Source organism: Thunnus maccoyii, chromosome 2, assembly GCF_910596095.1.
Source record: "Thunnus maccoyii chromosome 2, fThuMac1.1, whole genome shotgun sequence".
NCBI classification, from domain to species: domain Eukaryota; kingdom Metazoa; phylum Chordata; class Actinopteri; order Scombriformes; family Scombridae; genus Thunnus; species Thunnus maccoyii.
In genome coordinates, this window is record NC_056534.1 from 2970262 (window position 1) to 3024489 (window position 54228).

At 38.3% G+C, this 54228-nt stretch overlaps 4 protein-coding genes across 4 annotated transcripts in view; 2 read left to right on the forward strand and 2 right to left on the reverse strand.

Moving 5' to 3' along the window:
* Positions 1–387: 387 nt before the first annotated feature.
* ppp3r1b (protein phosphatase 3 (formerly 2B), regulatory s1ubunit B, alpha isoform, b) lies at positions 388–29029 on the forward strand. The gene is made up of 6 exons (XM_042424619.1): positions 388–590; positions 5843–5882; positions 22994–23170; positions 24884–24943; positions 26336–26520; positions 28936–29029. The coding sequence occupies exons 1-6, from the start codon at positions 588–590 to the stop codon at positions 28981–28983; spliced, it is 513 nt and encodes a 170-aa protein (XP_042280553.1). The 5' UTR covers positions 388–587; the 3' UTR covers positions 28984–29029.
* On the reverse strand, positions 9032–12177 carry LOC121905980 (nuclear factor 7, brain-like). The gene has a single exon (XM_042424605.1). It carries the CDS (start codon positions 12175–12177, stop codon positions 10801–10803), a length of 1377 nt encoding a protein of 458 aa, XP_042280539.1. The 3' UTR covers positions 9032–10800.
* LOC121905973 (E3 ubiquitin-protein ligase TRIM39-like) lies at positions 15735–18309 on the reverse strand. Its single transcript, XM_042424592.1, has one exon. The coding sequence runs from the start codon at positions 17912–17914 to the stop codon at positions 16271–16273; it is 1644 nt and encodes a 547-aa protein (XP_042280526.1). The 5' UTR covers positions 17915–18309; the 3' UTR covers positions 15735–16270.
* Positions 29030–50414: 21385 nt separating the features above from the next.
* The window catches only part of LOC121905964 (E3 ubiquitin-protein ligase TRIM21-like), a 14485-nt gene continuing 10671 nt past the window's right edge, over positions 50415–54228 (forward strand). Inside the window, exon 1 of the mRNA XM_042424579.1 lies at positions 50415–50630. Coding sequence (XP_042280513.1) covers positions 50415–50630 — 216 coding nt within the window. The remainder of the gene's footprint in view (positions 50631–54228) is intronic.

Below are 54228 nucleotides of genomic sequence, written 5' to 3' on the forward strand. Positions count from 1 at the left end.
ATTGATGAGCTGAGCCAAATGATCTGCCATCACTAACTAGCAGCTCTGTAGTTTACTGGGCAGCGAGTGGGACCATCTCCTCTGTACTGGGTGTCCTGGGTCTCTTGCAGGACAGTGATGTCTGTGTTTGTAATTTATTTGGTGAAGTCTGAGTTTCTGCTCTCAATGCCAAAGGCAGTCGACCTCAGACCTTGTATAGTCCAGGATGAAATAATGAAAGATCTGTATTCTGTGGTTTATGGTATTATTATTCCAGTGGTTATTCCAGTGCCTCCCACCCCCTCAGTACACCGCCTCTCTCTCCACCCCCCACCCCCACCCTCCTCTCCACCAGCTCTCTCTCTCTCTACCGCATCTCTCTCTCTCTCTCTCTCTCTCCACCGCCTCCCCCCCTCCCCTCTCGCTCCCTCTCTCTCTCCCTCTCTGCGGGTCTCTCTGCTGCCGCTGCGGTGAATCTCTCCTCCGCTGTCAGAAACACGCAGCTCGGCTCTGTGTCCGTCCAACCGTTGAAAAGTGTAACATCGTCTCAGCGGACCGCAGCTTTTTTAAATCTCTCCCGCAGCAGCTGAAGATCCTCTGGCGGCAACATGGTAAGACACACCTAAGTGTTTAATTTTAAACTAAAAATCTAATTCTGTCAACACAGCTTCTTCTCCCGCGGCTACCCTGTTAGCTTCTTAACTAGCTTAGCGCTCGGCTATCCTGCTAGCTTAGCTACCGTTAGCACGGTGCTAAAATCAAAACATTTGTGTCCGTGATTTTATGACAGTACTGGTTTATCATTGTGTCTTTAATGTGTTTTCCACCCCACGCGTTATCAAACGTCCATGTATAGATTAACTTCGATATATCGCTTCGTAGACGTTAAGCCTCTAAGCTAGCGAATAGCCAAATACTGGTTAGCTGCTTAGCTAGCTGGAGGTGCGTCAAGTTAGCGGCTAAGTAACAGCGGAAGTGTAGTAACGTTGCCGTCGAAATTAGCTTCACATTTCCGTATCATAATATACCAAAATCCAAATTAAGATCTAAAAAAGTGTTGTTCTATTCGACCAAAAGTCCAAAAATATTCAGTTTATTTTCATACATGACAAATAAAAGCCTCACATAGTCATATTTAACAGTGAAATTTTGGCATTTTTGCTGGAAAATTGACTAAAACGAACATTCGAATTTTCCGTTATCAAAATTGTTGTAGTTTATGTTAATTTTCCGACTAGTGATTAATGGATTAATTGTTTTCTCGGCTATCCTGGTAGTTTATCTATCCGGTTATTTATATATGACCTGCAGTCAAATCATTATTGTCTGCTCGTTTAGTTATCTGTCAACACAATCAGTGTCAACCAATGTGAAAGGCAACAGCTAAGTGGTGAATGTGACTGTATTAAAACACTGTGGTGATCAGAGAAGAGATGTTTAACCAGCTGAAACCCAGGAGAGGAAACAGACCGTCAGTCCAACAGTTATATTGATTGTAGAGCTGCAACGATCAGTCGACGGCAGACAATTAATAGGCAGCTACTTAATAGAATAATTGTTGTGAGTCACTTTTTAGACAAAAAAAGCTAAAAATTCTTAAATTCCAGCTTCTTAAATGTGAATATTTTCTGATTTCTTTAGTCCTCTATGATAATAAACTGAATATTTGGCTTTTGGACTGTTGGTCGGGGCCAAACAAGGCATTTTAGGTTGCGTTTTGGGCTTTGGGAAACAGTGACGGATATTTTCACTAATCGATTGATTAGTTGCAGCCCTAAATGATTGCTGATGGAGATCTTAAAATATCCTAAACAGCAGACTGGTCCCACATGTGTTTCCATGTGTTTTTGCGGCTTACTTCATATATATTGTAAAATACATAACATGTGATCACAATGTCCCCTGTTTCATATTTAGCCTCCTGTTTCCTTTTGACTATAAAATGATTACCACAAAATATAATATTAAAAACCTACACGACAGTTGATGCATCTGCAGGTTCAGTTTTACAGACAGTAAGTCAGCGAGGCTGCTTTACTGACGTGTCCACTGTGAATACACTGTGTGATAATGTCACTCAGATTGATGTCAGAGATTCAAATAAAGTGGCAAGTAAACCGAGCTGATGAGGGCTTCCCCTCCACCGCCCTAAATATACAGGCACACATTTAATTGTAGATCAGATTCATAAATTATTTCTTCATGTTCGGCGTGTAAATGAAGCCGCAGCTGAGTGATCGGCCTGCTGGCTCGCCGGCTGATAGTTATATTTTAAATTCAGTGTATTTAATTGCAGTATATGTGAACAGGTTTCTTTCAACAGCAGCACAGTTTCACTGCCGTTACGCTCGCCGCATGATTGACAGGAGCAACTTTATCACAGAATAGAAAACCCCCAATATGTTTCTAACACTGATGAACATTAAAGGCCTTTTGGCGGCACCCTGCACCGTCGCCTGGTTCATATGATTGAGTGAGTGAGATTCTAACTTGTCATTAGAAACAGAGGAAATAGCGACAAATAACAGCTGTTAATACAGATGTGTAATTCAGGGGTTTTTTGTTGTTATTCAAACATGAATTAAACACTGGCTGGTTTGTGATGAACGTTCAGACGGAGATGTGTTCACTGAGCGGGGAGGAGGAGTGTTTGAGTGGTTGGCACAACAATCAATCAGCTTCAATTAAACTCACAAACACAATAATTAAATCTGGAGTGAAACTGATTGGGGGAAACAAACCGCCTTCTTAGTGACTACAGTATGTTGTAGTTCACTGTAATTTTCAGAAAAAAACGCACATGTTTAATATCCAAAACCACCTGTTGCCTTTTGTAATTGAACCACTCCTCTGCATCCTGATGTTGCTCAGCTTTGTTGTATTCACCTGCTGATTTAGAGCTGCTTGATCAATTATTTAAGTCTATAAAAAAATAATAATTGTGAAAAATGTCCACTGTAAATTTCCACAGCCCAATGTGACGTCTTCAAATGTCTTGTTTTGTCCGACCGACAGTCCAGAACCTTAAAATATTTGATTTACAGTTACATAAAAACACAGAAAAGCAGCAAATCTTTGCATTGGAACCAGCTCATGTTTGGCATTTTTGCTTAAAAAATGGCAAATGTGTATTAAATGATGATAGGGCTGCAACTAATGATTATTTTTACTAACAATTAATCTGTTTTTCCGATTAGATGTTTGGTCCATAAAATATCAGAAAATGGTGAAAAATGTCAATCAGTGGTTCCCAAAGCTCGAGATTTCGTCCTCAAATATCTTATTTTGTTCAGTTTACTGTCGTAGAGACTAAAGACACCAGAAAATATTCACATTTTAGAAGCTGGAACCAGAGAAGTTTTGTCCTTTTTCTTTAAAAATAAATCAATCAATCTATTATTAAAATAGTTGTCAGTTGACTACTCGTTGCAGCTCTACAATCAATACAAGTGTCTGACTGACGGTCTGTTTCTCTGATACAGTCACATTCACCACTCAGCTGTTGTCTTTCACATTGGTTGACACTGATTATGTTGGCAGATAACTGAACAAGCAGACAATAATGTTATGACTGCAGGTCATCAATAAATAACTGAGCAAACATCATCTCCTGCACTTTTTATGAACATGAATACAAGTTAATGACAACAGCTGTGCCGTGCGTAGAGCTAATCAATAGTCGGGAAAATTGATCAGCAACAATTTTGATGATTGAATGACAATATTTCACTGTCAAATGTGACTTTTTGATGCTTTTGTTTGTAATATATGAAAATAAACAGATTGTTTTGTGTAGGTTCTGGGATGTTATGATGACATTTTATAGACTTATTTATCCTCAGATGAATTAATAATGAAAATAATCCTTAATTGCAGCCCTTGCTGTGTGATCAGCTATATTTTATATGTATATGAATAAACTAACTATTACATTTCTAAATGGCGATACAGTTGAAATTCATTAATCGTAAAAAGACTATCCAATAAATAAATTGTGAGTATTTGCTGCTTTTTAAAAAAATAGTATGTGTTGGTAAACTTTGGGTTTTAAACTGTTGGTTGGATGATTGTTGTAGAGCAAATGATTGATTGATTACAAGAGAAAACATTTGGATCTATGAATTATGAATAAGAGATAATAAATTGCAGCTCTTATTGATGACTTAGTTTGTTGTTACTCTTGTTGAACGTCTTTACATCAGAGAAGAAAGCGAGCCAACGAGAGCAGAGATCCAACAGAAACATCTGATGAAGACAGAATATATCTACGTTAAATAATCTAATAACATTTTCAACAATAGATATTTTTTTTTGTAAGTGGCTTGCGTGGTAGGAGTCAGAAAGTGAGCTTTATTACAGGCCAGAAACGTGTGACTTTGAGAGTCAGTGGTGATGGAACAGCAACCTTCAGATTATATCACGGTTGTTATGTGTTGGAGGGCAGGAATAAAAAAAAAAAAAAAACCTCCTTGTCTCCAGTGGAGGAGAAGAGCTGCAGCCTGTTTCAGTTTCTGTAAATCCCAGAGAGATGAGACGAGGCAAATCAAGGAGGCACGTTGGCCTCATTTCCAGCTCTGGCACAGTCCAGATCATTCTGTCGCTCTCATGCATAATGAAGAACACCAACAATCAGCCAAGAACACAAAACACAAAGAGTTCAATTCATTTTTGTTTACATCTGAGTTGATTATACAGATTTTTTCATAAACATAAAGAGGCACAAGATTTCTACCAGTCAGAGATGTTTTATTTTGAAATATTTTACCGGCCATGAAGCTGCATCATGTAGCCTATTATTTGATTAAAATTAATTACCTCAAGTTTTAAGTATGAAAACTTAACTTAAGCATCACTTTAAAGAGACATTTATGAACAGATAACATTGGATTTACAGTTTTTATTCTGAGCTTTTTCAAGATTTCTGCTTTCCTCGATGTTTTCAAGTTTCATTATTATTTTGCCTTCGACAAATGAATCGTTTCTTTGTTTGTCTCTTGCTTGTTTTGGCAGCAAACTGCTCTAAGACAGTGATTCTCAACCGGTGGGTCGCGGACAGCTGGTTAAAAATAAATAAATAATATTTAATGCGCATCTGATGTTGGACTTGTCTTTTATTTTGAAAAACAAAAAAATTTTGACAGGCATGCAGTCAGAGAGGTGTAGCAGTCTTGCACCGTAGCCATGGTAACCATCATTTTGATTGACGTTCACTTTAAGTTTGTGTCGATGTTCGAAAGCAAGATGGCGAAGCGCAAATACGACCCGAATGATATGACATACATAAATAAAAAAGATGACATACGTGTGTTTTAGGATATTTTTGAAAAAATAAATTTGCTCGGTTTGAATGCTATAAAAATGGGTCGTGACTTAACGACGACGGGAGAATGTTTTCTTTCTGGTGGTTTAACACCGATAACGTGTCGCCACACAACGTGTAACGCAGATGTTTGTTACGGCAAACGCACAGACATCGTGTAGAAAACGCCAATTAAATAGTAAGCTGCTCTGATTGGGCTCGCTTACATTATGTTAGGTACAGCGGACAGTGAGGGTCAGATTAGTCTCAGCCGGTCTAAACAGAGCGACGTGACCCTACGCTGAGATTATTTGTTGGCCGCTGACTTCAATTGATTTTTCCGCCAAACTGAAACTTGGCGCTTGGTGGGCGTTAATTTAAGACCCTGCTTCAGTGTCATGTACCGATGGGCTACTGGCCAAAAACCCAGTTACTTGATTCAAACACATATATAATAATATGTATAAAGTATTTTGCCCCTTTTGGTATAAATGACAAAAATTTTTGTTTTTAATCAGATGTCTAAATGTTGAACGTTGGTCTTGATCTTCTCTCTTGTTTCAGGGAAATGAAGCCAGTTATGCCCTGGACATGTGCTCACACTGTAAGTATCAGTAAATATCATTTCACCATCACATGGAACACACACAACATTTGTGTCACTATTTTACATCCTTGTATATTATTACTTTCAGTTTTTATTAAATGAAATGAAGGGGCCCCTCAATGTTTGTTCTGAGTATTAAAAAACTGGTGAAAATCAGAAGATTAGATTTCAGATGTTTACAATTTGGAGCCTTTTCTGAGCTGAGCTGCTCCTTTAGTTTGTAACTTTTGGATTCATGGGAGGGTACAATCAGTTTAATGTGGTCTGTGTTTTGGACATTTTTTTCAGAAAAAAGAAACAATGAGTTGACTTTTTTTTTTTTTTTGGCTTAAGCATTAGTAGAGCTGGTTGTCGGTTTTTTAAACAGTACCTCAGTTTTGCTACTGATACAGTACCAGAAATATACACATATTCTGCACATTTCCAGCTCTATATTTATATTCTGGTGCTCTACTGGAATATCTTTACATGATTTCCAGTTAAAAACTCCTTATTTATCTTCTACTGGTCCTTTATGCAGCCCCTCAGTTCAGCCTCTGTCTGAAACAGGCCGTTTTAGCTCCTGTCTCTTTAAGGCCCCGCCCTCCCGATGAGCCCACTCTGTTCTGATTGGTCAGTTTCAGGAAGCTATGTAAACAAACTATAGTAGCAGGATTTCACTTCTTTTTCTCCTTCTTTACTCCAAATGTCTGAAGCTGAATCAGATCTGAAATATGAGAGTGAACAACGAGAACAAAGAACAAACGACTGGTTATGGATGAAGGATGAACTGAAGTTATCTCATTTGGAAAGTAAAAAAAAAAAACATTGCAAACAAAGCGTTCAGAGGCTTGTCTTACAGGGAGCACATGCATTCACCACAAGTTTTGGAACTTTGTCCATGTTTAACATCCGACATTATAACAGAATATGAAGCAGAATATGTCAACTTTAAGTCTTTGCACACTTTCATTTCATACATTGTTTTGATATAAATTATAGCTGCTTTAAGTATAAACACATTTTTCCATTTAACAGAATAGGCTTGTCAAGCATCAAATGCACCAGTGTGTAATATTATTACAGCTGTACAAACACTTTGTCAAAAGATTATGAATCTAATGAAGCATTTACTGCAAATGTACAGCACTGGATAGTTTTGGATACTTGTTGCGACACACAAAATACAACCAGAACTCAGAGAGTATTCAGGTTTGATTATGGTATAGTGATCCATCGGGTGAAAAGTCAGACATGTTCACACCGTCTGGGACGCCTAACAGAAGTGAACTGATATGATGGCGGCTGGTGATGAATGCGAACATCACCACATGTTGCGCCACCTCCTGCAGTCTGACCCAGACTCTCGACACTCGGAGGCTAAAAATGCCTCCTCGCTCTGTAAAGGTCAGTTTCAGGGCTGCTGGGAGAGCCTCGTTTATTTTTAGTCACAGCAATATCCCAGTTTTAATTAGTTTGTCGCCTTGCCGTGACCTCAGCTCCAGAGAGGAAAGCTGCCCGCTTAATTAGAAAATAATGACTGTAACGTCCGGACCTACTTTTTGAGTCATTTTTGTCTCAAAATTGCTTCAACCGATGCTGGTGTTGGATAAGTTTGCTGAGTGTGTGTGTGTGTGTGTGTGGGAGGTTTTTGGGTGTTTCTGCGTCCTAACGAGCTGTTAATAAAGGTGTCAAAGACCTGGGAAAGCTTTAGGTTTAGATTTACAAGCTCTGCTCTGCTTTCACACCGACTGTTTTGATTTCCAGAAAACCAGCTCAGCATTTTCATGAACTTTGCAGGTCTTGAAAGCTGACACCAAATCTTTTTGGTTTTCTAATCCCGACCCTGTCGCGTGAACTTGGCAGAGGTTCCAACAGATGTCTCAGCTTACCGCAGTTGGCTTTGGGGTCTTAACTCGTTCAAGAAAGTCGCCACCGAACGTCCGCCTCTCATACCGTCGGCTCTCAGGTGTCTCAGCCCTCACCTGCACGGGTCAGTTGGCTGTAGTATGTTTCCCCACTGAACTAATGAACTTCCCCTGCGCAGGGATATTTATGGGAGTTAAAGCCGCTTCAGTCGGATGATGAGCAAAGCAGGACGCTGAGAGTGTTGCTGGTTGTTCAGCAGCTAAAAAGACATTAGATTACACATCACAACATTACAGTAAATGATAGTTTATATCATCAATATTTTAGGGTTTTAGACTGTTGTTTAGATGTTGTTTCCTGATGTTTTATAGACCAAATGATTCATGGTTAAAATAATCTGTAGATTAATTGATTATAAAGATGTTTGTTAGTTGCAGCTCTAGTCTCAATAATGATGAGTAACTTGATCTCTGAAGCATGAAAGTGAAAGTACATAAATACCTAAATTTATGGATAATTTTGATTTCAAACTAGTATTTACAGTCAAAAAAATGAAGATACTTCATTTAAACACAGCTGTTCAGTCCCTCCAGAGTCACAAACACATCAACGGTGTATATAATCTGTCAGACATGAACCAGTCAGGTTTATTGTAGATTGTAGACCGGGTTGTTCCTCAGCGGGGGCTGCCTGCTCAGAGGGATCAGCACCGTGACTGAGCACCATGTCGTGGAGGTGTTGTGTTTCCCAGGCAGTAAATTAAAGGGAGAAGACACTCCTGTCGAGAGGGCCCTCACTGGATACTTTCACAAAAATGGCAGTGTAATGGACCGGCGTACTCGTAGGCTTGTCTTGATAATTTTGGCTAAAGCTCTGCTGCTTTCCACAGAAGCTTCACATGTTTTTCGAACTATCTGTGTGATGGATGCGCAATGAAAAGAAATGAAAGATTGTATTGAGCTTGTCGGACTGGAGTTAAAATGGCAAACCAGAGGAAATATTACCTGAAATATTTTTGAACTTTAGGTTGCCAGCAAAGTTGTGACTCACTATTGAGGCGATTCAAGGTCAAACAGCATGTGGAGTGACTGACTAGCTTGTTTTGTGATGAACTATATTAGAGCTGCTTATTAGAACTTAGTAAATTAATGATTAGTTGCCAACTATTTCATTTGGAGTCCTTTTCTAAGAAGAAAATGTCATTATTCTCTGATTCCAGCTTCTGAAATGTGAATATTTTCAGGTTTCTTTAGTATTTGATGACAATAAACTGAATATCTTTGAGGTGTGGACTGTTAGTTGGGACAAAACAAGACATTTGACGTTGTATTTTGGGCTCGATCGCCAATTTTCTGGCATTTTATAGTCCAAACAAGTAATTGATTCATTGAGTAAATAATCAACAGAATAGCTGATAATCGACCTAAATATAAGACAATGATCTATTGTGGATGTGTTATGTTTGAAAAGTGGGGGTTGTCGATATTATGTGTTTACAACATTAGATTCTTTTTGAATGCAGAGTATCAGTGCAACACCAGGTCCTACACAGGGTGTTGCATCACAGGTCCATTTATAGCGTGTTTTTAGTCAGTCGGTGCTAAAAGTGTTTGTGTCTCAGCTCAGTTTAACCTGCTGGAGTTTCTCAAGGCTCATGTAACTGTTTTTCCGCCGTGGGAGGGGAAATAAATTAGCAAGGAGTGAAAATATGACTTTTTTTTTTACTGCGAAAACGATGAGGCCTAAATCATCAGTGAAGTTGTCCACTGATAGTTGTTTGTACATCCATGAGTATATTGCAAACAGGAACTGATAATGGCTAATTCAACATATGTTCAGTGGTACCAATTTGCCAAAATGTGAACAAATATAAGTTTGAAAAGCCCTGTGTTAAGGGCTGAGGCTGCTCTTGTCTGTCATGTGACCCTCATCGTATTTGTTTCAGTTGTCTCTCACTGTAATGGCAATTTTCATTTTTCAATGTCCTTTCTTTCCCTGTTTTTCCAGTTTGCCATTAATACACAGGTAGGTTAGGTTAGGAGTGATCTTATGCAGATTCAAAAACAGTTGGCTGCCGTTTAGTTTGTTGTTTTATTGAAGTCTTTGTACATGTCGTGAACATACCGGGTTTCTGTCCTACCAGCTGTAGTGTGCATCTGTTCCCGATCTGGTAAGAACTGTATGTGCTCCACCTGCCTGTGCCTCCCGTTTCCTGTCACCTATGCCCCTACATATACAACCCTGTGCATCTAATGACCGCCACCCAGTGTCCAAAATAATACTGCAAGTTATAACTAAACAAATGACATGCCAACAATCAACATAAATGGCTCCTACACTCACAAACACAGTATCTGACCCATGTTGGGCTGCCCAAGTGCATTATGGGAATGATTTAGACCTTGTGTTCATGTAGTGGAGAGCTTAAGAAGTGTAGGGTGACCAAATCAATTCATATCATGTTTTTAGGTGATACAGAACACAGTTGTATTTCATTTTAAATAGTCTACTGCTCTTTAGGTGTAAAGTTTATCAACCTTACTGAACATGTTGCAACAATAAGTAGTGCTATACAGTATAACAGTTGGATATCCTTCAGTGCAAACGAGTAAGAAAGACTTGGACAGCACACCTAGTTTACTTTTTTTAATTGTCACTGCCATTGCAATTTGGCAATTAAAGCCTTTCTTATTCATTTTCACTACTTACAGGATTCAGCACACTGCTTTATTATTGTGAGTCGAGCACGTTGTATCACATTCCTTCAGTGCAAAACAAAAGATCAATTATCAGTAAAAACAGTAATCAGTACAGAGAGGAGACAATGAAATATGATGATACGAAGCTGCATATGTAGACTAATGAGTGTTTGTTAAATAAATGCAGCAAAAACATTTGTGATTGTAAATGAACTGTAACACATTTATTACATAAATTTCATACATACAATTGAGTACATACTCTCAGAAAAGATGAAATTGTACAGTGCATAGTGTACAACACTGAATATGTATATTTGCTCTCTTCAAAGACAGTGAATAAATATGACATAAATCATGTGATTACTCTACTCAGTTTGATTGACAGGACAGATGATCAGAGGGGCGGAGTTTTTACCACCATAATTAATACAGGGACAGAAGTATGGGTAGAGTTTGTCAGTGAAGGAGCAGCCAGTAAAGGAGTAGATAAGAGCTGCAGCATCTACGTCATAAAAGGAGACCAGACCCTCCTCATAATCCACAAACACCCCCACCTTCTGAAGCTGAGACTTCAGAGAGAGAATGACTGGAGGACCAGCAAGAGCTTTGTACTCATTTCCATTTCTCAAACATATAGTCCAGTAACCATCCTGAGGTGTCAGTGTGATTTGTCCCTTCCTGTTGATCGACTCTCTGGCCACTCCTAAATCCCATTTAGTCTTCTCTTTAACCTGAACCTCAAAGTAAAATCTGCCTGAAGAGAAACTCTGATTCCCTAAAACATTAACACAATCAGAAAATCTCTTTGGGTTGTCTGGGAGATTCTTCCACACGTCACCATGATTTACTTGTTTCCCATCATCAGACAGGATGAGTTCAGGATGTGCTGTATCAGGATCAAGAGTCACATCCACTGCATACTGCTGGACCCTCTTCAGCTCGACCTCAAACAGCTTCTTCATCTCTTTACTGAGCGTCTTCTCCAGCTGAGTCACAGCTCTCACCACAGTCCCCTCATATGATGGCGGACGGACACTGACCTCTGTCCAGTCTTTGGTGGGTGGAGCAGCTTTCAGGGACGGGAAGTTTTGGAGGAGGTGGAGGTGGTCTTCAGAGCGTGAGAGCTTTTCCACCTCAGACCTTCTCTTTATCAGCTCAGAGATTTCCTGTTCCAGCTCTTTGATGAAGTCTTCAGCCTGTTTCTCTGTCGTTCTTTGCTTCTCTTCAATCATCTCAATGAGCTCATTCAGGCTTCTCTCAACAGACTCCTTCAGAGCGGTGAAGACCTGAACACCTTCTGCTTTCTCTCTGTCTGCATCTTCCTTACTGAGGTCAACAGAGTGTTTGATCTCTTGAATCTTCAGTCGTCTCTTCTGGATCATCTGCTGAATTTCAGCCTCTGTCTTCCCCAGCTCTGCCTTCTTTCCTCCATATCCTTCTTTCAGAGGAACAAACTCATGTGTCTTGTGGTCAGAATAGGTGCTGCTGGCTTTCTGTTGAGCTTCCTGTCTGAACTGAGAAACCATCTCTGAGATGAAAGTGTTGACGTGAAGCTCAGGTCTTGTGTAGAAAACCTTTTTACACATGGGACACTTGCAAGGGACATTAATATTCCAGTATTTATTGATGCAGTTTTTGCAGAAGTTGTGTCCACATGGTGTGCTGACTGGATCAGTGAACACATCCAGACAGATGGAGCACAGAAACTGATCTTCAGATAGCAGACAGCTGGCAGCAGACATATCTACATATGTAGTGTGAAAGAAAAAAAAAACACATTCTTTATTTTGTTTCAAAAGAAAGATGTATGTTTACTGCTCCATCAAGTATCCCATGTGATATTTCGTAGTTATTTTTGAATTAAATATGCAGTGAGCAACCTTAAGCATTTAAGACGAGCTGGCAAGCCCAAATAATTTTCTCCAGTGTTGCACAGCCAGGTTAAAGGTCTTGTTCACCTTTAATGTTGTATGTGTGCTGGTTTACACAAACACAGTAAGCGACTGTCATCTGCAGCTCTTTATCTAACAGCTCATTGTGGCTGTTTCTGCTTGTACTATTCTTCCATACAATCTTTAAAATGAACCACTGACAACATAACACAGAATATGTCCATATCTTGTTGTGTAGACCAACTGTTATTGAAGAATAGCACTGCTAACAAAGCTCTGCTAACTTGGTGACAAACACCTTTTATTACCTGCAGCTGCTTCACAATAAAATCTGCTGCTTGTTGGTAGAAAGCTTTTAATGTGAAACAGCTACAGGAAATAGAATGCAGTGTGTCTGTAGGAAGTGATCAGTAAATAGTAATAAGACCAGGAAGGTTGGAGTGAAGCTGAACTCCAAACCACAGAGATTCAGTTACAAGTTACAAAAGTCCTGAGAACTGACACAGAGAGACTGTTTAAAAAACAATTAAAGTTGTTTCACTGAATCTGTGTAAAAACATCTTTAGTTATATCGTCACTAATTTCACAAGTGTCAGTATGAAATGAAAAGAGTGGAACTTCCTGTCTGCTGTGTTAAAGCTGGTTGTTGAAACATTAAATATGATCAGTTGTACTCACCAGTGTTTGGCAGAGACTCTGCTGTGTTGTTGAGAAAGACTTGATGAACTCAGTTTAATATTTATTTGGACAGAAGTGGAGAGACTCGACTGCAGCTCTGCTGTCACTGACAAACCTAGTTTCATTTCCTGAGGGTGACGTTGGAGCTCTCTTTTCTTTCCACTGTTGCCCCTCCTCTCACCACAGCTCTGAGAGATTTTTTCCTCCCTTTGATTTACACGGTTATCGTGAAATACCATGGAACAGAGATGGTAGTGTATGTAACAGGTGGGAGGAGTAAGACATGTGAAATGATGTTGCTCAGCTTAATTATGTGCACTGAAAAATTGAGGTTTTTCTGCAAATCACAGCCACAGTTAGTTATTTCCAAACACACTTTTCACTTATATTTCTACAAACTTTTTCCAATTTCAAGAAGATGAAAAATGGTTGACGACAACTGAAAGATTATTTAATTTAACCTCATGCAGATAGAATTTTTATATTTTGCTTTATGTGCAACCTTATTTGTATCTTTGCTATAATCTACAAACTGTGTCTATAAGTTTGTGCCGTCTTTGTTCAGACTGTTTTGTGGTGAACCACCACAGTCCTGACAGGGATAAATGTAGAATCTATCATCTCTGTACTGAGTGATGCTTCACACTGCCAGCACTGTCCTTTGAGAGTTTGGGAGTTGTAGTGTGAACCCTGTTAGCCACAGAGCTAACGTCATGTCAGCAGCTCTGCTGTCAATCTGAGGTTTGGAACATTTAAAGAATTAAAAAGTGTTTGTTAGCAGGAGTTGGATGGTTTGAATCCTCAACCTGTTTTAGTAAATCTTGATGACTGTAATGATCTTTGACTTTATTGTCAATTAAAGTTACAGCAAGAAAATAGATGAAGTAAGAATAAGAAATTAAAGAGATTACCTTAAAATGATCTACATATATCAATATACACAATACATATATATTATAATATAGACTGCATAAGTGAAATTTGCAAACGTTTAAATGAAAAGATACTGTAGTATGTAGGTTTATAGGTATGAAAATGGATACAATATACATAATGATTTAAAGTATATGATGTTAAGTATATGTGCAGCACATGTTATATCCACTACAGTAATGCTAATGCTAAATATATAGTGAAATGGAAGAAAATACCATGATATAGCATATTATATAAGACTATAATAACAATATAGTATTAATATACAATTATTATTAGAGCTGCAACGATGTATCATACTATTTGTACTGTTTAAGCAAAAACAGAAAATGTTGGCTGGTTCCAGGTTTTCAAATGTGAGAATTTGCTGCTTTTTTTGGTCTCATATTATAGTAAATTGAATATTTTGGGGGTTTTGAACTGTTGGTCGGACAAAACAAGCAGTTTGTGCTCTAGAATATTGTTATCAGCCTTTTTCATTGTTTTTTGATGTTTAATAGACCAAACAACTACTCAAGAAAATAATAAACAGATTAATTGGTAATGAAAGTAATCATTAGTTGCAGCCCTAATTTTTTTATAGTGATAAAGGTATTATAATGCAATGTGAAATAAAATACTTATATATATGTTGCTACCTCTTATACTACTGTCTCCACAATAATAATAATTCTATATCTAATTAAAGAGAAGTTGCAGGTGTGTTGCAGTGTTTTCACACTCAGGCTGTAATGATCATCAACAAAATCCAGACGTGGTACAAATATACATGTTAACATCAGTTAATTTGGTCTAATATTTTACTCTCAACACTTATATTTCTCAAAAGAGGACCAAAAAATATGAGTTAATTCTACTTTTCACCAGAGAAGGCTATTTATTTCAGGGATTTTTAAGGAATCAGGTTCTGTCTAGAAACAAGTTTGCTGCTTGGCAACAGTACAGTAACTTTGGGCTCATTGTTCCTTTGTGTTGTGCTCCATCTAGTGGTCGTTCTGTGTCATAAACAGTCAGTGGCCCACAGAGAAGCTTCTTGTTGTTACTGCAGTGCAACAGGAAGTGATGTAAAGGTGGTCAGACATGCAGAAGGCTGTTAGGTCTCTATGACAGACAGCTTTTCACTCCATTGTACCCCAACTGAACATATAGTTTTCTGTTTTAAATAAGGAGATTGTTATGTTAAGGTATTAGAGATGTGACATGAAGACCTGGAGGGAGGAGCAGCCTGGCGTTTTAGATACTCTTGTCTGTCATGTGACCTTCATCATATTTATCTCAGTTGTTTCTCCCAAACACAGTGCCTGACCCATGTTGGGCTGCCCAAGTGCATTATGGGAATGATTTAATCTTTGTGTTTATGGAGAAACATTTTCTGCAGAAGAGCTGAAGAAGTGTAGAGTGACCAAATCAAAATGATGCAAATTAACGATATAGTTTATTTTAACTGTAATTAAACAGGATAAAAATGCAGGAATCATGTTTTTAGTTGATTTAAAGCACTGATGCATGTTTTTAATTGAAATATTGACAACTGCACTGAAGGTGTAATGTTAAGTAACCTTATTGAACATGTAAGTAATGCAAAACCTGTTGAACATTGTAATTCAAAGCAAAACAAACCCTTATAGATTGTATGTCCATTAAGTAAAAACAGTAATCAATGCAGACAGGAATTGTTAAAATATGATGATACAAAGATGCATATGTAGACTAATAAGTGTTTGTTAAATAAAAGCAACAAAAAAATTTGTGATTGTTAATGAACTGTAACAGAAACACAAACACAGCTTCTCTGTAAACCAGGTTTTATTTTTTGTGTTTGGTGTTCAACAAGTCACTGCTTACTCAGGCCATGTATTTAAAGCTTTACATTAAAACTACAGACATAGTTTAGTTTACAGGTTTTACAATCACATATTTACAGATTTCTTGAAATGATAATCAATCTAATCAATATTCAAACAAACAGTCCAACACCCAAAAATATTCAGTTTACTATTATATAGAGCAGAGAGTAGCAACAAAACCTCACATTGACAAAGATGGAGCCTGAGACTGTTTATTACACTTGAAACTGAAAATTTAGGGGTTTTTGTAAACTTTTATTTTAACTACAATTGAGAATAAAGTTGTTTGGATTTGATCAGAAGTTTTAATAGTTTTAATTTTGAATAGAGATCCCACCTTTCATGTGATACACAAAATACTCTTGTAATAAAGTTCTTGTTTATTCTTAATAAAGAAAGTGTACAGTTTATGATACTGAATGTGTATATTTGCTCCTGTAAAAGACAATGAATCCTCTCATAAAATAAAACAGGTGATTACTCTACTCAGTTTGATTGACAGGACAGATGATCAGAGGGGCGGAGTTTTTACCACCATCATTATTACAGGGACTGAAGAATGTGTAGAGTTTCTTAGTGAAGGAGCAGCCAATAAAGGAGTAGATAAGAGCTGCAGCATCTACGTCATAAAAGGAGACCAGACCCTCCTCATAATCCACAAACACCCCCACCTTCTGAGGCTGAGACTTCAGAGAGAGACGGACTGGAGAGTCATTACGAGCATTGTACTCATTTCCATTTCTCAACCGTATAGTCCAGTAACCATCCTGAGGTCTCAGAGTGATTTGTCCTTTCCTGTTGATGGACTCTCTGGCCACTCCTAAATCCCAGTCAGTCTTCCCTTTGACCTGAACCTCAAAGTAAAATCTACCTGAAGAGAAACTCTGCTTTCCTAAAACACAACTACAATGAGAAAATCTCTTTGGGTTGTCTGGGAGATTCTTCTTCACATCACCATGATTTACCTGTTTCCCATCATCAGACAGGATGAGTTTAGGATGTGCTGTATGAGGATCAAGTGTCACATCCACTGCATACTGCTGGACCCTCTTCAGCTCAACCTCAAACAGCTTCTTCATCTCTTTACTGAGCGTCTCCTCCAGCTGAGTCACAGCTCTCACCACAGTCCCCTCATATGATGGTGGATAGACGCTGACCTCTGTCCAGTCTTTGGTGGCTGGAGCAGCTTTCAGGGACAGGAAGTTTTGGAGGAGGTGGAGGTGGTCTTCAGAGCGTGAGAGCTGCTTCACCTCAGACCTTCTCTTCATCAGCTCAGAGATTTCCTGTTCCAGCTCTTTGATGAGGTCTTCAGATTGTTTCTCTGTCATTCTTTGCTTCTCTTCAATTGTCTCAATGAGCTCATTCAGGCTTCTCTCAAGAGACTCATTCAGAGTGGTGAAGACCTGAACACCTTCTGCTTTCTCTCTGTCTGCATCTTTCTTACTGAAGTCAATGGAGTGTTTGATCTCTTGAATCTTCAGTCGTCTCTTCTGGATCATCTGCTGAATTTCAGCCTCTGTCTTCCCCAGCTCTGCCTTCTTTCCTTCATATTCTTCTTTCAGAGGAACAACATCATGTGTCTTGTGGTCCAAAACAGAGCAGAGCATGCAGACACATGTCTGGTCGGTCTTACAGAACAGCTCCAGAGGTTTATCGTGCTTCATACACATCCTGTCTTCCAGGTTTGCCACAGGGTCCATCAGCTGATGTCTTTTCAGACCAGACACTGTCAGATGAGGCTCCAGGTGAGTCTCACAGTAGGAGGTCAGACACACCAGACAGGACTTCAGGGCCTTCAGTTTGGTACCAGTACAGACGTCACAGGGAACTTCTCCTGGTTTGGCAGCTTGTTGCTTTGAGCTGCTGCTGCTGGCTTTCTGTTGAGCTTCCTGTCTGAACCGAGAAACCATCTCAGAGATGAAAGTGTTGATGTGCAGCTCAGGTCTTGTGTAGAAAACCTTTTTACACATCGGACACTTGCAAGGGATATTAACATTCCAGTGTTCAGTGATGCAGTTTTTGCAGAAATTGTGTCCACATGGTGTGGTGACTGGATCAGTGAACACATCCAGACAGATGGAGCACAGAAACTGATCTTCAGATCGCAGACAGCTGCCAGCAGACATATCTACATGTGTAGTGTGAAAGAAAAGAAAAACATTTCTTATTTGATTTGTTTAAAAGAAACATGTATGTTTACTGTTCCATTAAGTACAGCATGTGTTGGCATGGGAGGATGAATGGGATTTTGTTGTCATGAGTATAACTGCATGGAAAATCATCAGAGATACCTAGAGATGTGTTGTACAAGAATATGCTGGGGTTTGCTGATAATGGTTTTGGATAATGGAATATGGTTTTGCTTTGCTATGTGAATATTATTGTCCAAATCTTGTGTGATTGCTTTCAGCAATCACACTTTGTTCTTCTCACTCTTTATTCTTATTCCGTCTTCCGTACGTTTTTTGATGCGTTTCAACTGTTGCATACTTTGTGCTATAAAAACCATTCAATTGTCAATCTGTGCAGCTCATTCAGCAGATGTGTGCTAGTATTTTTCTGAAATGTAACATGTTTCAGCGATTATATGTAATTTTTTAAAACATTAAAATTTATAATGGCAGTCTATGGGACGAACCGTCCAACTGAGTTGGAACCTTGGTCACTTTGACACTCAACTGCTCGGAAGTCCCTTATCGCACAGACACCATTCAAACTGTAAAATGTTCACAAAACTTTGAACTTTCAAAGTTATCAGATTGTTTAGTGATATCTTTTATACTTTTTCAGCAATTTAAGCCCAAAGTCAGGGGTTTTGCAGACTTTTTCATGTCTTGCCAGTGTGTCATGTGATAAGGCACAGTGGAGAGCACAGATATTTTTAGACCAGAAATATTTTTCTAAACTGCTATCACTCCCATATTTTAATCTCAAGCATATGTCTTGCCTCAGTATGTTGCCACAAGCCTCCTCTCTCTCAAAATGTAAATACATTTCACATAGGACTTATATTTTTGAGATTTGAACCTTAATTGATAGAGAGTCCCTGTCATGTTCTCATTGACTGCAATACAATCTGCAGGATGTGTGTCTCCTCTCACTGCAGTTTCTTAAACCTACAGGTTCTCTCTTCCTACAAACACTTTTTGCACATATCATACATTCTCATGTTAAACTAGTCTTGCTTTCACCAATGATGTACAAATCTCTGGGCCTCAAGCTCTAGTTTGAGACAAATACATTTTCATCATCAAAATGGAGATTTTTTCCTCCCATTTTTGTGAATGTCTGTTGGCTCAGTGGTTTAGAACACTGTTCTCTGATCAGCTTCACCTTAGATGACAAGGTTGTGTGTTCAATACCTGCTCACTGCAGTGCTCCTCATAATATTTCTGTAATGTACAAAGTTGCTTCCCATCTCTATCATGTACCATAAGTCAATTCCTCTCTAGATCCAAAGGTTGTGAGTTCGAGTCCCGCTTAGGGCAGAACTGCTTTTTTGTCAATTTCATGCAATTGACAGACTAAACACCAAAATCTGGCCTTGCATTGCTGTGAGACATGTTAGCTCAATGCATAGCATGTCTGTCTTATAAACATGAGGGTGTAGGTTCAATTCCACCCATTGCTAATTTTAATCTAGATTTTTCAATAGTGTTCAGCTTCCAGTTATGCAATCTGAATCCGCTTTCAGCAATCACACGCAATTTCTAGAGAAATTGCATTTTCTAGTCTAGTTTATTATTATTCTTCCGTACGTTTTTTGCAAGCTTTCAACTTATGCTATTACTTTTTATTTTTCTAACATATTCCAGTGATTTTATATAATTTTTTTAATATTAAAATTTATAATGGAAAGTCTATGGGAGGAATGTTTGAAAGCTAATATCTCAAAAACTAAAAGTGGTATAATGTAGATTTTCAATGTACAGGTGTCCCATCTGTAAATGTTTAACATATTAAAACATGGTATCAATAGCGCCACCATGTGGTCATTTATTAAATGTTTTGCGTTTTGGCTAATAAGTCATGAATGATGAGACCCATCAAAAAAATATTTGGTCAGGATGTTCCTTGGATGATGCTGATTAGATTGATATAGGCCACGCCCGTTTTGCTTCTGTTGGCACATATTTCATCCAATCTTCACCAAACTTGGTACATACCATGTTTAGAGGACCCCGAATACAATTTATTCATTTGTTTTCAGATACTACTTACGGTCTGTCTGTTATTGGTTAGCAAACTTTTGAAGGCATGGCCTAATGCACTTAATGGTCGGTAACTCCTCAATAATGAATCGGATTGCGACCAAATTTAGGGATGTTGTACACAAGGTGACCTTACAGAAGTGTGTAAAATTTCATAAAGTTCTGCCTAGAGGTGGCGCTAAAGTAACCTTATAACATGATATTTCAGCAATTCTGTTGTCTTTAATGAAATGAAACTTGGTACACAGGTTTTCCATGAGAATCTGCACGACATACTGAATTATTTTGTGGTCATAAATAAAGCACCACCATACTACTTATTAACTACCAAATCTCTTAAATGTAACATGCCATGGTAATCAAATTGTATTTGTACAGATGGGGATCCTGAACAAGTATTTGGTATTTTCAGCAATGCTTTGTGATTCCTTTCAGTTTCAGCATTCACATGCATTTTCCGCAGGAAATGCATTTCTAGTTATTAAATGCTGTAGTGAAAGAACAAGAAAGTAATGATAGATGCACTGTATGTATTTCAACAAAGAAAAAAGAAACTTTCCCATTTTAAACAACAATTTAAGTAGTGATTTCTGAGTTTTCGAGTTGCACTTGAATGCACCATGAAGTCTCATATGCTTTGTGGTACAAAGCGTTGGAGATTTCAGAGTTTACAAGGTGCACCTGAATGCACCATGAAGTCCCTTGTTTTTAAAGTATACAGTCGGCTCTTTACAAAGCGATGTAGACGCACAATTGATCTTTAAGCGTTCATGTTTTTAAGTGGAGATGGCATAATGTGACTGCAGGGTAAAAGCTCAAGAGGGTGTTAGTGTGCAGCGGGGGGAGAACGAGTCACGTCTGTCAGTCAGTCAGTCTGTGTCTGTTGTGGAGTGTATGAGAGACGGCGAGAGCGGGGTGCGCAGTTTCAACAGAAAATCAATTTGGGGCGGGCAAAGTTTTACTGTGAATAAATAAATAAATGAATGAATGGGAAACACTGAAGGAAGTCAATGTGAAACTGAACTCCAAACCACAGAGATTCAGTTAAAAGTTAGAAAAGTGAGCAAAAGCAGCCGTAGTTCTGTTGTAACCAATTTCACAAGCAGCTGCATGAAATGAAAAGAGTTGAACCACCTGTCTGAGTAGAGCTAAAGTGTCATATTAAAGCTGGTTGTTGAAACATTAAATATGATCAGTTGTACTCACCAGTGTTTGGCAGAGACTCTGCTGTGTTGTTGAGAAAGACTTGATGAACTCGGTTTAATTTTTATTTGGACAGAAGTGGAGAGACTCGACTGAAGCTCTGCTGTTGCTCTGACAAACCTTTAGTATAATATCTGTAGTATGTCACTGAACCTGTTGGTTATGTCTTTCCAGCGTTCCTCCTCCTCTTACTGTATGTTATTGAGTTTAGTTCCTCCTCCTGATTTACGGGAATTTTGTGAAATACTATGGAGTAAAGGTGGTACTGTACTAACAGGTAAGAGGAGTAAGATATGTGAAAAGATGTTCCTTAGCTTGTCCTAAAGCGTTGAATCAACAGCAACTGGGCTTTGAGATATTTGAAGATATTTCGCTTCTCATCCAAAAGACTTTTTAACTTGAGTTCTTAACTGAACAGAACACAACAACAAGTCTAGTTGCTCAGATACACCATGACCTGGACGACTGAGAATCTGCACGAACACGTTTCTTACCTTAAAAGTTTAAGCAGCAGCAGGTTATTACCAAACACATTTTAAACTTCTACAAACCTTTTTCCGCTTACTTTAACCAAACACAAAACAAAGTGAAGAACCCAAAGATCATTTCATTCAACCTCTGTGAGTCTGAGGTAAACATCATCAAGCAACTCTGCTGCAAATTCAGACAGTTGGAAAAAGCTTTAAATATAGTGAATATACTAAAATAAGAGGTTAAAGAAATTGGACAGATTACCTTAAAATAAATACAAGCTATACATTATAATCCCTTAGATTTAATAAGTGAATTGTGAAAATATTTGAGCCAAAAATCCTGTAGTGCAACTCCAGCAGCCATGATGCTTGAACTATATACTGTATATATACAGTATAATGCAAGTATAGGTGTGAATAATGAATACAATACGCATAATAATGTAAAATATATGTGCAGCATATATAATATACACTACAGTAGTAATACAATACTAAATATATATATATAATTGAGATGGAGGAATATTCCATGATATAGAATATAGAATATGCTAATTATTTTTTAGTAGAGCTGCAACGAATAATTGATCAGTTAATTGAAAGTAAATCACTTGTCAGAGATGTTAAAAGTGATTTAAAGTTATTGTTGAAGTAAAAATGTTTTTTTCTTTTCTTTGTCTTTCATTGATATAATTTTGGGTTTTGGACTGTTGGTCGGACAAAACAAGACATAGTGATAAAACTATAATACAATCTAAAGTAAAAAAAGTCTTATATGTTGCTACCTCTTATTCTACGACTCCCACAGTAATAATAATAATACTGGAAACATAATATGGCCCCCCGCCTCCTCTCTGCAGTCGATTCATGGTTATCAGCAGAGTGATTAGTGTTGAAAGAGGTGTCACATGACCCGGTGTTAGGGCTTAGAGGCGAGGCACCGGGGGAGGTCCGGCACCACAAGATTCAGCCTAACTGGTGCAGCGAAGGACCAGCAGCTCTGAGCAGACATGGCCAGTACCAAGAAGAAACCAGGTACGTTTGGTCGAGCTGTAGCCGGAGATCAGGTACAGAGGCAGGAAGGTAGAATAAAGCTGGACAGCAGGTTGTTTTTTAACTACTGTGCAGCCTGAACTTCACAGGAACAAGCGTGGCTCAACGTCAGTGGTGGGCCAGCATTTGTCCAGAGTAAACAGCTCTTCGTGCTTCGCTGAAACTTGTTTGTTTATCTCTCTCTGACTGTAAATAACGCTCTGTCTCTCTCTCTCTCTCTCTCTGTCTCTCTCTCTCTCTCTCTCTCTGTGTTTCATTCCAGTTGATGCTGATGAGATTAAGAGGCTAGGAAAGAGATTTAAGAAACTCGACCTAGATAACTCCGGGTCTCTGAGCGTGGAGGAGTTCATGTCCTTACCAGAGCTCCAGCAGAATCCCCTCGTGCAGCGAGTTATCGATATATTTGACACCGACGGGAACGGGGAAGTCGACTTTAAAGGTAAATACATCATTAAAAAAGCAAGTTTTCCCTCCTTAATCGATTTTTACTGGGATTGTTTTAACCACCCAAAGGTTTTTACTGTTGACATCAGTCTTTAAAAATGACCTGTTAGTGTTACAAATACTGTATGAAAACATGCTTCTGTCCCTGTACTGTTTATTTATTCATTATTGCTGCTCTGATTGCACATGAGGAGTGTAGTGCAGCGTGCAGGCAAATCCATAAACAATGCTAAGATGCAGCACACAGTCTGACATTTTATGCCAAGAAAATGGAAGCAGTGATTATAATGACATTTGAATAGCACGATCATCGTCATTTATACCAACTTCTGAGGAGAAACACTTTTGTCTTTGTCTTTTCTCAATGAACTCAACATATAATTTGTGCATGAAATGTTTTTGACACATTAATTTCAGTCATTTAATAAATGCTCCACAGTGTCAAACAAGTCTTTCAGCAAGAAATGATCGACAGGCAACATACTAAAGACATTTTAGTTGAATCTCTGGAAACCAACAGCATCACTTTTTGCTGTCGAGATCTTTAAAGGACGGCTTAAAACAAGCCAGATGACCAAATGAACAGTGAAACATGTTTCTCTTTCGGGAAGATCCCCTCTATGAGAACATGTTTAAAAGTTTACTTGAAGCTAATATGAAGCTTAAACCGTCCAAACTGTTCAAACCAAGTCAATATTTTACATATGTTTATATCAAAGTTACAGCTCAACAGAGAAACACTGTACGAGGAAACACAAAGAGGGAATTTGATGCTAAAAAGACTGTAAACGTGTCAGATATCCACTTGATATGACTAACTCAGACTGCTGAAGACTCATATAAGCTTCACACAGACTTTTAAATGACTGTGTGGACACACTGTGGATTTTGGCCTCCATCACTTCCATTGAAAGCACATTTGAAGGATCTTTTAATATCCAGTATGAACAGGAGGAATGATTACAGCGAGGAAAACCTCTTTCACTGTTCATATGGACACCTGACTGCTGGTTTAAGACACACTTAAAAAAAAAACTGTGAACTTGTCCTTTAAGATGAACTTTGTTCTCTGAACATCAGTCACAGTTGCAGTTCTCTCAACTCAACTCATTAGTTTAATTCAAAAAACCTTTTCACAGCTTTCCATTATAATAAAATGCTGCAAAATAATGTTTGTAGAGTAATCTGTATTATGTCATCACATTGTTCGGTTTTTGGATGTTGTCCATATTGCAGTTTTTAGACTTATTGTGCTAATTTTTCTTTTAACAAAATACAATCAATTAGTTTCATTGTTTAAGTTAGAAAGCACTTTTACCCATTTCCTAAAAAGTACATCTTTTTATTTCTAATGAAGTCATTTTAAGGACTTCAGTGGTCTTGGGAAGCTTTTATGATACTTTCAGTCTCTTTTTCCATCTGCACCAGTTGTTTTTCTCTCGATGTGCCCTGATCCTAGAAAAAATATCCTTCAAAGATGCAAAGTCATCCTTTGTTTGGATGGTTGATGGTCTTGTAATTACTTATATAACAATAATGTGTAATATATATATATATATATATATATATATATATATATATATATATATATATATATATATTATTTTCCATCTCTGTGATCTTTGGGAAAATTACATTTATATGTACCAACAGTTTAATTTTAACTGCAGTTTTAGTTAATGATGTTTTTTTTTTTGTTCTTTGACAGAGTTCATTGAAGGAGTCTCCCAGTTCAGCGTCAAAGGTGACAAGGAGCAGAAGTTACGCTGTAAGTGTCCATCATACTGGTCACCAGTTACCAACACTGGTGCTTCTGTTATGATGATTAAACTCAGAGATAAATATGTAGATGAGTCACATCTCATGGTGCTCATGTAAACCTTTCAGAAATACAAACAAACATGGTTTTCTTCTGTTAATGTCTATAAATTCTGCGGTATACTATAATACATACCAGCATCACAGTATGAGGCTGCACTGACTTCTGAGTTTAGAAAGGGTGACGTCAGTGTTTCCTACAGTGGAGTCACCTGAAGATTAATCATATTGTTCCATCTGTTGTGTATTTTTAATAACCTTTCACCACATTGAAAAAGATCTACGACATTTACATTAATTACAGTTTATGTTTCGAACATATCAAAAAATGAATGAACAAGTGATAAATATCAAAACCGCCATATTAAACTCCGTCTATATGCAGGTTGTCACAGCTGACATGACAACTCACTGTTGTCGGTTGTCATAGTAACACAACGCGCTTTCCAGCTCGGGGGGTTTTGCAGGATCTCAGCGGTCAGAAAAAAGTGAACGTCAGAGCTGTGAGATTTAAGGGTCGTAGGTTTGTTAGCGGCTGTTCAACCGTTTAGAAATCGACAGACTTCAGCAGACGAAGATCTCTGATCGTCTTTGATCACGAGACGATCTGATATTTGATAAACATGAAAGTCAGTCAGACCTGCTGATGGTCTCTCGTCACATCAACATGTGTCCCAATAAAATGCCCAAAACCTTTTTTATTTAATTTATTCAATTGTAATGATAGCTTATTTTTAGCAAAATTATGTATCTGTAAATCTGCATCTGTTTGCTTTTATTCTGAGATTGAGCCGATTTTATATAACTTAATATTGATATATAGCCCAATATAATACAATATAGGCATAATATAATATAACATGCAATTGCTATAAACTTCTGTGTACAAATTATTTTGGGGTCGTGTGGCTCGGGGTGCCATGACAAAGATTTCCTTTGAAGGTGCCACAGTTTATAAAAAGTTTGAACCGCTGTAATTAATTATTTAGGTTTGAAAGTTTAATTGCTGAGATTGAAACAAAATGAGGATTTTTCATAAAATTCACACGTTCATCCTTTAAAACGCTAAAAAAAACCAAAAACATGATTAAAATGGACTCTGACATGTATTCATGAAATATGTTTCTACAGGCTGTAGTTTGATTTCTATCTGCTTTTAAATCCTGAGTTTTGTCAGGATTACAGGTGCAAATTAGCTGTAACAAGAAACGCAGTTGTATCACACGTTGCTGCATATTTTGCCAGATTAACATTCATTTTGTTGCCATTTGTAACTTTATCATTGGTGAAAACTGACCAACACTCACATCTTCCTCCTTGTTGCTCTCTTTTTGGACCTCAGTTGCCTTCAGGATCTACGACATGGACAAAGACGGCTACATATCCAACGGGGAACTCTTCCAGGTCCTGAAGATGATGGTGGGAAACAACCTGAAGGATACCCAGCTGCAGCAGATCGTCGACAAAACCATCATCAACGCCGACAAAGACGGCGACGGCAGGATATCCTTCGAGGAGTTCTGTGCGGTAAGCTTCAGCTCCTCCAGTGTCACCTGTTCATCACATCCTCACTGAAAAATGTGTCTCATAGAGAAGCGTCTGCTGTGTTATATGTATGTAATATATGGAAAACACTCAGCAACAATGATGGAGACCAAATGAATAACAAGACGTTAAAGTCCAACCAGCAGCTTTGGGTTTGTTACACAACCAGAAGATGTTGATGCATCAAAGAAACATACTGATGATTGTGTTATTATTACTTCCTGTCTATACCTGCAGTAGGAAAAGCAACAGGTGCATAAAACACGAGCAGAGTGTGAGCAGCTGTTCTGATGACAAGACTGAGGCTCCGTTTAAACCAGGTGTTAACATGTGATCTTTATCTGGATAATGACGTCCGATCCGTGAGCCTTTTATATTTACAGCTGCTACTAATGAGCCCTTTTGTTATGTTGACTCACACACGTAGTGATCAGATCTCAATATCTAAGTTAGCCAACTGGGAGCGATGGACTTGTCAACATAGATGGTGAGTTCCAGGCCAAGAGAAGCAACGTCATAAACAGACATCGTTATTCTCTGAGGTCGTCACAATACTATAATTTAAAACTTTGATACAATACTAGTATTAATAGTAAAAACTATACCCGATACCTCTGTCAATACCACGGAAGGAAAAAGTAGGGATGCACGATATTGGATTTTTTGCCGATATCCAATATGCCGATATTTCCAACTCATTGTGGCCGATTGCTGATACCAATATATGCACATATGTTTAGGGTTAGGGCGTCAGGGTTAGGACGTTAGGGTTAGGGTGTTAGGGTGTTAGAGTTAGGGCGTCAGGGTTAGGGCGTCAGGGTTAGGGTGTTAGGGTTAGGGTGTTAGGGTTAGTGCGTCAGGGTTAGGGCGTTAGAGTTAGGGCGTTAGAGTTAGGGTGTTAGGGTTAGGGTGTTAGGGTTAGTGCGTCAGGGTTAGGGCGTTAGGGTTAGGGCTTTAGGGTTAGGGCGTTAGAGTTAGGGCGTTAGGGTTAGGGCGTCAGGGTTAGGGCGTTAGAGTTAGGGCGTTAGAGTTAGGGTGTTAGGGTTAGGGTGTTAGGGTTAGTGCGTCAGGGTTAGGGCGTTAGAGTTAGGGCGTTAGAGTTAGGGCGTTAGAGTTAGGGTGTTAGGGTTAGGGTGTTAGGGTTAGGGTGTTAGGGTTAGGGCGTTAGAGTTAGGGCGTTAGAGTTAGGGCGTTAGGGTTAGGGCGTTAGAGTTAGGGCGTTAGGGTTAGGGTGTTAGGGTTAGGGCGTTAGAGTTAGGGCGTTAGAGTTAGGGTGTTAGGGTTAGGGCGTTAGAGTTAGGGCGTTAGAGTTAGGGCGTTAGAGTTAGGGTGTTAGGGTTAGGGCGTTAGAGTTAGGGCGTTAGAGTTAGGGCGTTAGGGTTAGGGTGTTAGGGTTAGGGTGTTAGGGTTAGGGTGTTAGGGTTAGGGCGTTAGAGTTAGGGCGTTAGGGTTAGGGTGTTAGGGTTAGGGCGTTAGAGTTAGGGCGTTAGAGTTAGGGTGTTAGGGTTAGGGCGTTAGAGTTAGGGCGTTAGAGTTAGGGCGTTAGGGTTAGGGCGTTAGAGTTAGGGTGTCAGGGTTAGGGCGTTAGAGTTAGGGCGTTAGGGTTAGGGTGTTAGGGTTAGGGTGTTAGGGTTAGGGTGTTAGGGTTAGGGTGTTAGGGTTAGGGCGTTAGAGTTAGGGCGTTAGGGTTAGGGTGTTAGGGTTAGGGCGTTAGAGTTAGGGCGTTAGAGTTAGGGCGTTAGAGTTAGGGCGTTAGAGTCAGGGCGTTAGGGTTAGGGTGTCAGGGTTAGGGCGTTAGAGTTAGGGCGTTAGGGTTAGGGCGTTAGGGTGTTAGGGTTAGGGCGTCAGGGTTAGGGCGTTAGGGTTAGGGCGTTAGAGTTAGGGCGTTAGGGTGTTAGGGTTAGGGCGTCAGGGTTAGGGCGTTAGAGTTAGGGCGTTTGAGTTAGGGCGTTAGGGTGTTAGGGTTAGGGTGTTCCCACATATGTCTGGTGGCACTAGATTAAAAGTCAAATAACAGAGAGATGAATAAAGATAAAAAGACTGTAACGTTGAAAGATATCTACTTGATTTGACTCATTTGGACGCTGAAGCTTCATATTAGCTTCAGATAAACTTTTAAATACATTTTTGCACAGAAGGAGGACTGTGGATTTTGTCCTCCATCACTTCCATTGTAAGGTCATTATGAAGGGATCTTCTAATGGTCAGTATGAACAGGAGGAATGATTACAGCAAGAAAAACAGCTTTAATGTTCATTTGGGCTCCTGACTGTTGTTTTAAGACATTTAGAAAACATCGATTAGTAGCTTTTAATCTTGTCGTCACTCTCATTAAGATTTAAATGACATAAATGTGAATAAACGATGTGTGACCTCATTTCCTGTCGTCTCCTGCAGGTCGTCGGTGGATTAGACATTCACAAAAAGATGGTGGTGGACGTGTGACACCCTCGCACTATTTTTTTTTTTTTCCCTCCTCCGCCATTTTACTGAAGATCTGCTTGAAGACGTCGTCCAGCAAAACAGCTCAGTGAGAAAAAAAAACACAAAAAAAAAAAACAAAAAAAAAAGAAGAAGAAAAAAAAACAAAAAAATCACGCCTCCTCACCCGCCTCCCCGCCTGAAGCCAAACTTTTAACCAAGTATTATTGAACTCTCAGTGACTTGGCGTCGCACTTTAAAAGCTGACGGACGGCTTTTTAACGCAGAGCGAGCGTTTCAGTTTGGTGGAGGAAAGGTGGAGCGTGTGTGTGTGTGTGTGTTTGTTTGTGCGTGTGTGTGTGTGTGTGTGTGTGCGTGCGCGTGTGTGTACTGTATGTTTTACTGGTTTTTCAAGGTATGTGGGTTTTTTATATTTATTTTTGGTGTTTTTGAGAATCAAAGAATCTTAAAAAGAACGTAAACTTTTAGCGGACGAGTGTAGTTTGATGTGATGTTACAGAGCATGTGCCAACAAGAATATGTTGTCGAATTACAGGTCAAATCTGCGTGAAAAAGCCTCTTTATTTTCAGAGGCGCTTTTGCTGTATTTATAATTGCATTTATTTTACCGGAGTATTGCATCATGTAAACTTAATTAACAGCTTGATTTTTAAAGTAAATTTTAAACAAAAAGGGGGGAAGATTGTGCACTACGTGTTTTTACTGCTGCGTTCACGTCATGTGAGGAGAAAGATTTTATGACTTTATGAGAGTTGACAAGTTGTTTTATTGCAATTATGCGTTAAATTTGAATTGAATTACCTTGAATATCATGACTCTGGCTGACGTGAAACATCTGTTTGTTTGCTTCTTAATGCACGGTCGTCTTATTAAGAATACTTGGTGTAAAAAAAAAAAAGCGATTAAAAGTCGGATGTTGACGCTTTTTTAAAAGTCGTAAAAAAATGTAAATCATCATGACGTGAACGTTGTGTACTGACATACCAACAGTGACGAGCTGCTGCTGCTTGTAAGAGAGAAATTTATTAAATCTGCTTCAGACAAACGTTTGTAGATTAACTCGCAGAGGAAAAATTGTTTTTTGTTTTGTTTCTTGTGAAAAAGTTTTCTCATATCTCAGCTTTATGGAATTATTTAGATTCTGACCTGTCGGCTTTGTAATTCAGCCAAGAAAAACACGCCGGCGGTTTTTTTTTTTCTGTATATTTGAAGAAAATTTTAAAGTAGTTAAAACGTCCAGGAATGAGTATTTTACAGGTTTGCTTGAGCCACTGATCTGTCGCGACTGGACTTCTGAACGCAGCTGCAGGCAAACGCGCAAGAGAGACTTTGGTTTAAACGCTTTAGGTTTTGATAGATCTGTAAAAATAAAAATTAAAAAAAAAAAGAAAAAAGTACATAATTGCTGTTGTTTTAAGATTTTGTAGAGGTACGTACAGCAGAATTTGCAGAGGCTGACTGTAAACCATTTTTAAACCACACACAGTTTATGTTCTGTAGTGAAGATGCTCTTTTTCTCCTGTTTTCGGACATCTTTTTTTTTTTTGTTTTTTGCTCCAGCTTTGCTTTGAGAAGCAGCAGTTTAAACACAGACGAGGAGGTGAAGGAACTTTTAAAATGTTTGTCAGACTTTGCAGGACGACTGCTGGAACCCAACAGTTGTTTTTTCTTTTTTTTTGTTGTTGTTTTTCTTGAACTGGCGCGCTGCAAAAAGACAAAAAGACTTTTTTCCTTGAAGTCTCGTGATGTGTTTGCATGACGTGGAGGCGTCTCTCTCTCTCTCCTCTCTTCCTCTCTCTCTCTCCTCTCTTTCTTCTGCCTGCTCCTCTTTGCATGTAGATCAGGTTTTCAATCTTAAAGCTGTTCGGGTTTACAAGGCCAGGGCCAGATTTATAAATCTCATGTGTGGTTCTGTTTTATAAATCTCACTCTTTTTTTTTTTTTTTTTTTTGGGAAACTGAGTGCATTTAACAGGAGCCTGATTTCCACTGTTAGCTATAAATGCAGATGCAGACACACCTTTTTAATCACCTGTTGGCCAATAAACACCTTCGCTCCTGTGGGTGCAATTCAGCTGCAAGCAGCCAGTTACAGCACATATATATAGTGTCAATAATTCTTTTAATTCATCACACATGCAGCTGTAAACTCATCCGTCCATCGACTAATATCAGAAAAAAGTGATCGGTAATCGTTCACAGATTATAGCACTCGTAACATAAAAATAAGAAGCACATGAATGGAAAATTATTGAAAAAACCAAAAGTAGAATATTTAACAGGATAAAAAAAATCTTTTGAGTTAAGGTTTCTTTGGGATTTACAGAACTTGAATTTCTTTTAAAAAAAACAACAAAAAAAAACCGCACTCAGTGAAGAAAATATGCTTAATAAAACTTTAAAAAAAAAACCAAAAAAACCAAAACGCATGTTTATGTCTGACGTATATCTGAGGTGCAAAACGTTTCTGTAAATTAAAAAAAAACTTCTGTATGTGTGGGACGTGATTTTTTTTGCATGAATTTTGTATGTACGTAGTGTTTATACATCTGGCCCCTGGTCTCACAAAATTTTATGAAATGAGCAAAATGTCTTTTAAATGCAAAAAAAAAAAAAAAAAAAATTTTGCTCTGCATGAAACATGACGGGAATAATTTCTCCAAGAGTTTGTGATGGTATCACTGGTTAAGTTTGCACACTGAATATATATTATTCTGTATTCTTAAATATACAACAAGATAAAATGTTTAGTCTACAGTATATAGTGCATGTTTAATAGTTATATTATGGGAAAGTAGCTAATTGCAATAGATTTTATTTAGATATTAGTTGAAATGGTTTCACATTAATACATTATGAACGTGTAAAATGTTGTGTTATTGTCAGATAATGTAGCTCATGATGATAAAAAAAAAAGAATGTACATTGAACATAATTCGTCCTGTATTTAATTTTCATTTTGCATTTCAGAGTTTTTGGCTCATTTCATGAAATTCAGTGAGACCGTGTTGTGTTTACATATGAATAATAATAATAATAATAATGATAATAATAATAATAGTGGTGATAAATATGACACGAACATTTCAAACACATGGATGTTGCCAATAAAAGGATCATGTATAAACTATAATCTATTGGGGTTTTTTTTTGTTTTTTTTTCCAACCACCACATGCTCTGTTTTGGTATAAATTCTTGATTTGTTTTTCCGTCACTTTTGTTTGTACAGATATTTGTTTTAATCAGTTGGTGTCGAAGCTTCCTGCTCGTTTAATATCAGATCAGAGCTGAAATCTTCTCTGTTGGTTTTAAAGGGACGTCGGTGGATTCAGTCTTAGATTATTTTTACTCCTGTTTTCCATCTTTGCTGCATCACTGAAACCTCATACATGAAAAATAAACTGAAAGTTGTTAAAGAAGCAGCGAGTGTTGTTTCTAAATGTTGCAGGATTTGAACTTAAATGTGGTTGATTTTCACCGTTTTTTGCAAGTTTCCACTACAAATACTTTAACGTTACAGCTGAAGATTAAATGAGCTTTAAACATTGAAGGATTCGTATCTTGGCAGCAGTTTATAGATTTTCATGTTTTATGTACTGATTCTTACATGGTTGTGATATTATTTCTGCAAACAAATGATTGAGGGGAAAGAAAAACGTTGATGGCTGAAAATTCTTAGTGTTTCCATTTTTGGCTCCAATACAACAAACACCAGCGTTACATACAGAGAAGGAAGAAATACTCAGATCCTTTACTGCAGTAAAAGTACTAATACAGCAATGTAGAATTACTCCATTACAAGTAAAAGTCCTGCATGAAAAATCCCACTTAAGTAAAAGTACATAAGTATTATGAGCTTGATGTAGTTAAAGTATTGCAGTAAAAGTACATAAGTATTATGAGCTTGATGTAGTTAAAGTATTGCAGTAAAAGTACATAAGTATTATGAGCTTGATGTAGTTAAAGTATTGCAGTAAAAGTAGTGGTTTGGTCCCTCTGACTGATATATTATTATATATGACATCATTAGATTATTAATAGTGAAGCATCAGTGTTAGAGCAGCATGTTACTGTTGTAGCTGCTGGAGGTGGAGCTAGTTTACACTACTTTATATACAGTTAGCTAGTTTAGTCCAGTGGTTCCCAACCTAGGGGTCGGGCCCCTCCAAAGGGTCAGCAGATAAATCTGAGGGGTGGTGAGATGATTAATGGGAGAGGAAAGAAGAAAAAACAAAGTTCTGATACACAAATCTGTTTTCAGTTGTTGGACTTTTTCTCTAATCTTTGATTTTTGCTGAAATATTGGATCATTTGAACATTTATTGAAATGAAAGCATGTGAGAAGTTTAGAGGGAAAAATCACTATTTGGTGGAGCTGTTAACAACTCATAGACATGTGAAATGTGACCCCGACTACACACTGCTTTTTGTAAGACGTCAAAAGACAAAAAGGTTGGAAACCACTGGTTTCATCTTTAACAATGTGTTGTATTTTAAAAGCTTGTTATATTATCCATTGTGTCAAATCTTCATCTGAAAAGTAACTAAAGCTGTCAAATAAATGTAGTGGAGTAGAAAGTACAATATTTTCCTCTGAAATGTAGAAAGTAGCATCACATGGAAATACTCAAGTAAAGTACAAGTACCCCAAAACTGTACTTAAATACGGTACTTGAGTAAATGTTCCTGCCTCAGATATAATAATCACTCTGCAGTTCTGTTTCCGTCCAGCAGGCGTCAGTGTGACATCATGTTTTAACTCACCAGTTGTTTTCGGTGGTTCCTCGTGTAAAACAGTTCAAACTTTACAAACCTTTGGTGAAAGCCACCAGTATTACACCTCCTAATCCGTACAGTTGAGTGAACCCAGGGGCATTGCATTGTGGGTATTGCAGGTGTAGAAAAATGTGTAGAATAGGAAAGGTGATATCTGCATCAATTTTGATACTGTTTTTAAAAAAAAGTCCATCATGAGTCCACAAATGTTACAAGCGTTCATTGATCAGTCAGTGCAGGATTCTGTTAAATGCTTATTTTGTGTAACCAACTCCCCCAAACACAAACATAATCAGTTTACTTCCACATGTAGGCAGGTAGTTTTTCAATCAATCGTTCTGTCTAAAAAAAAACGCCAGAAAATAGTGAAAATTGACCAACAGTCAGTTTAACATCACTCAAGACAAAGAAAACCAAAAAAATCATCACATTTGAGAAGCAGATACCGTAAGATTTTTAGTGTTTTTATTTAAAAAATGACAGGCGGATACAAAAAAATTACAATTATTTCTGTGGATCAATTAATCGACTAATTGATGCAACATGTGACAAACCCTCACACTTCAGAAACTGTTAGGCATTTATTTTAAAACGATTATCATAACAGACAAATCGATTAATTGACCGATTATTTCATGTGTAGTTGATTAAGATCCATTTCTCAGCTCCGTGATGCATATTGTGACATTTTAACCGTTCTATTCTGGATCTAGTGTTGACGCAGCAGCAGATCACCTGATTTACAGGTCAGGATGTGTCCCCGGTTCCTCCCTCAGATAAAGTGTCAAGCGTTGCCTGAATGCTCCTAATTGAGCTGCAGGAGAACGAGGCCAGTTGTTGCCGTCACCGCCAATTAAAAGTCTCATTCATACTCCCTCGGCTGCACACAGCAAAACCCCCCGAACCCGCTGCTCCTCGCAGAACCCGCTCATCTGTTTGTGATTTGGACTCCAGCGACTCTCCAGATTTATTTTCACACGGGGCCAACATGAAAGCCTGCAGAGCCAACTCCTAAAATGTCTCTCTGGCTCTAAATAACCCAACGCCGTAATGACTAAAACTACATTTAAAAAAAAACACACACACACTTCCTAGAAATATGGATTTTCACACAGCATCCTGAGCACAAACAGAGAAACTTCATTCTTTGGCCGAGCTGCAGCGTGAAGGAACAAAGAGCGGCTCGTGTATCAGGTTTATAGAAGAGCGACACAGTTTTTTCTTACAAGGTTACAGCTGACTGAACAAAACAAGAAGACACAGATGGAAGAAAAAGAACCGTGAAGACAAAGAGTTTCAATATCATTTCTACTTTTTGTATCAAACAAACTGCGTCTGAAGCACCGAGAATCCAAAACCGTTCAGTATTGAAAGCTGGAATCAAATTTTACGTGTTTTTCACCTGTTTTATGATCAGAAAGTCTGTGATTTAAATCTTTTTTTTTCATTTTAAGACTGTAATTTATTTAGCAAACTTCTTGTACGTCTGCTTTTGGTTAGACATTTAAGGACTTTGGCTTCTTGCTTTATTGTGTCCTTATAGTGCAGTCAAATACAACATATTTGAGCAAACCTTTGGCAAAGAATTCAAAACATATTTCACTGCAAGCAAAACAAAAAAAAAAACAGCTTGAAGAAACTATTTGAGACTAAAACTGTTAACAGAATTTGTTTTGCCAGCAAAAGTTTTAAAGGTCAAATATAAATGGACTGAAATTAGACAAATTTTCTATTTCAATCCAAAAAAAACCTCATGAAACATTTTTTTTTCTTTTGCTTGCAGCTGATGATGCGTTCATGACAAATCAGAGTTATGGAAATTATGAGTTTCTGCTTTGTAAATAACGTTCATGCCAACATCCTAAGTTCATCTGACTTGGCACTTTAAAAAGTTATAATATGTAGGATTGTAGGAGTTTTTTCTTTGCCAAATACCCTAACCCTAACCCTAACCCTAACCCTAACCCTGACCCTAACCCCGACCCTAACCCCAACCCTAACCCTGACCCTAACCCTAAAGTCAAAAAATATTATTTTTATACTATTTTCTGTTTAAAATCTTTTAATTTCTCTCACCCTCATGGTCATAATGTGAAATTAATTAATAACTTCATAAGCAGATGTGTTGACAAGGTTTAATATGTCATTTCTGTATAATAAATGGAATCAATTTGAAATAAAACACACAACAACTTCTCTGAAGTTACAAAATCACAAGGAAAAAAAGAGTTTAAAATCCTGTTTTCAATACACTTAAAAACATATAGAAGTATTTAAATATTGTTCCTCATTGTCCAGTTCTATACTTTTTTAAATTGTTCTTGTTTTGCTTTGAACGGGTCTTAAAAAGTCTTAAATGAGCCTCTTCTGGTGTCTGTAGGTAACGTTAACGAATCAAAGACGTCAGGAAACAACCTTAAAGTGAAACCTGTCCTTATCAGACTGGATGTCGTCTGTAAAAGCTTCCACCCAGCTGTCACTACGCTCTCTGATTGGCTGAGGAATAATTAATGGAGCAGGGTGAGGCGGTGGGGTGGGTGGGTGGGGGGTGGGGGGGGGGGGGGGGGGGGGGGGGGGGGGGGGGTCATTCAGAGTTCAGAGTAATTCTCAGGTAACTTCATTTCGCCTGCAGGTAAGTGTCGGCTGCAGCGGTGGAAGAGGATCCGCCGTAAACACTTTCAGCCATGTTGTCGAAGGTGTCAGGTGGAGCCACGAAGCTGCTCATGAATACAAAAACCCTGCAGAGAGAAAGAGAGAGAGAGACATAGACATAGAGAGAGAGAGAGAGACATAGACATAGACAGAGAGAGAGAGAGAGAGAGAGAGAGAGAGAGAGAGAGGTAGCTGCTGGATCAGTTTGGTTGTTTGGTTTCTTTTCAGTAACACTTTGAGAGCAGCACTGAATTGATTTTTGGACACTCAGGAACAGAAGAACTCACCTTTATACAGTTATTATCACCTCCAAAGGTTGTTTTATTGAACACGTTACCATAAAGTTTCCTACAGAGAGACACTGACTGAACATCTGAGATGTCTTTTTTGGAAATTGATACTAGGGTCTCTCCAACTAAAAGACGATCTAGATTATTTCCAGAAATATTTTCTTTCTTCTAATGTGTCGCCTTGCTTTGGTTGAACTTATCAATAAATTAGAGGGGTGTGAGAAAACACAAAGTCATATTGATAATTGGTATGGATTATTTTGTGATACAGTGCTCAATGAAATGAACACAAAAACTGGTGTTTCAAGTAGGAAAGGGGTATATCAGCAAATGAGTAGGACTAAGCCATACTGGAATGATAAAAGACAAGCAGAGAGAGAATTTCTAAACTATAAGGACTCACTGGCCAAAAGACAACTTAGGGAACGATACAGGCAAACCCAGTTTATTTTTGATAAGAGTTTACAGAACCATAAAAGGCAATTTAGACGAGGACAAGCATTAGAGTTGGATCACTTACAAAGTAACAACCCACAATTTTGGAAAGAAATAAATAAACTGGGCCCTAAGAAATTAACAAAAATCCCAATGGAAATTATTCTAGATGATGATGATATTGAAAATGAAAAAGAGGCAGTACTCGGAACATGGGAGAGAGATTTTGCCGATTTATTTTCAGGAAACCATATTCCACCTGGTTTTGATGACACATTCTTCAATGATATTTGTGCTACAAAATGTAAGATGGAGATGTCTATGAATACACCAGGATATAGCCCAAATACATTTTTAAATCACCATATTACAATAGCAGAAGTTAAAAGGGCTGTAGATAAAGCAAAATTGAAGAAGGCATCCGGAATTGAAGGTATCCCAAATGAAGCTTTGAAATGACCACATCTCTTAGAGCTTTTATCTTTTGAAGACATGTTTTGAACATGGTATAATCCCGACAGTATGGTACAAGTCCATATTAAGCCTGTTCCAAAATCATCAAAAAATGACCCCAGGATTATTAATTATAGGGACATCAGCCTTCTTAGTACGGTTTATGAATTGTATGCTAATATACTGAACAATAGGCTCACTCAACATTTAGAAATGGGACGGTATCTTGTCAATGAGCAGAATGGATCTAGAAAGAAACGAGCCTGTATTGATCATATACATTCAGTATCGACTGTTATTAGAACTAGACTTGCCAAAGGTAAACCTACTTCTGCATGTTTTGTTGACTTCCAAAAGGCGTTTGACTGGATCAACAGAGATCTGCTTGCTTTTAAACTTATGGAAGCAGGCGAGGACGGTAGATTTTATAGAGCAATACAGACCTTGTATAGTTGCCCAGTTGCCTGTGTTGAGATCAATGATATGTTTACTGACTGGTTTGAAACACCTTTTAGTGTAACACAAGGTGATATACTTTCCCCAACTCTTTTTGCATTATTTGTGAATGACTTAGCTCTACAGATTAAGGAATCTAATTTAGGTGTATGTATAGGTGACATTAAATTGGGTATTTTATGATACGCGGATGATATAATTTTATTGGCTGAGTCTGAATCTGATTTACAGAATATGTTAAACATGGTTAGTTTGTGGTGTCCTAAATGGAGATTAGCGATGAACAAGAGTGAAACACAAATAATACATTTCAGAAAGAAAGGTATGGAAAGAAGTACACAAATACTTAGTTTTGGTTCAGTGGCCTTAGAGTATGTTAGTGTCTATAAATACTTGGGTTTCTTTTTTGATGAATTTATGACTTATGAGGCTGGAATTTGGTCCCTTGCTGACTCAGCTGGGAGAACTTTGGGATCAGTTATTAATAAATTGAAAGTATGTAATGATCTTGGTTATTGTACATATACTAAACTCTATGATGCATGTGTCTCCCCATATTGAATTATACTGCAGAATAGAGCTATACGATGTTTTTTGGGGGTTCATAGCTTTGCTCTGATCCCAGCAGTTCAAGGTTAAATGGGCTGGGTACCAGGGTCTGTACAACGAAAATGTGAAATGATTCGATTGTGGAACCGTCTAATCAAAATGGCAGAGGACAGAATAAATAAGAAAGTATTTATGTGGAGTAAATTATATAGTTCTCCAGTTAGAGGAGGTGGATATGCTGTATATCTATAGGAACAACCTGTGCTGTAATGTTAACTTTATTAAAAACAAGCTTCTATTGAAATTTGAAGAAAAATGGTTTGAAAATGTTGTTAAAGCCCAAATTAAGAACATATATGCATATCAAACAGAATTTTGGCCCTGAATTATATGTAACATCTCGTTTATCTAGAACCCAAAGATCTTTGATTGCACAGCTGAGAGCTGATGTTCTTCCTCTGGCCGTTGAGATCGGTCGATTCAAAAATACTCCGGAAAATAGGTTGTGTGAGAACTGTGATTTGGGTGAAGTGGAAAGTGAGTCCCATTTTCTATTGTACTGTGCAAATTATGATGACTTAGGAGAGTTAATGTTTCATGCTCGACTAAACCCTGAAATATTTTGGTGTTCAGATGAGCAAAACTGGAATGGCTGTTTAATTTTGATGTATTTAAGTTTGCTAACTTTATCTCAAAAGCCTGGAAAAGAAGGCGAGATAGATTGTTTAATTAGTTTTTACTTAGGCTCTTCAGTAATATATGGCAAGCTCCCAACTGTAGACTGTAACTTCAGAATGTCTGAACTATTTAATGATGGTCTCTAGATCTGAAGATGAAAGATTTTCTTTTTACAATATACTGTATTCATGGTGTCCATGCGGGCTGGGCATACAGTTGTATGCATGACACAATAATAAAAATGTCATTCATTCAGACCGCTCAGCTCCACGACAGCTTCTCTGCCAGACATTTAAACTTTTGTTATTTTAATAGTTAAACGATATATTCTTTGTGTACACAGATTAAAAACTACAGCTCCCATTAAAGGAACTACAAGCGCAGCAGCACGAGTACGTTACGTTATTGTAACTTGGTTTCGTCCATATCTATAAAACTCCCCGACGCTTCCTCCTAACGTCATTGTTGCTGTTTGTATTGTATTTTTCTGTGATTTTGTGATCGTAATAATTTATGCAAATTCAAGAAATCTCTCTGCGATATTTGTGAGAATTTTTGCTAAATTACTGCAACTTTTCCACGTGAAATGGTCGAATCAACAGAGCGCTTGTGATTTGGATCAATTCTTGTATTTTGTGTCGTGGTAACTTTCATCATCAAAGCACACAGGAAGTGATTACATATGACTCATCATTGGTAGTAGTTTTTTTTTTTTAATGGATCATTTTCCTTTGCTTGCAATTTTTCCCAATTCCTGCAATTTCAGCATAAAAAGAGACATAAACCATCACAAATTGTATCACAATTTTATGAAAAGATGCTGCAAAATCAAACATTTCTGACTCAAACATCTGATCTGCGGTGTAATACAGTAATACATGTGTAGGAATACGGAAACTCTAAGGTTGAGAAAATGTAGTGCCAAAGGAAGGGGCTGTCTGACGGCAAGGTAAAGCGATGAAGATATTCTAAATATAGCAACACTTAAACTGATACTAATTTGTTTAGGTGTCAAATACAGCAGTACATTGTTTATCTTCCATGTTGATACTCCAAATCTACTGCAGGTAATAAATACACTGACTATGAATACGAACCTCATACAACCCCACTTCACAAAATGTGAACTGTCCCTTTAACCTCGTGGTTATTATTGTAGCCATGGCGATGAAGGTGGCTGTAACTTTAAGGATGTAGTAACTTTAACCCGAACCTTCATCTTTCCTTAAACCTAACCAGACGTTAACCACATTGCCGTCACATCATAAAACATCATTATTGTTTTATAATGAAGCTCCTGACAGGAGTGTGTGTATGTGTGTGTGTGTGTGTGTGTGTGTGTGTGTGTGTGTGTGTGTGTGTGTGTGTGTGTGTGACTGACAGACAAGATACACAAATGTGGGCTTTATGTTCCACTTTTTATTGGAGGAATTTCATGTTTGTCTTATAATCAGGATGGTCTATACGTCTGTCTGTGTGATTATTGGATCTGGAACTATGAGCAACACTTTCACATTAATATGGTTATTTGATCCATTGTTAATATAAAAACTATTGATTAATGGAGCTTTAAGTGCTCTGTAAATGACTACTGTTGATAGTGGCACAGTGTTGGAAACACTAATACTAATGAGAGGCTCCTTCATCTCCAGTCTAACAGAACTACACTCAGAAATCCACTGATTTTAACCCGCATGCTGCCATTTTAGGCTTTTTAGGGTTAAATTAAAGTCTGATACACGATCACATAATCAGACATAGCAGGTGCTTCTTTGGCTCCGCCCACTGATGTTTAAATCACCCAATCAGATTATTTCTGCTTCAAACAGGTTTTAAAAGTCTGATAAAATGTTTTTAATGTATAAACAGTTAAAGGACGAGTTCAAGTCTGTTATGTTTTCTTGCTGTAATCATTCCTCCTGTTCATACTGACCATTAGAACATCCCTTCATAATGACCTTACAATGGAAGTGATGGAGGATAAAATCCACAGTCCTCCTTCTGTGCAAAAATGTATTTAAAAGTTTATCTGAAGCTAATATGAAGCTTCAGATAATGAAGAAGATAAATGAAGATAAATGAGTCAAATCAAGTAGATATCTTTCAACGTTACAGTCTTTTTAGTGCCAAAGTCCCTCTTTTTGTTACTATACTTCCATGAAAAACATGAAAAATTGTGAACTTGTCCTTTAAAATAATGAAAACAGCAGCTCATGTCTCTGCTTTATAAAACACACACACACTGTTCAAACATTCAGGACTCTCGTTGCCAAAATGTCTCCTTTATAATTAAAAACACTGCGTCCACTTGGCGAAAAAGCGGAGTGAAATTTCCTTTACAAATGGAGTAAAGTGAATCCTGGAGTAAGTTTGGGGACAAAGGCAGCGTGATTAAACGGAGGCAGATTACATCTGTGTGCCTGTGATTTGCAGCAGTGTGCTGGACTACAGTTACACACCTGTCTGCAGATAACGAGGCTCGGTTTACCTGCCGGGATGATATCTGCTCCATCAGACAGCTGCCAGACTGTTAATGAAGAGACCTGACGAGCCCGACCGGACCGCCTGACCGCGCAGGGACAGGTGACTCCCACCAGGTGATGCTCAGGTGACGCCCGCTGGTGCACTGACACAAAGAAGAATCTGAGTTTTACATGAATCAACTCTTATATGATACAGAAAATATTCAACATGTGTCTGGTTCATGAAAGCTTTTCTTTCATTTCCTCTTCTGCACTTTTATTTCCTTTAATAAATGCAGTGATGGAAAGTAATTAAGTACATTTACTCAAGTTAAGCTATTCTGGGCTACCTGTACATTGAGTATTTAAAAATATTTTGGTCTAATTTGTACAAAACTGCCATCACACCTTATTTTTAGGTTTGTTTTGTGGGGTTAAATTTAACTCAAATTATTCTGTTTTGATTTAGGCTTAAAGGACGAGTTCACAGTTGTTCAAGTGTGTCTTAAACCAACAGTCAGTAGCCCAAATGAACACTGTGTTCACAATGTTTTTCTTGCTGTAGTCATTCCTTCTGTTCATACTGACCATTAGAAGATCCCTTCATAATGCACTTACAATGGAAGTGATGGGGGACAAAATCCGCAGTCCTCCTTCTGCGCAAAAATGTATTTAAAAGTTTATCTGAAGCTAATATGAAGCTTCAGCGTCCAAATGAGTCAAATCAAGTAGATATCTTTCAATGTTACAGTCTTTTTAGTGCCAAAGTTCCTCTTTTTGTTACTATACTTCCACCTGCAGCTCAACAGGGAAACACTGTCCGAGGAAACACAAAGAGGGAATTTGATGCTAAAAAGACTGTAAATGTGTCAGATATCCACTTGATATGACTAACTCAGACTGCTGAAGCTGAATATAAGCTTCACAGAGACTTTTAAATGACTGTGTGGACACACTGTGGATTTTGGCCTCCATCACTTCCATTGAAAGCACATTTGAAGGATCTTTTAATATCCAGTATGAAGAGGAGGAATGATTACAGCGAGGAAAACCTCTTTCACTGTTCATATGGACTCCTGACTGTTGTTTTAAGACACACTTGAAAAATTGTGAACCTGTCCTTTAAGTTACACCCCTCACTATTAACATTCAGTCCAATCGGAATTTATATACTTTGAGTTATTAGCTGATATTTACCTGAAATCCTTTATAAAACAGAATTTGCTCCTACTTTTAAAACTCTTTTACAAACTTTTGATTAAACTTGACTTTTGTTTGCCTGAAAATATTGTTTTCTTCCATATCCTAGAGTAACTGTGTTTACATCTTTTCAATTAAAAAATCACTAAAATATGTGATTTGTCAAAAGGAGCCCAAACTTTTGGATATAGCTGTATATATAGTCTGTGTGCATACTAACTTCCACACCAGGTGCTCAAGCTGTAAAGACTGATCATTACACCTTGAGGTGGACGGGCAGTCCACGCCTTTACTTGAAGAGTTTACCAACTGTTATGTAAACAGTGTCACGGCTCTTGTCAATCAGATGTAATTGTCTTTTTAGGCAAACATGCCCATGTGGGCCCACTGTGGGTATGTATGGGTTTACTGTGGGGAAGTGTGGGCAGGGCAAACCCACACTAATCCCACGTGGACCCCATGTGGGTAAGCCTATGCAGGGCCCACAGCAGTTTTGCCCTTTGGGGCCCCTCTGTGGGCAAACCCACTGTGGGCTTACCCACAGATATCAAACATGGGCCTCACTGTGGGATGGCCCATGCGGGGCCCACACCAGTTTTGCCCTTTGGGGCCACCATCATGGTTGCCTGTGGGCAACCCACAGTGGGCTTGACCACAGAAAGCCCACATGGGCTCCCCTGTGGGATAGCCCATGCAGGGCCCACAGCAGTTTTGCCACCACCATGATAGTGTCCCGTGGAATACCCGCTGTGGGCTTGCCCACAAAATGCCCACACAGACCCCCTACAGGTTAGCCTGCCCACAGGGCCCACAACAGTTTTACTTCTTCAGGCCCCAATGAGGGTTTTCTGTGGGCAACCCATTGTGGGCTTGTCCACAGAATGCCCACATAGACCCCCCTTTGGGATTGCCCATGCAGGGCCCAAAGTAGTTTTGCACTTTTGGGCCCCAATGAGGGTTTCCTGTGGGCAACAACTGTGGGCTTGCCCACAGAAAGCCCACATGGGCCCCTCTGTGAGATAGTCTGTGCGGGGCCAAAGGCAGTTAACCAAAAGGACTGGAATGTAAAATTTAAATCTGTATATGTCTTATGAAACATATTGGTTTTTGTCACTTTATTTGAAGAGAATTGATTGGCTGTAGTTCCTGTCACTATTTGTTAAACGTTTTGATCTGCTGAAGGCCTTTTGATTGTTTTTCTCACCCTAATGGTGGAACATGATTATCTAATCACCATCAGCTGTGCTACTATGGTGTGGCCTATACATACCATAACATACCAGTGCCTGTGTCCTACTATGATTGCTGATCTTGAAGAGGGCCTGAGGGCCGGAATGCCATCTATATAAAAGGGAAATGCATATGGAGCCAGAGTGTGCAACACTTTTCTCCTGCTTTTCAGTCTGTTTCCAGTGATCAGTACCTCACTACCTCAGTGTGTGTTACTTTTACATTATATATGAAAGCTTCAGAAACAACCATTTGGACCTTGTGTTCAGATTTTTTGTTTGTTCTTATTCTCTTTGTCAAGTATTTAACATTGTAGTTCCCAATGAACAGGAGGACCAGACGATAAATGGCAGAGATCCCCTGAGGAGATTGATTTATTATGTACTATGTTCTAATGTGTGTTTTTGAAATAACTGTTGATTTAACATCAATGTTGACCAGACGACATTTGTTGGACTCAGTTCAAGATGAAGAGAAAAAGAAGTTAATAGTTACATGAAAACTGTTTGTCTGTCCAAAACTTTTCGTCTCTTGTGGCAAAAATAAATCTAAATTCAGGGTTTGTTTATTTTTGATCACCTTGTGAAAAACTTTCAACACACAAAATTAAGTTAAGCAACAACTTTTTACATGTCTTACTCCTCTCACCTGTCAGGTACACTATCACCTTTGCTCCATGATATTTCACAATAATGCTGTAAATCAAAAGGAGGAAACAAACTCCCAATCAGAGCTGCAGTAAGAGGAGGAGCAACACTGGAAAGACGTGATCAGACAGCTGCAACGTCACTCTGCAGAAATGAAACTTAAAGTTTGTCAGAGCGACAGCAGAGCTGTATAGTAAACGATCTAATCTCAGATCATCATATTGATTTATTTTGTCTTACTGAAACCTGGCTGTGTCATAAAGAATATGTCAGCCTTAATGAATCTACTCCCCCCCGTTTTTTTAATACTCACATTCCTCAAGACACTGGCCGAGGAGGAGGAGTCGCAGCCATTTTCAACTCAAGCCTTTTTGTCAACTCTTGACCTTAATTTAATTATAACTCATTCAAAAGCCTTGTTCTTAGTCTCTCTCACCCAACCTGGAAAACTTTACAGCCAGTTCTATGTGTTATAGTGTACCGTCCTCCTGGTCCGTACTCTGATAAAAACTCTGAGAATTCAGATAGGAATTCAAACTTAGTCCTTAGTACAGATAAAGTAATTATAGTAGGTGGTTTTAATATTCATGTGGACGTCGATAATGAGCACTGCGTTTATCTCATTGTTAGACTCAATTGGCTTCTCTCAGAGTGTAAATAAACCCACTCACTGTATTAATCACACCCTTGATCTTGTGCTGACTTACGGCATTGAAATTGAATGTTTGATAGTTTTTCCACAAAATCCTATTTTATCAGACCATTACTTAATAACTTTTGAATTCCTACTACTGGACTACACGCCATTGGACAAAAATGTCTTCACTAGATGTCTATCTGATAGTGCTGTAGCTAAATTTAAGGTAGCAATTCCAACAATACTGAATTCACTGCCATGTCTCAATACTTCAGAGGACTCCTATGCTAATTTTAGTCCCTCCCAAATTAATAATCTTGTTGATAGTGCTGCAGGCTCATTACGAATAACACTCGACTCCATCGCCCCCTTATAAAGGAAAATAATAAAACATAAGGTTAGCTCAATGGTTTAACTCTCAAACCCACAAATTAAAGCAAGTATTGCGAAAATTGGAAAGGATTTGGCGTTCTACCAAACTAGAAGAAGCTCGCTTAACCTGGCAAAATAGTCTTAAAACATATAGGAAGGCCCTCTGTAATGCCAGAGCCGCCTATTACTCATCATTAATAGAAGAGAATAAAAACAGCCCTAGGTTCCTTTTCAGCACTTTGACCAAACTGACAGAGTCAGGTCCATGTATTCCAATGGCTCTCGTTAGTAATGACTTCATGAGCTTCTTTAATGATAAAATTCTAACTATTAGAGACAAAGTTCAACAGTCTCTGCCCTCAACAGGCACTGATTTATCCACAAACTCAGGAACCCTAGAAGCAGCTGTGAAACTTGACATATTTTTGGACTGTTTTTCTCCAATTGACCTTTCTGAATTAACTTCAACGATTTCTTCATCCAAACCTTCAACCTGTCTCTTAGATCCCATCCCAACTAGGCTGCTTACGGAAGTCTTACCCTTAAGAAGCACTTCTTTACTAGATATGATCAATCTGTCTTTAGTAACAGGCTATGTACCACAGTCCTTTACAGTAGCTGTAATTAAACCTCTTCTTAAGAAGCATACTCTCGATTCAGGCGTCTTAGCCAACTATAGACCTATATCTAACCTTCCATTTCTCTCTAAGATCCTTGAGAAAGCAGCCTCTAATCAGTTATGTGACTTTCTACATAACAATAGTTTATTTGACGATTTTCAGTCAGGATTTAGAGGCATCATAGCACAGAGACAGCAATGGTGAAGGTAACAAATGACCTTATGACTGCATCAGACAAAGGACTTGTCTCTGTACTTGTTAGGTCTTAATGGTGCATTTGACACAATTGATCATCAAATCATATTACAGAGACTGGAACATTTAATTGGCATCAAAGGAACTGCATTAAGCTGGTTTAAGTCCTATTTATCAGATCAATTTCAGTTTGTACATGTTAATGATGAATCCGCCATGAAAGCAAAAGTTTGACACGGAGTTCCACAAGGTTCTGTTCTTGGACCAATACTATTCACCTTGTATATGCTTCCTTTAGGTAATATTATTGGGAAACGCTCCATAAATTTTCATTGCTACGAAGATGATACCCAAATATATTTATCAATGAAGCCAGATGAAACCAATCAGTTAACTAAACTCCAAGCATGCCTTAAGGACATAAAGACCTGGATGACCTGCAATTTCCTGCTACTAAACTCAGATAAAACTTACTTACAAATAAAAGTTATTGTGCTTGGCCCTAAACACCTTAAAACACACATTATCTAATGATATAGCTACTCTAGATGGCAATCAGGAATCTGGGAGTTATCTTTGATCAGGATATGTCCTTCCACTCTCACATAAAACAAATTTCAAGGACTGCCTTTTTTCACTTACGTAGTATTGCATAAATCAGGCACATCTTGTCTCAACAAGATGCAGAAAAACTAGTCCACGCATTTGTTACTTCTAGGCTGGATTATTGCAACTCATTATTATCAGGCTGCTCTAACAAGTCTCTAAAGACTCTCCAGCTGGTCCAGAATGCAGCTGCACGTGTACTGACAAAAACTAGAAAAAGAGATAATATTTCTCCCATTTTAGCTTCGCTGCATTGGCTTCCAGTAAAATCAAGAATTGAATTTAAAATCCTTTTCCTCACGTACAAAGCCCTTAATGGTCAGACACCATTATATCTGAAAGAGCTCATAGTACCTTATTACCCCACCAGAACACTGCGCTCCCAGTATGCAGGCTTACTGGTGGTTCCTACACTCTCTAAATGTAGAATGGGAGGCAGAGCCTTCGGCTATCAGGCTCCTCTCTTGTGGAACCATCTTCCAGATTCGGTCCGGGGTGCAGACACCCTCTCTATGTTTAAGAGTAGGCTTAAAACTTTCCTTTTTGATAAAGCTTATAGTTAGGACCGGCCAAGCTCGCCTTGGATCAGCCCTTAGTTATGCTGCTATAGGCCTAGACTGCTGAGGGGCTTCCCATGATGCACTGAGCTCCTCTCTCCTCTTCTCCATCTGTATGTATTTATTTACCATTAATGCATGTTACTAAGTTGACTTCTTCCCACAGAGTTCTTTGTGCTTTCTCATCCGCAGGAAACACCATAAACCGTTGTTGTCTTCCTCCTGTCCTTCTCCGGCTGTTCCTGCGGTTGTTGCTGTTGTTGTTGCTGCTGTTATTCTGCTTCTCTGTGTCCCCCCCACCCCCCACCCTCTTCTGTCTCTCTCAACCCAACCGGTCAAAGCACATGGCCGCCCACCAAGAGCCGGGTGCTGCTTGAGGTTTCTTCCCGTTAAAGGGGAGTTTTTCCTTACCGCTGTCGCCAAGTGCTAGCTCATGGGGGAATTGTTCGGTCTCTGTATATTAAAGAGTACGGTCTCGGCCTGCTCTATGTGAAAAGTGCCTTGAGATGACTTTTGTTGTGATTTGGCGCTATATAAATAAAACTGAATTGAAAAAACTTGAATTGAAATATGGACACCTGACTGTTGTTTTAAGACACACTTGAAAAATTGTGAACCTGTCTTTTAAGTTACACCTCTCACCATTAACATTTAGGACAGTCCAGTCAGAATTTATACACTTTGAGTTATTAGCTGATATTTACCTGAAATCCTTTATAAAACAGAATCTGCCAACTGGCAATTACACCACAATGCATCTCAGGCGTTGTTGCGGACTAATGCAAAAGTAATGTAACGAGTAGTGTAATTAATTACCTTTCACAGGGAGTAATTAAGTAAAGTAATGCATTACTTTTTTTAAAAGTAATGCATTACTTTTAAAAAAAGTAACAAGTAATGTGTAATATATTACATTTTTTGAGTAACCACCCCAACACTGCCTATACACTACAGGATCCTTCTCACTTAAATAGGTTGAGGATTCAAACCATCCAACTCCTGCTAACAAACACTTTTTAATTCTTTAAATGTTCCAAACCTTAGATTGGCAGCAGAGCTGCTGACATGACGTTAGGTCTGTGGCTAACAGGGTTCACACTACAACTCCCAAACTCCCAAAGGACAGTGCTGGCAGTGTGAAGCATCACTCAGTACAGAGATGATAGATTCTACATTTATCCCTGTCAGGACTGTGGTGGTTCACCACAAAACAGTCTGAACTAATTGGCTTTACAGCAAAGGAACAAATAAGGTAGAACATGAAGCAAAATATAGAAATTGTATCTGAATGAGATAAAATAAAATGATCCTTTGGTTGTTGTCGACTGTCTTTCACCTCATTTTGTGAAGTAAACTGGAAACCGTTTGTAGAAGTTAAAAAATTTTTTTTTAAATAACTGTTGATTTAACATCAATGTTGACCAGACGACATTTGTTGAACTCAGTTCAAGATAAAGAGAAAAAGAAGTTAATAGTTACATGAAAACTCCATGATATTTCACAATAATACTGTAAATCAAAAGGAGGAAACAAACTCACAATCAGAGCTGCAGTAAGAGGAGGAGCAACACTGGAAAGATAAGACAGCTGCAACGTCACTCTGCAGAAATGAAAGTAAAAGTTTATCAGAGCGACAGCAGAGCTGCAGTCGAGTCTCTCCACTTCTGTCCAAATAAAAATTAAACTGAGTTCATCAAGTCTTTCTCAACAACACAGCAGAGTCTCTGCCAAACACTGGTGAGTACAACTGATCATATTTAATGTTTCAACAACCAGCTTTAACACAGCAGACAGGAAGTTCCACTCTTTTCATTTCATACTGACACTTGTGAAATTAGTGACAATATAACTAAAGATGTTTTTACACAGATTCAGTGAAACAACTTTAATTGTTTTTTTAAACAGTCTCTCTGTGTCAGTTCTCAGGACTTTTGTAACTTGTAACTGAATCTCTGTGGTTTGGAGTTCAGCTTCACTCCAACCTTCCTGGTCTTATTACTATTTACTGATCACTTCCTACAGACACACTGCATTCTATTTCCTGTAGCTGTTTCACATTAAAAGCTTTCTACCAACAAGCAGCAGCTTTTATTGTGAAGCAGCTGCAGGTAATAAAAGGTGTTTGTCACCAAGTTAGCAGAGCTTTGTTAGCAGTGCTATTCTTCAATAACAGTTGGTCTACACAACAAGATCTGGACATATTCTGTGTTATGTTGTCAGTGGTTCATTTTAAAGATTGTATGGAAGAATAGTACAAGCAGAAACAGCCACAATGAGCTGTTAGATAAAGAGCTGCAGATGACAGTCTCTTACCGTGTTTGTGTAAACCAGCTCACATAAAACACGTCATCAAAGTAAACAATAACTTTAAACTCACCATGCAGCCTTGTGGATAACTGTTTGAGCTGCCAGCACGACTTCAATGATCACGGTTGCTCACGACTCCGTTCACGTGTTCCCATCCCGATCAATAACAGGAAAATATAATTCAAAATTACTTCACCTAATATCACGTTATACTTAATACAACAGTAATTATCTTTATTTCTTTTTGAACAAATAATGGAAATTTAATTTAAACAAATTGTGTCTTTTGTTTTTCACACTCAGTGTGTAGATATGTCTGCTGCCAGCTGTCTGCGATCTGAAGATCAGTTTCTGTGCTGCATCTGTCTGGATGTGTTCACTGATCCAGTCAGCACATCATGTGGACACAACTTCTGCAAAAACTGCATCACTGAACACTGGAACAGTAATGACCAGTACCTGTGTCCGGTGTGTAAAGAGGTTTTCAACAAAAGGCCTAAGTTGAGTGTGAATACTTTTATTTCTGAGGTTGTTTCTCAGTTCAGACAGGAAGCTCAACAGAAAGCCAGCAGCAGCAGCTCAGAGCAACAAGTTGCCAAACCAGGAGAAGTTCCCTGTGACGTCTGTACTGGAACCAAACTGAAGGCCCTGAAGTCCTGTCTGGTGTGTCTGACCTCCTACTGTGAGACTCACCTGGAGCCTCATCTGACAATGTCAGGTCTGAAAAGACATCAGCTGATGGACCCTGTGGAGAACCTGGAAGACAGGATGTGTATGAAGCACGATAAACCTCTGGAGCTGTTCTGTAAGACTGACCAGACATGTGTCTGCATGCTCTGCTCTGTTTTAGACCACAAGACACATGAGTTTGTTCCTCTGAAAGAAGAATATGAAGGAAAGAAGGCAGAGCTGGGGAAGACAGAGGCTGAAATTCAGCAGATGATCCAGAAGAGACGACTGAAGATTCAAGAGATCAAACACTCTGTTGACCTCAGTAAGAAAGCTGCAGACAGAGAGAAAGCAGAAGGTGTTCAGGTCTTCATCGCTCTGAAGGAGTCTGTTGAGAGAAGCCTGAATGAGCTCATTGAGACAATTGAAGAGAAGCAAAGAACGACAGAGAAACAGGCTGAAGACTTCATCAAAGAGCTGGAACAGGAAATCTCTGAGCTGATGAAGAGAAGCTCTGAGGTGAAGCAACTCTCACGCTCTGAAGACCACCTCCACCTCCTCCAAAACTTCCCGTCCCTGAAAGCTACTCAACCCACCAAAGACTGGACAGAGGTCAGCGTCCGTCCATCATATGAGGGGACTGTGGTGAGAGCTGTGACTCAGCTGGAGGAGACGCTCAGTAAAGAGATGAAGAAGCTGCTCGCTGAGGTCGAGCTGAAGAGGGTCCAGCAGTATGCAGTGGATGTGACTCTTGATCCTGATACAGCACATCCTGATCTCATCCTGTCTGATGATGAGAAACAAGTAAATTGTGGTGATGTGAGGAAGAATCTCCCAGACAACCCAGAGAGATTTTCTCCTTGTGTTAATGTTTTAGGAAAGCCGAGTTTCTCTTCAGGCAGATTTTACTTTGAGGTTCAGGTTAAAGGGAAGACTGACTGGGATTTAGGAGTGGCCAGAGAGTCGATCAACAGGAAGGGAAACATCACACTGAGACCTCAGGATGGTTACTGGACTATATGGTTGAGAAATGGAAATGAGTACAGTGCTTGTAATAACCCTCCAGTCCGTCTCTCTCTGCAGTCTCAGCCTCAGAAGGTGGGGGTGTTTGTGGATTATGAGGAGGGTCTGGTCTCCTTTTATGACGTAGATGCTGCAGCTCTTATCTACTCCTTTACTGGCTGCTCCTTCACTGAGAAACTATACCCATACTTCAGTCCCTCTCCTAATTTTGGTGGTAAAAACTCTGCCCCTCTGATCATCTGTCCTGTCAATCAAACTGAGTAGAGTAATCACCTGTTTTATGTCAAAAATGTGTCTTTGTTTTTGAAGAGAGTAAATATACAAACACATTCTTCTTTATTATGAGAAAAAACACAAACTAGGATTTCTATCTAAAATTAAATCTCCATTTAAACATCTGATCAAATCCACAGAACTTTAGTTTCATTTCTAGTCAAAAACACAAAGTTTCCAAAAAAACAAAACTTTCAGTTTGAAGTGAAACCACAGAAAACAAAGTGTGAATATTTCACAGTGTCATAAAGCTTCATTGTAGAGTTCAGCTGAGACCATGACTTCACAGAATATGTGTCAGTATTTTACAGGCTGTAATAAGTGCTGAAACACTTAATGACAGAACAACAGAAATGAATTGATTGATTGATGATCATTTAAATTATTTATCAAACATTCTCAGGCTCCATCTTTTTAAATGTGAGGTTTTGCTGCTACTCTCTGCTGTATATGATGGTAACTTGAATATTTTTGGGTTTTGGACTGTTGGTCAGACAAAACATTCAAAGACACCTTGAACTCTTAAAAACTGTGATGAATATTTTCACTATTTTCTGACATTTTATAGATTAAATAATGATTCAAAAACAGGTTAAAACAAGGTTAATTGTTAATGAAAATAATCATTAGTTGCAGCTCTACAGTTGATTAATAGAATATATGTATAATGTGTATAAAGGATTTTCTTATCTTGTCTGAGGTTTGTTTAGTTTCTGTCCACTTTGGCCAATTTGTTTGTTTGAATACGGAATAGATTGATTATGATTTACAGAAATCTGTAAATATGTGATTGTAAAAATGTGTAAACTAAACCATGTCTGTAGTTTTAATATAAAGCTTTAAAAACATGGCCTGAGTAAGCAGTGACTTGTTGAACACCAAACACAAAAAATAAAAGCTGGTTTACAGAGAAGCTGTGTTTGTGTTTCTGTTACAGTTCATTAACAATCACAAATGTTTTTCTGCTTTCTTTACCAAACACTTATTAGTCTACATATGCAGCTTTGTATCATCATGTTTCAATATTTTCTCTCTGCACTGATTATTGTTTTTTACTTAATTGACCTACAATCTATTGAGAGGTTTGTTTTCTACTGAAGGAAATTATCCAAATGTTTCTATTGTTGCACATTGTTAAACTTCATGTCAACTGTACAGTAACCAATATTTCAGTTGAAAGAGATTCGACAATAAATTCTGCAAACTCGTTCTGTACCAATAGAATAAAACACTATCGGCACAGAAAACCAGTCTGGACCAACAGCCTGTGGACTCCTGTTCCATGTCAATAGTCAGTAAATTATTGCACTGGTTTGTAGCCGTTTTTAAAAGGTTCAGTAATTCCCTAAAACAGCTGATTTCTGTAGTTATTAAAGAATGGGTTCACAATTGTTCAAACGTGTCTTAAAACAACAGTCAGGAGCCCAAATGAACATTAAACCTGTTTTTCTTGCTGTAATCATTCCTCCTGTTCATACTGACCATTAGAAGATCCCTTCATAATGACCTTACAATGGAAGTGATGGGGGACAAAATCCACAGTCCTCCTTCTGTGCAAAAATGTATTTAAAAGTTTATCTGACGCTAATATGAAGCTTCAGCATTCAAATGAGTCAAATCAAGTAGATATCTTTCAACGTTACAGTCTTTTTAGTGCCAAAGTCCCTCTTTTTGTTACTATACTTCCACCTGCAGCTCAACAGGGAAACACTGTCCGAGGAAACACAAAGAGGGAATTTGATGCTAAAAAGACTGTAAATGTGTCAGATATCCACTTGATATGACTAACTCAGACTGCTGAAGCTGAATATAAGCTTCACAGAGACTTTTAAATGACTGTGTGGACACACTGTGGATTTTGGCCTCCATCACTTCCATTGAAAGCACATTTGAAGGATCTTTTAATATCCAGTATGAACAGAAGGAATGATTACAGCAAGGAAAACCTCTTTCACTGTTCATATGGACACCTGACTGTTGTTTTAACACAGACTTGAAAGATTGTGAACCGTCCTTTAAGTTACACCCCTCACCATTAACATTTAGGAAAGTCCAATCAGAATTTATATACTTTGAGTTATTAGCTGATATTTACCTGAAATCCTTTATAAAACAGAATCTGCTCCTACTTTTAAAACTCTTTTACAAACTGTTGATTAAA

Coding starts and splice junctions, on each gene's coding strand:
- ppp3r1b (XM_042424619.1), top strand. Junction 5,883..22,993: donor CCTGGACATGTGCTCACACT/GTAAGTATCAGT, acceptor GTTTCATTCCAG/TTGATGCTGATGAGATTAAG. Junction 26,521..28,935: donor CCTTCGAGGAGTTCTGTGCG/GTAAGCTTCAGC, acceptor CGTCTCCTGCAG/GTCGTCGGTGGATTAGACAT.
- LOC121905980 (XM_042424605.1), bottom strand. CDS start 12,177: ATGTCTGCTGCCAGCTGTCTGCTATCTGAAGATCAGTTTCTGTGCTCC.
- LOC121905973 (XM_042424592.1), bottom strand. CDS start 17,914: ATGTCTGCTGGCAGCTGTCTGCGATCTGAAGATCAGTTTCTGTGCTCC.